The sequence below is a fragment of the Acyrthosiphon pisum genome, chromosome A2, assembly GCF_005508785.2.
Source record: "Acyrthosiphon pisum isolate AL4f chromosome A2, pea_aphid_22Mar2018_4r6ur, whole genome shotgun sequence".
Taxonomy (NCBI): Eukaryota; Metazoa; Arthropoda; class Insecta; order Hemiptera; family Aphididae; genus Acyrthosiphon; species Acyrthosiphon pisum.
Genome location: NC_042495.1, coordinates 80,506,234 through 80,578,322, shown reverse-complemented (window position 1 = coordinate 80,578,322; position 72,089 = coordinate 80,506,234). Strand labels below are relative to the sequence as shown.

Sequence of the window (72,089 nt, the reverse complement as noted above, 5' to 3'; positions counted from 1 at the left end):
ATTGGTATAACGAATTGTATTATTAGTTAATGCCGGAAAATATTTCTACGCATTTGTACTAATACCAGAGCATATTTTAAGTAATTTTCACTGGGTAGCACGTCAGTAAAATTGTCTACCAGAGAAGCATAGAAGGGAAAAAACTCTTCTACCTCAATAATTTTAATATAGTTTATTAACTGAACTCTACTGAGAAAATATATATATCTACAATCTACAAGTTTTATATAGTTTTATTTACTGAACTCTACTGAGACATATATCTACATAACCGATTTTTCAATAATAAAAAGGGTACCTACGTGGCAGAATAAACGATATACCTATACGACTATTCGAGTGATGAGTACACGAGTACACGACCGCGAAGGTCTATGAGCGTTCAATGTTTTGTTATAGATATAATCGATAAAATATAAATACCTACTTTATCTATTATATAAATAATGTTACTGTACGTCTGTACACGTATGGTCGTATATGTAGGCAATCATCTACTAATAATATAGTGATGTATTAACGAATTTAGGAGGGCTGGAGCATACCATGTCTTAAGTACTTTGTGTAGGCATTTAATATTGCATGTACATTTTGGCTGTGTCAATGTGTGAGAAGTAAACAATGAACATTAGTGTGTGTAAGAAAATACTTTTGCTCTGGCAGTAAACAGTACCTACCAAAAGAGGAATAAAAATTCACCTTGTTTCGATCAACTTATATTAGTTTTGAAAAGATGAGCGTATTTATAAAGTATACTGTCACTATGTAATTTTGCCCGAGGTAGTATAAGTTTTATTTAAGTTTCTTAATACAAAATGACTAATACTAGGCTTATTTATAACAGTACTATAATAGTACCTACAGCTTACTTTCTTTTATGCAACTTAAGACATGTAATTGAAGACACTATTTGGATCTTAAATAGCAGTATTTCTTAACGAAACATCAAAGTGTCATATTGCCCTAGCATATAATATTTAACCAGTCTCCCCTATATTGTCATAACTTTGTAGTTATAAAATAAAATAAAGTTCGATAAATGTAAAAAACCGTGTGCATTTATTATAAGAAAAAAAACAGTTTATTTGTTCAGGAGGTACATGGACATGTTTAAACTGTGTAAGAAGTGACTTGGATATAAAAAAAGGTTGAGGACCGCTGTTGTAGGCCGTTTAGCAGATTATTTTTTTAGTTAATCCAGCTAAATTCTAAATCAAAATTCGAATGAGTATGATGTACTAAATAATGGTATGACATAAAACATAAGAATATATGAAATATTTAGTCTTGTAGCCTGAACGGAAAATAGTATATTGGTATATTATCTGGTTATGATTCTAGGATGGTTGAAAATTTATTGTTTTTCCATGTAATATTAATAGTAATGTTTTTGAATTATTTTGATCAATTTGTTTGAAAAGTATTCCAAGTATAGTATATGAATATTTTAATTTCAATGCATACAAATATAATATGATAGAAGTTAAAAATAGCTTACTACATCAGGATATTATGTTTATTTTAAATATTAAATGATAATTTTCCGGGTATAAAAAGTGTTGTAAAATGGTTGTACACTTGCATGTAATTTCCCTGAAAAAATGCAAACAATTGAAATTCTAGACGAGAAACTCTTTGAAATTTCACAATATTTTCCAGAAAACTGAGAAAACTAGCTACCTCACGAGTATAAAATGTTCCCAGGTTCGATTCCTATACCGTGTAAAAAACATTTTCCATTATTTTAGATTATTAATAATTACTTTAGATTTAGTTTATATTAAGTTTTAATACCCACTTAGTTTGTATAATAATAATATATTATTGTTTGTTTTAACAAAACATGCAAACTACATTCAATTATTCACCTTTATAATTAACACGTTTATTATTAGCGTATCGAATTTGAGTCAACCCATAATTTAACTACAAGTATTAATTATAAGACCTTCGCTTCTATCCATACGATTCAAAGATTCATTTTAGCATCGTCACATTTATGATGAGTACGGGTTCTTAGGAATAGTACTTTTAATCGATGATTTATTTTATTTCTACGCGAATAAGCAGTGATTTTTGTGTCTTTTTTGGTAGGTTTATGGTTATGTTTGTATTATTAATGGCATGATGACTATACTGATGGGCATTAAACAACAGTTACTCAACGTACGTTTTTGGAGTATTAAAAAAGTACGAAATAAAAACGAATATTATATTACTATACAGTATACATGGTTGTCATCATACATATTTTATAGTTTTATACTATTCCACTTTTATAGCATAAATATGTACATAAATAGGTTTAAACACAATACCTATTAATTAGTGTGGTAAATAATACGATTTAATATTAATATAATAATTATATTAGTATTTAAACAATTATTATTTTTATCCAAAGGCTACGTCAAACAAGATTCTAAAAATGGTCAGTCTTGAACGAAATCCTACGATGAAGCCGTTATTATTGAAAATTCACCCCTAGCAATCGTCTCAACTGCGATATCGCAATTTATTTCTAATTTAAATTCTTTAATTGGTCCACTAATTTTACTTTTGACCGAGGTTTTACATAAACGCTTATCTCAATACCTACCTAATATTTCTCTCATTAACCAATATTATTCATTATATTATTATATTTATATAATTTGTTAATGTGAAAACAATCTAAATCTTATTGATTTATACATGCTATCATGCAGGTTATTTATAAGTATTTTTTATTATTAACCACCTATATGTATATATTTTTTAAATTTTCGAGCTGCAATAGCTTAATACTGATAACTACATACATTTTTTTTTTAAAAAACCGATTTTAATATGTCTGCCTGAATTCAGCTTGATTTAACGGTGTTATCTAATTAATTTAATTTGAATATTTATTGTTATGAATCATTATTTTCATACTATCATGCTAATATATTACAAAAATATTGCATTTTTAATACCAACTTAACTCAACTTAATAATTTGTTATCAGCTGCAACTTTGAGTTTTGTAATAAACTGTTGTTATATATTGTATGTTAGTAAAATATCAATGTATATATAATATTATTTATATATATATATATTTGAATAATAATGTCAGACAAATGTTTGCAATAAAATTAAATGTTTAAAAGTTTGATAAAAATTAATTTCTCTTGGGTACTTCGATTATAAAAATAATAATTATTGATTACTTTTTATTTGGTTTATATTTTAAGTTATTATTAATATTTATTATTTAATAACAATTCCGTTTAAGTATTAGAAATTATTAGATAACTTTCGAAATAATTAAGAAACTGATATTTAAGAAATTAAAAATATACATGTAAATTCAAGTTGTGAGTAAATACAATGTATTAAAAAAAAATATGACGCATTTGTTGACGTAAAAATTAAAAATTCTATTATATTGACTAACGACCAAAGTGATTGGTTTTATAAATTAGAAATATAAGACAAACAATACACCTCTGTTTTAGACTCTATTATTAAATGTGTATTTATATTAGAAATACTGTTTCAAAATATTATACAATATCTAATTTTATATAGTTGATTCATTATTCATAAATTCACGAAAAAGTTAGAGTATAAACACAGAGTAGCTTAAAAATATCTATTATGTTTATGTTAATCTATTATTGGTCAATTTTATAGTGAATAATCGTGACCATAAGTCATTAAAAATGGCACAATATATTCAGGGTGAACGACAATAAAAGATGAGTGTTGGCCGATAGCAATATAACCTATAAGTTATTATTATAATATAATAATATTGTGAGATAAAGATGTTTTTTTCGCATTTGTATGCGTTTAATTTAATTATTATATCTTCGATTTATGTCGTATTATTTAAATATTTTAAATCATAAAAAAAGTTCAATATTCTACAGTAAAATATGAAAACAGAATAATAATATTTTAAAGATTAATATAAAGATATTGGAATATAATTATTTTTTTAGACAGTGAGATTAAATTCCTGAATTAATTGATAATTGAAAATATAAGTTATCACTTATGACTTATGTATTTTCTTTTCTTTTATTACTCAAGCAGTGTTTTACAATGTTTATGTTTTTATGATGCTAATATACATACTGAAATTAAAAATTATTACGTAATGTTAGATATTTCCAAAAAAAAATAATAGAAAAATATTAAAAAAACAACTAAAATCGTGAAATTTAATGTAAATAACCAATTTCGTCAAAATTCATACTTGAATAATATTCATTATTGTCTACAAAAAAATGGTGCATTTTTTTTGAGAGATTTTTAGGTTTCTATAAAAACTTAGGGAGGATATTGTATTTAATTTTTAAGCCTAATAAACTATTAAAATTGAAAATTTTGTAATTATTTATAATTATTATTATATTTTCATTACTTTTTGACGATGGTAAATTCAAACCCCAATAAAAAAATTTGTACCCATGTATTTTAGATATTTTTAAACAGTTAAATCAACTTTACTGTTTAAACATTCATTTACTGCTGTAAGGAAAAATTATTTGCGATTTTGTGTTAAATTGTCAAGCTTTTTGGCAGTGCATAAAAATATAACATTTGTAGAAAAAAACTAAACAAACAATTATAGTGAAGTTTCAAGTTTCAAGTTTGGCAATCAATAGTTTTTGAATTACATCAAAATATAAAAAATCGTTGGAGGATAAATGGTTATTTTATGCGCGGGTTTCCGATTTCGTCAAAAGCTTAACTTCAGACGACCTTAAAAGATTCACACCTCCCCCCACACACAGTATCAACTACATCCAATTTGCTACTATTGACTACCCTCGAAACTGAAAATCAAATTATTTGTACTTCTGCAAAATGTGATGACAGACATACACAAAAAAAACACACGTCGTCGTATAATAGGTACGTCAAAATATGTCAATATTGTAATTTGTAATATTATATTAATATGTCATTCATCGCTCCGCTCAGAGTTTAAAAAGATATAATAATATTAAAATACGGCCCATGGGGCATGGAGTATAAAAAGTCGAATATAATATAATATAACATTTGTATTCCTACAACAAAAAATACACTCATATTATACGATGAAATAATAAAAAAACGATTGATTGTAAATATAATATTTAGTTTATATAGTAAATAAAAAAAAAAAAAAAAACAGAAGACAATTCGTATTTACGGTGTTTCGACATGAAAAAAAGCATTTCATTACGAAACGATTGTGTGATGTTCTAACTATAATATTATGTGTTTTAAAACACGCGCCATTAAATCATAAAACGAAAGCCATATAATATGCAATTCTGCAGTTAAGGAGTGGGAGGAATTTGTCTATACCTATGAAGATTATAATAATATAATTAACGACGCGATTTCTATCCATAATTAAACTACTGTATGCTTGTCAATAGTTATACATAAATTGATAATGATAATGTACTTATACATCGCATTATTAAACCTCTTGCGAAGTACTTTGTGTAGGTGTTAAATTTAGGCACCAAACAATCATTAAGTTCACGATTAATTGTACAAGTTTGCTAACCATTTAAGTAACATTTATTCGTAATCATTACGTATTATGCGGAGTGGCGTAATTTTCTCCGACCAGAATGATTTTTTAATACATTTTTGTTGTTGTGATTTAAAAAAAAAAAACAATAAAAAAAGAACCCTCGAGAAGTCGCCCTGCTGTGTAGTAGGTGTTGAGGTGTACCTCGTCATTGAGTTGGTCACTGTAAAATACATTAAGGACATGTTTAAAACTCTCAAAGATGACTAATTGTATACGAAAAACGATTCGCCGAGCGGAGACAGCCTGTATCCTATATTTTGAAAGATATTAATTTATTTGATATTGATATTGGCACCTCTATTAGTAATTCATTTTTAAATTAGTCATACGGGAGGCTAAAATAATTTTTGTCAGCAAAAAAATTGCATATATTATAATATAATAGCTATGTATTGCTATAATAATAATACTAGCTGTTATTAACTTGTAAGGTAATAATGTTGGATTGTGTGAATAGGTTAGTTTTATAAATAGCTTAAACCTAATTTAAATATCTTGAAAATGTCGTTGTGTGTACATTTACTAATGTATGTAATACTGTAATGGCGATATTTTAAATTCCTTACTAATAATATTTTTAAAATTACAACAATATAGGTAACTGATATCATTGTCCTTTGTTTTTTTGTGTAAAAATTTGAATAATTAATGTTTTAAAAAGAAATTGTGCCAATTGACACAAAAATAAAACTTATGATATGAAGGACCATCTTGTTTTAATTGTTCAAACTGATAAAACAAATTTAATACTTATTTGTTATTTATATGTCGTGTTTTTCTATAGTGTTTCACACATAGAATCAACTTTATTTTAACTAAATTATTCAAATTTAGTAGATTAAAAGATACATTAAATAGGTGAATACGTGACATCGTCATGTGCATCTATAAAGTTAATACTGTATAAGTCTTTAAATGTTATTGTTTAAAAGTTGTAAGGCTACATGCCTACCATCATAAAGGTGTTAGGCTACATGCCTAAAGTGATTTGACTACATTTGTATACAATTTAATCAACGTATATAATCAGTATTAATTATTTACAATATTTATGAGTGTTTAAGCACTGTTTACAATGTTACAGTTTATTTTGTATAAGTCGTATTTAAACTATAAAGACGTGACATACGTATAACAATGATAAAAAAAAACATTATAACAATAGCAAACAATAAATAATATTTGATTACCTAATTTAAGAAAAACTTTGATAAGAATATTACGTATGGGATAATGTCATTGGATATATCGATGAAATCGCTTCCAAAAGCGATTTCAACTCATACGAGTAAAATAGTAAATACTATTGTTTCAGTTATTAGTAAAAAATTTAAAAAAAAAAAACGATTTCTTATAAGACATGCATTTGATACCAATAGTTTTTTTATTCATCTGCATTGTGCATAAACTTTATACATTAATAGTATATAAATAAATAATGTAATAATGAATACAAATATTAATTAAATAGGCTATAATATTTCTGAAAATTGTGTTTATTGTAAGTAGGTAAAGATACAATTTGTGATCAATTCGTGGCAGTCTATACATAATTTTTGTTTATTTAAATATTAATAAACTAATTACCTAACTTCCCTATTCGATGTAATTAAATACACTTGATAGATACTTTCTGACCAAAAACGACCACGAATAACATTGTTTAACTTTCGTAAATAGTTTGAAGCAATTAGCTGTTTCTTCTACCAATGTATCTGTGTATATGAGCTGAGAAATACATACTGACTACTAGAATACCAGCTACGTCCTACATTATATCACAGAGGAACGCAGTCCGTCTGTAATTTTTGATTGCCAATTATCATGGTTCACTGCCACAATAAGAAATTAATTGTATAAAAACTAATGAAAATCGCTTGTCATTCCGAAGGTATAGCACAAAATACATCTTTCGTAGGTACCTACTTAAGTTTCCAATTTTTATTTGTGGTATATTATATTAATTGAACATACATAATTTTGTGATATTTGAATGTTACTGATTAACTTTACTAAAATATAATTGGACGGAGTTCATGTAAAGGGGGGACATGTTAATTGTTAACAATTTTGGTTTATGTTATTCCAGAGTTTCTTACAAGAATGTTTATATTTATTTATTTTAATTTTAGAATTAATAAATTACGAAGTCTATGAACATTTTTGTAAAAAGTCATCCACGTTTTCTCATGATAATTGTATAATTGTTCGATGAGTACACGGTACACGACGATCGCGGTCTTAGAAAATGGATGAAATATTAAATATTTAAATCTGTATATCTATAATATTATACCTACTCATACCCATTACATGGTTGTGTGGTATACAAATATGGGGCTCTGCAGCTAATAATACGAATACATAACAATTCAAGTATTCCAAAGCAAAACCCTCAATTAAATTACCAATGCCAACTCCCCACCACAAATACATCTCAAACAATACTCTCCACACGAATACCTCCACATTCCCAAAATAACAGAAATAACAGTCAAAAATCTTTATTTCAACATTTAGAAGCCCTGGTTTCAAAACCACTGTAGTCTCCTCGTTTACACAACCTCTTAATAATCCGCACAAAGTGTAGTTTGAAAAAAATAAGTAAACTATACCTATTATATTATATCAACACCAATCTTAGAATTTCTTCAAACTCAGCCAACACTCCTACAATATTCTATATTATTACTTCTATACTATGATGATGTCAATGGTAAATATTAAAACTGACGTAGAAAATATTATCATATAAACTCTTGTCGTTGTAATGGTAGGATTCTAGTAATCGATCAAAATAGCTTTTGCTCATAATAAGATTTATAATATCATAATTAATAATATTTTTTTCGGTCATATTCGTTCTTAGTTTCAAAAATTCAAATGCATTGTCAGCTACATTACTGTAATATTTAATCACGTGTTCTAGGGTCTCGTGCACAGTGAGGGTAATAATTGGTAGGTCGGGATAGTTGAGGATAAAAAAACGATTTGTTCGCAATGCCAAATAGTAAAGAATTGCTCCACAGATTATGTCCAATATTACACAAAGGCATCCTACTATATAGACAATTTATTAAAAGAAAGAAAAAATAGCTTTCAACCATTATTGATTAAACTGATTAAAAGCCGTTTTATAGTATCGATAGATGTGTGCAGTCGTCAGTCAAAGAATTCAAAATTAAATTTAAATTCATTTAAAATGTATACTTCAGTTATTGGATATACGTTTGTAATATTTTTTAGTTTTTTTAGTTTTTATCTTCCTGTCTAATACGTCATGTGGCTTTTATAATATATTATAATAATTATTGCGTGGGTATTATCTATTATACATAATTTTTATAGTGCGTTGTTGGATACATTTTGTGTTCAAGTATTGTTTGCCAATTTTACACCAACATATATTATTATTGTCTGTGGTCTATCGAATATCAATGTACAATTGTGTTAAACGTCAGTTTTATATGATGTGACTAAAGTGTGACATGGATACATCACAGATTCATAGACATTTTCAATAATGATCATACCACTAACGTCTGCACCAAATCGTCAAAATGATTTTTGAATTAATATTCCTTGTTCCAAGTGAAAATATAGACAAAATTTGACCTACATAGTATTATTATTTTTGTGGTACCTATGTAATCGAAAAATCCAATATTTTAAAACTGATAAAATATTAAAATTGATTTTCTTAAATGGCATTGTAGAAGTCGACTAGGAATCTAAATAGGTACGTTTTTTTCAACATCAGTAGGTACCTAAATAAGTGAACATATCCGAAATGTCTAACTTATAGCCCTACACTGACTATATATTATAATATGATAACCAAAGGTTTTCAAAAACAAATGTTTTATTTAAAACGTTTATATAAAAAAAAAAACTTGCACAAATAAGAGCGATATTAAAATTTAGAACCACGCGTCATCGACCTCATATAATACGCACATATTACATATTATTATTATTGCTATTCTATCATAGCATATTATTATTATTACTATACCATCATAACATATTATTATTATTATTACTATGCCATAATATTATATTGATATGGTGTAACACAATGACTGCATGCAGTAATAAATGCCCGCGACAACGGCGCGCCGATGACGGTTTGGCCGGTGGAAAAAATTTGTCGCACAAAATAAAAAAACTGGTTTTTGCCGCACGATATCAATAATAATAATAATAATAATAATAATATCTTGCGTGCGTATGTGTGTCCAACTCGTTGAATTGCTTTTATCCGTAGGATTTTCCGGAATATTTTCTGGAGCTCTATGACCGCCAAACAAAGGCGGCGGCGATCAGCGAAATGCCTGCAAAGGTCTCGCGCATGACATTCACATATATATTTTTAGCAAAACATTTCGTCATATAACGACCGCCATTAGTCGCCAAATTTTTGTTGTTGTGGTGGCGTGCAAGCATGTGGCCTTTACGGCTTTTTGACATCCACCGAACGTGCGTATACATAGGGAATACATAATATTGTTATTATTATTGCATTTAGATTTATGTAACATATTATTTTCAACACTATAATCATTATTCAACGGAAAAATTGGAAATACCACCTCGTCGCACGAATGACTGAAAACCAGAGAAAAAACCGTTCAGTTTAAAAATTACCTTTCAGGCCACGACTATGGGCATAATATGTCTATTTGTGCATAATGGGTATGTTATTATTATTTAAGGCCGGAATAGTCTCACAGCAGCAACAGCGATGCAAAAAATAATATGGTATTCGAATAGTGACATATTGTAATGATCGTAACGTTCCGGTGAAAACATTAAGTAGGTATGACGTGTCGACACGATTAATTATTTAACAATAATTATTACAGCTAGTATAATAAAAATACAAATTGTATTCGAGCACCTCCAGGCTCGAGACGCACACAACAGTCTTATAAAATATATGAATTTTAATCCCCGTGCGGGTCAGACATTGCAAGCAACTACAGTGGTATGATATAATAAATCGTGTTTTTTACCCGACCATGGTGTCGTCCGAGACCAGTGATAAACGGTACAGCGGTACACTACAGGTATGTAATGAGAAACCTATACGGCTGTATGTACTACCAATTAACAGATACCTACATATAATAATATTATAATAATATAATAATATTATTTTTGCATTTAAATGTATGGGCTATATTCTTGACGCTATTATTATATTGAACGGAAAAAAATCAAATACATTTGTACATGTGCCATGGCTGAAAACCAGAGAAAAAAACCTTTCAGAGTTTAAAAATAATATTTCAGGCCGCGACTATGGGCATAAGAATAAATTAGATATTATTTAAGGCCAGAATAGTGTCACAGCAGTAGCAGCAGCAGCTTCGTAAAATATATGGTATTCGAATATTGTAATAATCGTAACTTTGCAGTAAAAACATTAAGTAGGTACCTTATAATGTGTCCGAGTTAATAATATAGGTCTAACCTACCTAATATATTAATATAATATTATGTCGACACGATCAATTAAACAATAATTATTAATTACCTATTACATGGAATAAACATTTTATTCGAGAACCACCGGCCTAAACTCGACGGTCTTGTAAAATATAATAATAATGTATTGTATAATCGCTGCGGCGGTCAAGCACCGCGACGGTCATACTGCGGTAATATTGTGTTTTTGACCCGGTCGTGGTGTTGTCCGAGTGATAAACGGTGTACGGCCTTACGCTACAGGTGTGATGAGAAACCAATCCCCGTACGTACATAACAGGTACCTACCCATGTGTCAAATGTCCACGCTGACTGGAGAATATATTACAATTTCCAATTGTGAAACTCATATCGAATAAAACAGCAATAATTTAATCATAACGCACGGAGATCTATTGAAGAGGTCACAACCCACGGTCCTTATAATATTGTACTTGAACGATTCTTTGTTTGCAGAAAAAAAATGTGTTTTAGAAATCAAAACGATATTGTCTAATAAAATATGTGATGGTAATATAATTGCAGCAGCGATAACGAAAATCTTTTTATTATTCGTTTGTCACAGATCTATTATGTCACCGTCACTGTAGTTCAATAGTTATAGTATATTTCATACATATTATGCAGCAAATTGAATTTGTTTCAATGCTAATAAAGATTTTAATTTTTTGTTTTATTATGGTCTATTCTTGAATTCCAACTATATTTTTTTAACACGACGGTAAACACTAAACGAACTGTATTGAATGTCTTCTACTATATCATTTAAAATATTTATAAATAAATACATACCTACTTAGATATAAGTAGAGTACATAATATTATACTTCACATCACCATATAATATATTATATAGATACATTTAATATTATTATTGGAATTTTTTTTAAAATTAATTTTAATTTTTAAATGAGTTAAAAACAAAATATTTTTAATTATATAACTGTAATAATACTAGTATGAATAGTTTATACATAATATCTTAAAGATCTCCATTTTCCATTCAATTGTGTATAAATAAATTATAGTATTATTATAGCTAACTAAATGTGTTTTCGTGGCATTAAAAAATGTGTCATTGTTATTCTTGTAATACATACAGCTAATATTTCATTTATATGTATTGTGTATATTGTACCTATATTATTATATAACATAATATATTAATACTTATTTACATAAATAATAATATGTGTACTAATAAATTTAAATCTGACAAATGATTTGTTAGGTCATAATTCTGAGTTCTGAATTATTAACTATGATTAATATATTAAAATTCTATGCCAGCATCCTTCCAAATAGAAATTATATCGTCTCGATTTACGATTGTAAGATAGTAATATTGATAATATAGTTATTTGGCTATAGCTTGTACCAAACCGATAAATTATAACAATGAGCTGCTAATCTGCTACCAATTATTAACATTATTATTGAATTACTAATTAGCCATTAGGTAATTGTATTTAATATCTGTTGTGGTATGAATACATAATATTATGATATATAAGTATATTATACATCTAAGACCTAGGTAGAAGATGTACACGCAAACGTACTAAATTCACACAGTTTATATTTTCAATATAATAATATTAATAATTCAAGTATTATTCTTTATTTATTTTCACACGTACAATTCGTAGGTACGTTATATAATAGCAGGCATATGTACGAAATTACATATTATTTTTGTTAACTATATGATGATGATGATAATCTTATTAATTTTTGACTTTGGAGTAAATTTAATAAAATATTTATTTCATCAGTTGTAATTAGTACTTCAATAATAATATAATACTCATATGTTTGTAGTTTCTAACCGTTTACTAAGGAATGAAACTTGAAAGTAATTATTGCCATTTGAATGACAATTCAAAATAAAAATGTCCTGTAATATTGTAAATGTTAAGCAATATTAATTTTAATCAAAATTTGAATTTTTGAATCTGTTTGAAGATTCTGTTCTTAAATATTTAAAGAGAAAATATATTATTTGACTTAATCATGTCTTATGAATACCCACGAAACATATATCAACGTTTTTAATTTTAAAACTTGGAACGAATGCATTTCAAGAATAATAATAAAAAAAAAAATAATTACTAAAATGCTACTAAATAAAATTAGTTATGTTAAATTTAAATATTTAACTTCTATAAAAAGTATTCTCCAGAATATATCTGTCGCTTTACATAATATTATGCAAGATGTGAATATGTTACGTGTAAATGTGTAATACGTATATACCATATTGAAACTATATGGTATATGCATAAAAATTAACTATCGATCATATATTTTTTTTTAAATAGCTTAGCATTTTGTTTTTTGTTTTGACATTGTTGGTGTACTTTTTACTTTGTATAAGATTTTCTTATATTCAATTTTAAAACAATAATAAATCATTGAATTCGGAAAAACGATTCTGAGTAGAGCTTGGTAAAAACTTGGTTGACATTTTTTCAATGATTATTTTATTAATTTTTGCGTTTCAAGAAACAATTGTAAAAATTGAAAAAGAATTTTAAAAACTACCATTTGATACGACATTCAATTTATATAAAGACACTTTAGAAATACATGATAAATTCGTATTTATAACTAAATTGAAAAACATTTTTCGATTATAAAGTTTTAAATTTGGAGAATCAAAATATTATGTATAGGTACAAAATAATATATTGATTTATAATTAATTACCAATAACTATTATTAGCAGGTAATTAATTTTTACTTATAATATGATAATTAATAATTAGTAATCTAGTAGGTATACACAATCGTACACAGATAACAATGATATATTGTAGGCAACATTAAGGTTATTGACTATTTTTAATAACATATGTTGTGTCCTATACTTTATATTAAATTTATATTATTTGTCTTGTTTTTTACACCACGTAGATGGAATACGTTATAAGCTATAATATATATATGTACTATCTATCTTGTAGTTGTGTCCATCTGCAGACGTCGCGCGTCGTTCGTGTCCGTCACGACTTCCATTGCTATAATATGCTTACCAATATATAATTAATACCGTCGTTGATTTTAAATGTATAATAACAGTTATTGTTAAAATAACATACACTCTTTGGTCGATACTCTCTCGCGGAGACGTCCCGCCATCATTGTCCAAAAAATATGCTTTTATTGATATTAAATTAGCTTAAAATTCTATTAATATTTCACACGTCTACCGTCGTTTATATTACGTGGTATAAACACACTCATTTACCGTTATGATAGCAACGTCGACGACTTAAAAAAAACTAATAGGTATAATATTATTTTATTAGGTAATAACTAATATTACACATATTTAGTTATGTTTCATTTTAAATTCATGAATTCAGTTTATACCCACGCAACTGATATATTGTACGTTCGTATAGATTGTGCATCTCTTCATCTTGTACTATCATCATAGGTAGGTACTAGGTATAATATGCAATACTGTACATTTCGTTTATGTCGAGTCATAAATCGATAATGAAGTAAAAATAAAAAACACGTTTTTATTTCTAGTGGAAAATATTATGTTTAAAATTGTAATACGTATAATATGTATTTTTACAAGTTAAGTAACTGCGGATAGCTTGAAGGCTTGATTGGGGAAGACATATTATTTTATTAACACCACAGCGTTCACGTAGCTATAATCAAGCGATATAGATCATCATATTACAGATTCCATTTGTCGTAACTCGTAATAATATGCCTATATACCAACGAAAAATATAATAATTGGTTTTTTATTATTTTAATAGAAATACTTGAAAAAATGTAAAAAATGTCTTGACCTTCGATGGACAACTATAAATAGACACAGTGACACTGAATAACAACGTCAAGAAATACCATTTTTGAGTGTATATAGGTACGTAATACAATTATTATTCTTTCCTATCAAAAATAGGAATCTGCAGATGTGTGGGTATAAACTATTATTATTTTTTTAACTCGTGAAGTATATCACAAATCACCAACGCTTTGTTCGATTGTTTGTATTTTTAGATGTATTTTAAAAGTAACGTAAAATGATCTCAAGTTAGAAAAATGCTCGTTTCAAACCTTATAACACCATATATGTAAGGTTGTTGTATTATGGGCTCATTGCTGATTCATACATTTCTTTGAATAACTCTCTTTTAATTTTACAATATTACACATGTACACAGATGTACATAAATGTATAAAAATACCAAGTGACTAGTAATAGGGTATTTGAACATTTTGTTTTTGGTGACAAGGATAAATCCACTTTTTGAATTAACACGTCATGTGCGGTTTCTACATAGGTACATTTTGTACGGAGTAAATACAAGGAATCAAAATGTATTTTTAATTTACTGTGGAGTTAAACATCAAGGAACAAAATTTAGCTCGATAACCATCTTGGCGTAAATATTAATTAATGTTATTTCAAATGATGATAGTGTATAAAAGTTTATTCTATCATATTGAATTCATAAATCTCGATTGAAATCTAAAATCCAACGGTGGTTTCAATTTCGTCCGCCCTTGAATAAATACTCAACATAAAATGATTATAGATGAGGCCGTCATTAATTAAAGTTTTGTTCACACAGGCGGTGAATATTTTTAATATCAATGTTACCTTTGAAAATAAATGTATAAATAAAGAAAAGTCTTTGTTTCCGCCTAAAATATAATATATTTTGAAAACAACTAAAATATTATTTTCCTCGTTTTTCATTATCTAATTATTTCAGCGTGACCACACGCAAAACAATTATTTAACCGGTGAAACTATTTAACACTATAGTATTCATAATATTTAAACAACGAACGCGTCATAACAATAGTATCAAATACAAATATAAGTATAAATTATTAACAATGACTTATTATTGGAGAAGTGGACGCAATCACTTTTATGGTGACTAACAAATAAATTTAGGAAAAAAATTAACATTTAACGATATGAAAGAATTTCGTAACAACGAAACGGTGAATGTAATGCCATATCACACTACTAAAGATTATCAGATTATCTGAATATTATATGGACCATAATATGTCAATATATTAAAATATGCCCCGTGTAATAACTAGTAATAAATCACTCATAAATAGTTGGTTCCAAAGCGGCGTTAGTTCAAGACCACTTGTAATCTAGATTCAAATAAACTAATAAATTATTGAAAGATATATAATGGGTATTATCGTCTCAAATGATTTTCAATATTATAATTTAACAAATTATAAAATTCTGTCGAGAAGTTCCATCACTGGATGGATTCTTATTTCAACCCTTCAACCAATAAACTCCCATAGCACTTGTACTTATTGTAACAAAAATTAATTTACTGATTGTATGAATAAATTAATAATGTATCAAAAAAAAAAAAACATATTATAATATTGTAATGTGATTTTTTTATTTTTTTTTATCACGAGCGGACCGATTTACTGGTTTGACAATGATTATTTTCGTCGTTTTGTGTAGAAACTTTTTCAAAAAGTTCAATAATAGTTGCATGTAGGTAGGTAACTACTCCAAAATCGATCTTTGACGGTAGTATTTTAATCAAATTATATAGTGGTTATGCTCACAACAAGCAAAAACTACAAAACTGTAAATAAAAATAGAGGACGTAGGTACAGCTGAAAATGTGTTCACAATCGTTTTATGAATTGAAAAAATATATGTTCTTATTGAATTTTAAATCCTGAATCTGTATTCACCACTACCTATACCCTGGCGCCACGATGAGAAAAAAACAAGACGAATGTTCTGGTGCTCAACACCTCTAACCCGTCTGGATTTTATTTTTTTCTGTATTCTATAGAATGTGTGTATTATAAAATATGATGAATTAATATTTTAGTAGGTAGCTTAAGCCACTAAAATAAATTATATAATAGCAAAGATGACTCGTTTAATATGTTGTTTAAATATAAAAAATAATCACAGCTTTTAATATAATATTATGATTTATGGCTTTGATTTCCGCTAGTGTTCATCTAATGATTAATACATCTCAGTAAACATTAAATCACACATTTGGTATTTAACAGGTTATTCCTTTCAAATTTTAGAATATTGCATAAAAAAATATATTTATATAATATATAAATAAACAAACGCGAAAATGCAAATTTTTTACCAGCAAGACTTAATAATATTATTTGGGTATATTAAATATTTTATTTTGACACCGCATTGTTTATAATATTATATTCAATAATACAATATTCTGTAGAGACGTTACGTCGGTAAACTATAATGTTTTACTGTATAATACGCCTGCAACACCCCAGGTATCTAAATAAAAATAAAATTTGCTTTAAAAATATATTGATATGACTTTCTCAGTTATGAATTATATTATATCTTGTTTAAAATTTAAAAAAAAAATCAAAAATCTGCTGTAAGATAGTACTCTTTATACATATGCATATAATATATATTATATACACAGAGATATTCACATTCCCTTTTATAACATACCAATATAGTGATTTTACGTGTTCTACATTTTGGCGTTAAATCCACCGTAATGGAAAACGGAGTCAGTAGTTTCTTTTATTAATTTTTTACTGTAAGCCAGTCTGTGGAAGGACGGAGATAGAAGCAGTAAATGTCAGTGTAGCGTGATTCAAGTGACAAAATATGTGAAATGCCTTGTGCGCGTTATACCTACCACCTATTCCATTGAAGTATAATATTATATTATAGTATTCCAACGACATTTCACTCCGATGAATTTGTGAGTTTAATTTCTGGCAATTATAAATTATAATATATAATACAATATCAGTTAATGTTTGTAATTGTGTAATTATAATATGTGCACAAAAGTTGTGTGCACATATTGTTGTATTTTATTTTTATTATTTTTTTTTTATTGTAATAATATATTCTATATGCATTCTATTCCGACAAGTTATTAAAATACAATGCACGACACAATTCAGTTAACATACTGTGTGTGTATGTTTTATAAGTTACGAACATATTATAGTAATATTATATTTGATGTAGTTATTTTTCACGTGTTCTAAACGCACAGGTATTTTCTCATGCTAAGTTAATTAACATGATGTTATACTAATACTACATGGGTCTACAATGTAATATTATATTTTGTAGATTCATAAACATAATATTAATAAACTCGCGTTTTATAAATGATTACATATTAATTATAGTCGTTCCTCTTCTATTTATTAATTATTTGTATTATTTTGTCGAAGCAGTATCATTTTAAAAGCAACATCATTTTACTCATTTTATAAAATAATAGTAATTATTTTAATTCCTTATAGTGCAATTCCTGAATATAAAATGATTTTAATATAACATAATATATAGGACAACATTTTGCGTACTTAAGAATAAAGTCACGGATTGTATTTGACATGAATAATGTACATTTTTTGGTTGAAAATCAGCATGCAAAGAGTTTTGCTATATTTACGGTTAGGTACATTTCATTATTTTTTTTCATAAAGTACTAAGAATCTTAATAATCATTTAAAAGAAATTGAAATATGTCTACGCTGGATCAACGCGCGTTTTACTTCTATTTGGTATACTAAAATTTGAAGCTACACAACGATGTCTTATACTTCATTTAATACGAAGGTTCATAACACCTTAACACATAATCCAATGCTTCATATTATATATGAATAGGTAATTAGAAACGCACAAGATTTTATAAATTAATAATTCAAGAATAAATTAAGCTTAACTATTTAATTAACTGTTTATTATATTATTAGTAATTGATAATACAATTGTAAAATTTGTATCCCGTAATAGTCAAGATGAATTACTACAATTTTAAAAATTAAATAAATAAAAAAAATAAATAGTGATAATTTGTATAATTATTATATTTGTAGTGCTTATTAATTTATTATACATAACTGGTTTTAATAAAATATGAAAATGGTTATAACTGTAGTCATCCGTAATAAGTTTATTAAAGTGAATAAAAAAAACTTTTAATAAAAAACTAAGCTATACAGATATTTTTTTTATTTGTTTTTTGTATATGCACATTTTTTCACAAAATGTGTTTAAAATAGTCCTATTGCACTGGACTATTTCAGTAGGTTCAAGAAAATAACCTAAATACAGCGGAAACTCGTTAAATTACGTAAAAACCATCAAAGGTTTTTTTTTCGAAAATTGAGAAATATTAAACTTGATATGTATTATCACAAATTATATGAATAAGGTGATTCATCAAGCACGCTCAACCTCTTGATTCTTCAATAATGCAATTCTTAAAAATATGATTTTTGGAATTTTATTATACTGGATGATTCACCAAACATGATGCCCCTTTTTTCTTCAATAATTCAGTTATTCAAAATCTTATTTTTTGAATTTTTGGATTTACTTTAAGACCATAATTTAAAATTCTTGAAATTTTTTATTACTACTTATGGAATGTACTGTGGAGATACAAACTTCTGTTTTTCAAATGAAAACACCCCTTTTAAACTGTTAATTATACAGTGAATCATTTTTTTGAAATTTTTCACGTATCAGAATCAAAATTCGTACAGTTAGTTTTAATTTATTTAACTTTGTGTTCAAAGGATAAAAAGTCCACGGTAATGGGTTTATAAGATATGGGAGGGGGGTATGGTGATTTAAATATTTTAATCATTAATATTAATCTATCAATATAAATAATTTGTTAAAAAAGCCCAAGCATAATAAATACTAAATTTAATTTTACTTCTATTTTATATTTTTGTAACATTATATTATCTTTATTACAAACTTTTTAATAGCTAAGGCTATTCAAATGTTTAATTAGGTACATTAGAATTTTCAAAAACATGTTCCACTTAATAATTTACAGTGAAAAGGGGTGTTCTCATTTGAAAAACAGAAGTTTTTATAAGACACTCCTTAAGTAGTACAAAAAAATTCAAGAATTTGAAAATATGTTCTTTATGAGTATAGGTATTAAAAATTTCCGAAAATTAAATTGTGAATAACTACGTATTATTGAGGGAAAAAATGGGGGTGACCATGCTTGGTGAATCACCTTGTATACTTAAAGACCATATTTTTTGTTAAATTATTTAGTGGATTATTTTTCTGAACATTATGACGTATCAGAATCCAAAATTCGAACGTATAGTTTGCAGTATTTTTTTAGTTATTTGACTTTGATTATTAAGGAATGAGGATAAAGGGTTTCGAATATATGGGGGGCTCTGGTGATTTGAAATTAGTATTGATTATATTAATTCATCAACAATAATAATTTCTAAAAATTGTCTAAGTATAATAAAATATACTAGATCCAATATTATATCTTCTTTATATTTTTGTAAAACCTATATTTAAAAATTCCAAAAATCAGATTTTAAATAACTATTATTAAATAAAAAGGCGGTGAGCATGCTTGATGAATAACTCTGTATATAGTAAAATATATTTTCTTATACTCTTTAGTATTTTCTTAACATTTCTTTAGTTAAAATGTTCAGGTTGTGATTTAATTTTTAAACATATTTGGATGGGTAGTATTTAAACAATATTCTATTGATATATTTGAAAATATATTCGCTATCTGTGGAAGTAAACTTAAAATGTTGATATAAGGTTAAGTCGTACGGTAATAATATTTTTAAATATTTTATTATTAAAAAAATCTTGAAAATCGTGCTTTAAATTGTTTTGAGAGTATTGAATATTTAAATTTTAGTTAAATCAATTAGTTAATTATATGCTATATTATAGGTACCTACTATTATAATGTTTTTTATTTTTACATATTTTAATATTACGTGATATAACTCGTGTTTTGTGTTAAAATATTTAAAATGCAATTTCTTTGTTTCATTATAGTAATTACTAAATACGACGTATTCGTATAATAAAATATTATTATTTATAGCTTTTTACGAATCCTTACAATTTTATGAATAAATAATTCAACCACAAATGTGTGCTCAAAAACATTATTCGAACAAGACGATTAATAACGATAGTTAGTCCCATAGTCTGGCCCATAATATACCCCTTATATAGTTAGATATAGAAGTACAATTTAATACTTATTTCGCATAGACGAGCAACTACCTAAAAATGCCTATAGAAATACAACATTTTATTATTCTGCCCACGCATTTATACCACCGCAACACAATATAATATTGTAGTAATCATTTTTATCGGAGAAAACAATATTGAAAGATGTTTTTTGGCACACATAAACGCATAGTCTAGCGGTGAGTTCAATAAATTGTTACAGACGATTTATGTAATTGCATATAATATTATGTATATAAGTAATAAGTATATAGGTATATAAACAAAGAACTATAATAATTTATAACGATTGCATTTTGCACTACAACTGGTAACAGAATGTGACTGTGTGAGTGCAGACACAGTATAATCAGTGAAAGACGTAAGCGCTAAAACGAGATAAGAAAAAAAAATAACTTATCAAACACAAGTACCAAAATCCCTGGTACCTGTGTGCTTCATCCCAGATATAAAATTTAGAACTATAGACTCGTAAAAAAACGCCGAACGTATATAACGTAATCTGAATCGACAATTAATATATATTATGATGATTACGATAAGCCGTCAGAGTTTTCGTGTCATAACATTATCGCGTAATCTTTACCGTAGGTATCTAGTGAAAATTAATTTTACAAATTAATAGAAGTGTTTTAAGCATTTATTATTTAATGAACAAAACTATAGATTTTTGTAGCAAATTATATGTATTTTTATATCTTTGGCGTTATTATGTCATATAATATGGCCAATGTAATGTAGGTCCAACTATATTGGTATATTATATAATATTATGCATAAAATGTGTTGCATTTTTACACGCGCCGCGTATAAAATATAATATTATAATAATCGCATTTGACTGCATATGGGATTTCCAGTTTCCACCGATCGTGAAGAAAAAATAATCCGTGTCCGGGGTCAAACGCGGCATCCGCGGGACCTTGACCGCTGGACCCCGGGCTCATACGTAATACGGTTTTTATCGTATGATTTTTTTTTCGTTTCGCTCGTACCTACCACCGCCGCCGCCGCCGCCGCCGCCGTCGTCATCTTCGTTTTGGCCGCGGCGGCGGCGTTAAAGTCTCCCGGTGCAGACCGGTCCGGCTTTCGCTATATATAAGACCGAAACACCAACGGTTCGTACTCTTTACGCCGGAACAAACCAGTCCGCAAACAACGCACCCGCGATTGTTATCGCACATACCCACACACACACTGAGGTACACGTTCACTCTCGTCTGCCGCGACGTCTCGCACATAACATTTACAATAAAAATATACACATTCACGCACGCGAACGCAACATAGCTCCGGTCGTTCGGGTTCCAGCAGGATAACCCATACGAGTATCCGGACGCGATGCGCCTGCAACGGAACGGCAAGATGATTCCGAGACCGCGTACAAACGTGAGTACCTATGTAATATACTATTATTGTCGAGTAATAAATGTTATATCGTGTACCTGATTGGAAGATTTATCGTTCACAAATTTTGAAAAAATCACATAGGGCATCCAGAAAAGAGGGGTTTTTTTTTAACGGATCACAGCTATATTGTTAGAACAATAAATAGATTTCTTTTTCGTTTTAAATGGTCGATGAGATTTTGACGTTACAAACCGATTCATTGTTAGAAACGAATTCATATTTTTCATAATTTAACGATTTATAGTTTGTTATGGTATTTTTTACCTTTATTGGTTTTCGTCGTTATATACTCGATTTTACTAATAAATATATAAGTTATTAAAATATGAGATTATAAAATATATCAACTAGGTACCTATGGTACCTAGGTGGTATACTTAATAATATTATTATGTACCTAGTTATTTAGCTGTCTTAATTTTACAAATAATTATAATCAGTTTTAAACTTGTTGTTAAATAAAATTATATATATACTATAAGTTTTTAAGTTCACTTGAATATTATATTTTATAATTTAGGTACATTCATATATCAGGTACCTATCAATATAATATATTATATTATTTAACTAAAAAATTATTTTTTTTTAAATTACCTATATAAAATACCAAAACCTTATTAATTAATATTTTACAATCGTTAAATTAAAAACCATTAATCTTAATTTATTTAGGAGTATCTGTTTATAACAGATCTAAAAGTGCCTACCTAAAATATTGATTTAATTAGGTATATATAATAGTATAAAATAAAAAAGATAATCTTCGATATAACTATTAAATTATATTTGTAAAATTAAAATCCATATTATATTTAACATAATACGGCAGTTTTATACAGTTTTAATTTTATGAAGATTATCATCTATTGATATCTGTATATCAACCTGTTAAAATGTTTGAACCAACTTCTATTTTAAAACGTTATAAAGTTTAAAGCTTACACATAGAATAATATTCTATAATAAAAAAGACCTTGTTTAATAATTTACTTAACTATAGTTGAATATTCGTGGAAGGTTTTAATTCGATTTTCGACTCCACTTCACCAAACTTAAAGTAATAAATATAAACTTATAAATTATAGCTAATCAAATTATTTCGTTGGCATATTGCTCACTAAATTTCAAACATTAAAAAAAAAAAATCACAACATTGGTAACGTATTTTTAAACATCAATGTTTGGTTATTTTGTATACTGTCAGTTAATATAGATCAGCGCAAGTGTACAATTATAATTGTTAAAAAATGGAACAAAACAAAATAGTAGATAATTTACATGTATTATCTTATAAATATTTTTGATTGATGTGTGACTAATGCCAGCGGTTTATAAAACATATATGGTTACATAATTTAGGTATTTTAGAACTTACACAAATAGACTATAGACAATAGCTTAGATAAAGTTGTTGTTCAGTTTAGTCATGTAATTTAAGATAGGTATTTCTGACATATGTAAATTGATAACTATAATATTATTATGGTCAAATAAACCCGTGGCCAGTGCAAATAACAAAATAGTACTACGACCGCGTTTAACCATTTTCTTTCGTAAAAATATGCCGATAATTCGACATTTTTATATAATATTTTATACAGTGAGTAAAACCTAAAAGAAAGACGTGAAATTGTTTGAAAATAAAATGAATAAAGTTTCGTTGGTTTTAAACGTATTGTTTCGCACATAAGAAAATTTAGTTACACCAAGAAATAATGAAGGTATACATTTAATAATATTAAATTTGCATTTTTTTAATATTAATTTGAATAATGTTTTTTAAACATACCTTGTATCTTAAATTGTATTACCTATTCATGGTTTATTTGTTCGATTCATTTTTATTAAGCAATTAGTATAATATATTGTATTTTAATTGATTATACATTTAAACATGTATACGTTATTACACAATTGCGTAATTATTTTATTAATTTTTTATTATTTGTACTTACGTTATAATATAAACTATTCTTAAAATGTACAACACTTACATTAAATCTATGTATTAAAAAAAAAATTATGTACTTATTCGAGCACGAATTATTATTTACCTACCATCGGATATTGTCTGAAATCGTGTATAATCATCTTGCAGGTTCTATTAATCTTATATTATGCATTATGATTTTTCTTTTAAATGTTTAATTTATTAAAACATGGATTTAATTAAATGGAATAAAATTTTAAATATAGGTACTAAATGATTATTATAATTTATGTTAGTATAATATAGTAGGTACTAGTGTAGGGATTATAAATTATTAAGAATGAATATATTTTAATTTATGATATACCTATATATTATTACAGGTTTTAACATCCTAATCTATCGTTTATCTAAGTAAAAATTCTTCAATAGATAATGATGTAACAGGTAGTAACTATATTTATTAAAGAATATGTTTAAATTATACGCTAATGTATTCATATTACTTTTCACACAAAACCAAAGATTAATTTTTTTGTTTAAAAACTCGTTTATAAATGAACACGGGTACCTATCGGCTTATAAAGAATAATATTGTTTATTATCGACGTTTATAATGTATTCAGTAATGACATGATAGTAATAAATTATTGAGTCGTAATTGAAGATGCAAACGAATGTAACATTGATCTAGGTCGTAATCAAGGTGTGACATCTAGGTAACCTTCTTAAACTATCTTTCCTTATAATTTTGATAATGATATACATACATTGCACAATAGGTGTTTTTATTGTTTTAATATCCACTTCTCTAAATATGCCTTACAGTTACTCAAATGTGGTATTTATACGTTTTCGATGTTTTTATTGAACAAATGTCAAAATCATATAGGTAAATAATTGTTTCCAGGCTTCACCATACATCGTTAAACTAAGAATTCTTATTTTGCTGGTTACCTAATTTATAATTTCGTCTATTGTCATACACAATGCATATAATTTATTACATGAAATTGGCATACATTCAATCTATTAGTTAATAACAAGTATTAAAATTTAATTCATATAAACGACTGTATTAATATTCATTAAATTCATATGAAAATAAAAAATAATTTTTCTCAAACAGATTTTAAAACTTTTCATTTCTAACTCTATCTATAAAACGACTTACTCTATAAATTATTTAAAAACTGCAAACAAATTCCTAGTTTTTAAAACTACGGGTTATAATAATTTAAAACTACGAAATCATAATGGCATTTTTTCTTAACTGGTTTGGTCACTATTTTCTTAATCATTAAATCATATATTATAATATAATGTTAAATAATAATGGATTGTATCAAAAACTTCGGAAATATAAACATTATTTATGCATCTGAAATTGTTTGTATTCCGATAAATTGAAAATTCCATTACATAATATTACTATGTCCTTAAAAAATTATAAGATCAAAATACTTTAACTGATTATAAAAAGTCAATATTTTGTTGAATAAAATATTCAGGAATTTATTTTTAAAAGTTTTAAATATGAAATTCATATACCTACTATGTCTAATAAAAATTAAATCAATTAGTTTTAAACATAATGTATTATCTTATTTATGTAATATACTGTAAAATAATGTTACCGTTAAAAAATGTACGAAGTTAATTTTAATTAAAAATGAATTACATACATTAATAAAATAAATCATAAATCAAAATATATAGTATAATATTATTGTTTGGTGTTCAGTATTTATATATTATTACCATTTTATTTATTCAATTTGAACTCACCTCTTGTTTTGTACTAAATACAATTTTTTTTCGAAATTCGTTTTTGTTAATTTTCACTGAAGCATAATTAATAAGCATTCATTAAACTGATTGACTGTATTGAAACCTGATTACAATTATTCAATATCTATAATAATTTCCATCTATATAAAACCATTTTTTTCCTTTCAAAGTTAAATTTTGTGACCAGTTTTTAAGTTATGTTTATTCAGTATGATAAGGACTTTGTAGAGTAGGTATATCAATACGATTAATTGTCACGTAGATACCTTACAGCTAAATGTTGCTTAACACCGTTATTTTTAGACTACATACAGAGTAACCTCGGGTCACGGGTTATTCGTGTATAACATATTTTTTATAATGATAATTTGTTGAATTGTTCGTTCGTGTATTATATTGGATTTGGATATACCTATACAGTATACAACCGACATGCTAATAATGACAAAGTTTATTAATCGTGAATCAGATAAATCTTGCACAGTAGATTAATATGTCTACCATTCGTACGTGTAGGTTAGGTATAAATGTATAATAATAATATTTGACATTGTAGCATAACACACATTCAAGATTAATACATTAAGCTACGACAACGTAATTTATTTTTATATGATATATGTATGGCTAGAATCAATACCTATATGGCGTGCAGTGTTCTCTCCAAGTGCAAAACTAATACGTTTCAATAAATATTTTTGAGTATTCTACTATTCTCCATTATAGAGTTTAAATCCGAAACATTACGATCGCGTTGTGACGTTTTGGTTTACGTCTTGATGTCTTTAGTTTAATCAATTTTTACCGAACAAAATATAAAATATAATATGTCAATACGCTTTTAACACGTTTCGTTCTAATAATAATTTACGTAAAAGCGCGTTCTGTAATATTTTGAGCGTAGCGTCTCTCCGGGATCGGAAATAAATAAATTACAACGGTCAAAACCAATTTATTGAAAACGTCGTTATTCATCTCCCCGTAGGATGCATAGTAAACAAATCTGTTTATTATTTACTGATTATTTTAAAGACCGTTGCTGGGCTGAATAGTTGCATTACGTTAGTATATATAGACACTAGACGCGGTGCGTAGGCCAGTCGTGTTTATAAACGTATACCGCATAAAATGCCAATCGATAACGCACTGTTGGGCCTTCGGCGGCTCTTTAGTCTTTATAATATAGCCCCGACATTGTTAGTGGTTACAAACAGTTTACCTACACCATCAAATATTGATTCAGCCCGATAATGATATGTTTGTGCGAACAACGTTTTATTATATTATAATATGTGTGAACAGTGCAAAAACGGAAACTCAATATATAATGAGTAATAATCACCGTCGTGCATCTGCAGGCGTTTGCTTAAAGCACGCGGACCTTCCGTCCGTGCGCTCATTAAATTAAAAACGCTATACCTACCTATCTGAAATATAGAATGGTTGACTAATGAGACTCGTAACGTCGCTCGTGGGAAGTCCGACAAGCGTATAAGGGATGAGAGGCGTATAGATAGATGTTTTGAAAATCGTAATTTTTAACGCAAGCCTGCCATTTTATGGAATTAACGTGCTATTGATTATCGTGTGTAGGAGGTTGCAAATATTCCAGTCTTCCCGTCCTTCGCGCGAGCGATTTTCAATATTTTCGATTAGCGGGACGACGTTGATTTTCATGACGTGTTGGACGTTGGTTATTCATTTTACAAGGAAATTATTATTTAATTGTGTATGCTTTATAAATTATATGAGTTATAAACCTCTCACAAATAATAGTCCTGCAAGTTACCACAAAGATCGTGTTTAAATTTTACCAAAAGTTAAAAATCACTCTTCATAGTGTTGTAGATGTTCCGTGAGGATTATAGACTTATTTTTTTTCGATTTCTAAACCAAAACGCGGTATAGTTTATTTGAATTTCGTATGAATATTTTAAAAATTGATTGTTACGAATATTAAATAAAACAAAATATCCATACAACATTATATATTTTATGTAGGTATACTATAGGTACCTATATATTATATTATATTATATTATAATACGTACTGACGACAAAATGTGTGACGTTGGATTTTTCATCGGGGATACTTAAAAATGAATAAATACACATTTGTACAAACACAAGGTCAGGTTTGAAAGAAATAAAGTTTAATAAAGCTTCTCTTCCATTGATAAAGGTCGTAATAGTAAACTGTTAAAAAAATTAAAATCTAAGCCATAAAAAATACAACTTTTGCGAATTAACAAAAACTATGGGGATTTGTATCATCATTCATAATTCATGATGTATAATATGAATTATTATAAAATTATATTATTGTATAATTATAGAATGATAAAATATTTATTGAGTTTTTAAAAATGAAAAATTTGCCTCATATGTAGGTATCTACCTACGTTTTTAATTAAAAGTTATTTTGTAATTTAAACTTTGTGTTACCTATGCACGGTACGGTCGATTTATTACACTGAATTCTTTCTAATAATTTTAATTTTGATTCTTTTATAGAATGTATTGACATATTTTAAAGTTAATATATTTTATTGGTATTGAACTTGAAAATAGGGTAAATATAGTGATGCATTATAGTATGTGTTTCGCATTTAACCTAAATGAAAAGAGAAAATCATTAGCTCATTAGCTCTCCTATAATTGATGCGAAATGTTTTAACTTAAACATTAAAACGTTTATTAGAATGATGATGCTATAATATGATTATATTGTACATCAGCTATCATTAACATCATCTCCGCGCGTGTACGTTATTTAAACCAAGTTGTTATTATATAAAAATTACTATTAATATTTGTCGTGACCAAATTGGTATGTACCTAGTTTAAATCGAGTAGGGTAAATTATTATAATATATAATTTTAGCGTATAATAGATTGGTATTAAGTTTTAATTTAAACCCTATCGAACCTTTCGGTCAAGGGTATATAAGGAGAAACGGGATACACTATCTCTGGCCTAAAAAAGTATGCGTGTTTTATTTGCCATTCAAACACAAGTAACAAATAAGTATTTCACATTTACGGGGCAACTCGCTGACACACCCCGACTGGTTGGGATGAATCATTTTTAAAAATTTTTTTACCGATACGTTCACCAGTATCCGGTATGGCTATATTATGTAACATTAATTTATCAACCAGCTGAAAAAATGTGCCAGACGGATGACAGCTTTAATAAGAATCCGACTTTTGTTAAAATTACGATTCGGCCGTCTGGAAACACAAATTACAGATTGCATAATGGAATAACTTAAAATCATTTGTTGGTGAAAATAACACGCTTTATATTCCTAGTTATACCGTATTAATCGATTGAAGAAGTTGCACTGATTGTATATCTATACAGATTTCCAAAAAAATAAATGTTCAAAACTGATGAGATTTCATTGCCATTCCGGCTTTCGGGAAACGTTTGTTATGAAATCGGATAGATTTAATGTTGATAAATTGATGTTCCGTTCCGTTCTTTAAAAAAAAATGTATATATAATATATATATATATATATTATACGAAGCTGGTTTAGACGCGAGCGGTCATTTCCTGATAGAAGTGTACGATTTATAACAATATATAATGGTTTCCAAGTTTTGTCAAAGTATTTTTAAGAAAATCAATATCGTAGACGACGACGACGACGACGACGAAACTAATGGCTTCTCCAATATCCACTTTAATCTAATGTATATAATACCATACCTACCTGGAAATCTGCTCCTAAGTATCGTTATTTTTTTTTTCCATGCTGGTTAAACGTGATTCTCAAAACGACCTATCATCGTGTCACACGTGTCGCGTGATTTTGACCGTATAATATGTGTGCACTTTGAAAAATACCAGTCTTATAATAATTTATAATACTTGGCAACCGTTCAAGAGAGATGCGTGGGATAGGGTGTACACGTCTGCTGTCCGGGTGATTTTTATGTGTGTGTTTCCTTCGACGTCGGACAATCGTTAAGAACGTCTGTTATTTTGCTTATACGCGTCTCGGCGGGCTTTAGCCTGGAAACAATGCGTTTTCGATTTTATTTCCCTTCGGCACGGAGCGGATTGCAACACATTCCACATGGCTGTGCGTCAATATGGAAAGTATAAGTAGCCAATGTGACGCATAAACCTCACAGATACGGCGGGTGGTCTTTCTATTGTTTTTTTCGGTCACTGTGTCGTTTCATAACACCGTACGAGTGTATTATAATATTATTATTAGCAATGCTAATGTTATAATATGTTTAAGTGCCTTGGGTTTGTTTCTAAACAAATCATTAGGTACACGCCTATACTGCAGTGGGCGAAACGTAAACTGCAAGGAGTAGATAATATGCATTTATTTCGCGAAATAGATTTTTTTTTTTTTTATTACATATTATTATCTATTACTTCGGGGTGGTCGTTTAAATTTTTATACTTACTATAAAACCACTGGTTTTTCTGAATCAGATTTTTAGCTATGACTGACGAATGTTTGACAACAATAGACGGGAGCCTGCTGCTGTGACTCTTTCAGTCTTCCAAAGCTGATTTTTATAGTTTGCTCGGTTTCGTATCGATTTTGTAGCTGATAAAAAAAAGAACAATACACAAGTAGCGAAGTAAAATGTATAAGCTATAAAACATCTGCTATTTATTAAATTAAATCTTTTGTATCTATATACATGCAAAATATAATAAGGTTTTTAAAGTTTTTAAAAAAGCTGGAAAAAGTAAACTTTCTTCTCTATGACGTCTACACTGCTTATGGAAAATAGTGTTTTATTAAATTTCTCGAATTATAAAATGAATAATCTCATTGATGTTTTTTTCCGAATTAAAACTTAACTGTTTATAGTGTTTTCCTTATTTTATAGTTTGTGATTAATCAATTCTTTAGACGACTATATTACATTTTAGATTCTGAGCGGATCGATAAATGTATCGTCCTCTAAATTATTTTTGTTTTTTTTATATCCAGGCATTTTTTTATTAGAAAAAAATTTTCAAATCATCAACTTCTAGAAGAAATGTCTCAGTACTTTTTTAAAAAATAATCTAAAAAAAAAAAATCAAAATTTAATTTAACGATTTATCAAGTTCCCGTTTACTGAATGTACTCAAATATAAAGGATAGGTACTTTCCTAATTCCTATATCATTCCAATAAATATATTATAATAATACGTATTTGAAAGTAAAAAACAATAATTTAAGCAGTAGATAATACACGCTTTTATTTGTACTTGGTAAATAGTAATGTATTATAGTTTCTATTGGTTTAGTATATTTTTTTCAAGTCGTTCTCATATTATGATTGATGACCGATAATATTTCAAACCGTTACAACAATATGCTCGTTATGAGCGGCAGTACGAACGTTACTCGAACCATGTTTCTCGGTAGCGCACGCGGGGCCGTATAAACACGTCTCTCGGGTTGTCACAGCGCTATTATAATATATTAATATGCGACAACTACAATAATTATCATTAATTCCGATGTCTCCAAAGCCGGTCGAAGCGCCTCCATGGCGAATTCAATTCGTCAGAAATATTCCGCAGCACCCACTCGTCGCAGGCACACACACACACACACACACGGACTTATGCCATATTATGCACTACACGAAAACAGCTCCTACTCCATCGTCGACCGGCCGACAAGGTTAGGACGTATATTGCCGTGTGGATGCTGCCATCGTCGTCGTCGTATAATAATAATAATATACGAGTGTGAGTTGTATACAACACGATCTATAAGTGGCCTATGTTTACGGACGTACAACATGTAATATTTCCATTTGCGTACTCATAATGATGATGAATAGTCAATGCGAGATGATATTATTGTTATATATGAGCGTGACGGACGATACAGTTTTGGTCGTAGGTACATTGAACGAACGGAGACGGTCCTCCCTTATGATTGGGATTTACCATTATTTTCCATACAACAGCTATACGCTAACCCCCCACGCAGGATATTACAACGACAATCGTGACTTGTGTTGCACAACACCATGGCATTTGTTGTTTGTTTCTTTATTTAACATTTTCGTTTTTCCCATTTAGATCATTGTCACTGCGGATGTGTGGGAATTGTTAGCAGGCGATTTTAATTTCACGGTCGGACATCGTTTCGTGTCGATATATATGATGTTATATAGTAACCATATATGCACGTATATATTAATGGGAAAAAAATGCACTATGGTAGTAGGTATGGTTAAATAACGAAAACGTAATTTGAAACACTTCAATTTCATAATAATATTATCAAAACGATAACAACTCAAGTGTGTAAAATCGATCTACGCATCTTTGTTACCAGATTTTTTTTATCTGTAGCACTTCCTACATTTACATTTTTTTAGTAATCTATAAAGTGTAATAAAGTAACTTTTAACTGCAGTTTGGCTGACTTATCTGTATCAATATTATTGTCTTTAGAAAATAGACACAGGTGACATGTGATACAGGTAACAGGTCAAACTTATCGGTTATACAATATTCGCAACTCGTAATTAACAGCCATTTACTATTGTTGTTATGATTATGACAGTCCGTGAGAGTGCGAATTCATGATACGGATATTTAAGCTTCACCTCTTCCCAAAAAATGACGTAATTTGAGTTTTGATGGATTTGCGATACCTTGAATTCTTAATTTATGTATCAAATGTACTGAAAACGTATACAAACCTTAAATTCAAGTTATAGTTTAATACATTTTACAATTTATTCATATCGGTTTATATATAAATAAAACTATAATATTAAAAAAAAAAAATACTTCTTTTTCCAACTATTATTTTTCATAGAATTAATTCATTATTTTAAATTTTATTGGTAAGTATATTAATTTAATTTGATTTAATTATTTTCCTTAATTGTCATATATTTTTTTTAAAACGAAATCATTAGAATAGTAGATAGTATGTATATATATATAAAAAAATGGTTGATCTGAGAATGAAATATTTTACACTGATGGTTTTACACTGATGTGTGTTTTTCATTTTATTTTATTTTTTGTCACTTCAACTTTAAAGTTCAAGGGTAGTAAGAATGTTTGAATTTTTAACTTTGAGTGTAGTTTCTGGTAGAAAATTTGATCTAGTTAGTTTTATGGGAGGAGGGAGTCAAAAGTAAAAATCCACGTACTTATCTTTACAAAATATCCTTAGAATATTATAGTGGAAGCCTGTCAGACACAGGCTCTACTCAGAATCGTTTTTCATATGCACAAAAACTTATCAATTTTGTCATTATAATATATATTCAAATTTAATACATTCATTATAGTGACCTACTTAATGATGATCTACATTCAGAATCTTATATTTATACAGCAGAGTGGCTTCACGATTTTTTTTAAAGTACCTAGTTACATTTTTAAATCAGAAATCAACTACTATTAAGCATAACTTTTTAAATATTAATTTTTGCACGTAGTTTATACCTAGTTTTATTTGAGAATGATTTTCCGTCATATATTTTAATTTAAAGGAACATCCCAAGATACTATATTTATAAGTTGTAACAGATGGTACTACAAAAAAAATTGGAAGCTTATATTTATATTTTTTACATTTACATTGTCTTGGTAAGAACATTTTATAAATTTACGTGCTTAGTTAGTAAACGCTGACAAATTAAAAAAACAACAAAAATACATTATGTACACGCGTGATGTGCTCAAATCGATTGCAGTATTGAAACAGTTTATAATATCATGGTAATAATCCGTTTAAATAAATAAATAGTTAAAAGATTATGTGCAATTAAGCAATATTAACTTTCCAAATAGTCTTGATCGTGTCCATCCAGCGTGATGAACTCTCAATTTATCATTTAAATCGATACTAAGAATGTCGGAATCATCCTCTTGACGATTTCGTAAATTGTATTTAAAATAAAATGGCAAATCATTGTCAAAACATTCATATACTTTCAGAAATCAAATATCGAATAATAATATTATAAATTAAAATGAATAATTTTTATATATAATACTATCAGGTATATCTAACTGTTTCATAATGATAACGTTAAGAGAAGCTATAATATTTTGTAACGTATACCCAAATACCCAATACTGTTTGTCTAATTTATCTTATACGTCATGGTATTATGTATACGAGGAAACGAAAAACGTATTAAAATATTATTGCAAAGTATTGTAATACGTTTTAATAAAAAAATTGCGATCCTTAAATTTTTGCTTTTAAACTTTTTAAGCCTACTATTTATATATTTTTTAGAGGACTATTTAGCAGTTGAAAAGTGTAGGTACGTGTATTTGAAACAAATAATGTGTTCAAAAGTTTTGTGAACGGATCGGTGAAAAAAATTGTTTATAAAATATTATGTATATTAAACATTAATGTTTGCACATATAAGCTTTAAAGTGTCACGAAGGTATAGTTTGAGAAAAAATTCGAGGATCACAGGCTACATTGCAGCCTATTGTACCTAGTACCTACTTTTACTACGTGTAATGTGTATACTGTATATATATTATTATAATACCTAATAACATATTATATTTTAAATAATTCGCATTCGTTTCCGGAGTATATGCGAAATGACATTAAAAATGTGTCAAACTGCATATAGGTACCTAACCTATACGTATAGTGTGTGCTTACATTTCACGTGGACCACGACAGCGATTAATTATTATCATTGAGATGGAACGAAAACAAAAACGAAAAAGTAAAATAAAAAAATACTGGATGCTGCTCGTGTGTATAGTTGTGTCGTATTATATCTCCAGCACGTCTGCAGTTCTATTGTCGGAGTTCGCGCCTTCGTCCATTGTTGTATGTATTATTTCACATGTGTGGGCAAATATTATGTAATCCGTATGGGTACGCACTACACATTCACACACACAAATATATATATATATGCATTATAATATGTATACGGTACTGCGACGATGTTCCGGGGAATGGCGTCTTTTCGGTATAGGTATCGCCGGGAAGCAATGCGAACGTAAATACCGTAGGCCGAACTTGACATAAAGCTTCAAACCTACCCCGGGGCCGGTGAAAGTAATTTATTGATGTTTGCTATTTTCGTAGACATCAATCATTTTACTTCGATATTTAACAATATTTGTCTCATTAAAACGAACGGCGCGTATATTGTATGGGTACCTAGACTGCAGTAGGTATTATTATTATGATTGTGTTCGGAATCATTTCGACCGCAAAGACCTGAAAGCGATATATTATTATAATAGTCACCGCACCCACACTTTCTGTTTGGGTAGGTACGCGTTTTACACCTACGGAACGCCGAAATACATAATTTTATTATATATTACGGTTAACAACTGTTCAGCGACAACAATAATAATTCGAAACGATAACCATATATACCTACTATGGATTTTACATAATATTATGTATAATAAAAATGTACATTAAAATATATTATATTGTATGGTTAAAATGTGTACGGCGCACGCGGTGTTTGCAGAGACGTATTCCGCAGCAGCTATTATACCGCCATTGTGTGAGTTATATGTTTCAACAAACGCGTGTCGTGGCCTTATGCGAATGTCATTTGACTCGTATTCCGTGATGTGGCGTGTCTGTTCGAATACGCGAGGATCGAAGATGCTTTTTTATTCGCCGGAATGAAAAAACACCGAAGCACAATATGAGCGTAAAAACACTCTGAGAACGTTGTTGAAACACGCGTCTTGCGAAAACGTTTATTTACTTACAAAAACTCGATATGATATTTCCATAATATATTACCGACCGAGCGGGCACATCAATGCGTTTCCAATACTTATATAAATAATTCGACGTACCTATATGATAATATTATGAAGTTTGTTGTTTACGCGCAGATCACGAGGCACTTATAATCCTCGTTGAATGTTCTGCGGTATTTTGTCGGTTTATGGACCGCTTTCCACGCGTGGGCATTTTCCTGCACGCTATATAGGTAGGTACCAAGCTCGCCCGGGATTCGATTGTTATTCCGTTTATTATTATTATTATAACATTTTTTTTTATCCGTTCGACATGTATGCGCGCGCAAGAGGAATGTCGAATAACGAAACTTTCACTCATACACATAATAATTTTATCAGACAATAAGATGCACACACGGACGTGTGCGCTCATCGCCGCGGCGGCCGCCGACCTTCGAGCGCGTGTGTGTACGAATATTATTATTATTTACATCGGTCTTGAGGGCGCAGATACTCCCAGAAATAAAACGCAGGCTCCGGGCCGAGTAGACCTAGAAAAAAAAATATAAATATGATAATAATAATATAATATATTATAATATGAGCGAACGCGAACGTTATTATTATTATTATTATTATTATTATTATTATTATTTAACATCGTCGCCGCCGCCGCGTCGTCGGTGTCGTCGTCGAAAGTGTTTACCCACGCGCGGTCACCCGGACCCGTATACCGGTCTTCGTAGGTATAATATTATTATATTATAAATTGCATTAAAGGTACGCGAGAAGGTTTTGGGCGGTCGCGTTGAACTTTCAACCGTTTAGGTCATACACATGTGCGCAAAAGTGAATGCGTGGAATTCCGACGGCACACACACACACACACACACACACACAAACGTGTGGCATATTATTATGATTTATAATAATATTACTTATATCACTTATTGGAATCGCGTGGCCCGGAGACGGTAAATCACCGTCGGCAATTTGTTACCGCGTAACGCGATACAAACACAACACTGTAATCGCAGTAATATTAATAATATTATAATATGGTCAGACCCGTCTCCGACGCAAGGCGGTATATATTATACTAACAATAATAGTAATAATAATAATATAATATGTAAAGGACTGATGGATAAGGACGTTCACGTAACCAGGTATACACAGACACACGGTAGATGATGCGAAGACGACGACGGCGACGGCGGCGGCGGCGATGATGATGATACCGGACGGCCTTCACCTTAAAAGCGACGGCGCCTGTGTACCATTTATACACGCCGCCGCAGTTAAAACGCGTATAATTTTAAATGATAATAATAATGATATAATGCGATCGTGTCGATTGTAATAATAATAAATAATAATAATAATAAACGGAGGCAATCCAATCGAAGGACTGCGCGGCTGCAGTGCGCGGTTAGTTTTCTTCATTTTGCGTTTCGTATATTACGCAGACGTTACAACGCCGCGCCGTTTATTATAATATAAGTACTATATATTTAACACGAATACCTGTAGCGTACTTGAACATGCATATTTTTATTATTATGTTGAATACTGAGAGTAGTAGGTAGTAGGTACCTAATTGTATCGGTCGGGCTGGCTGGCTTGTCCGTCAGTCACGCGTCAGGCTAGGTATAGTACTTGGCAGCTGTTATACCGCGGTATAGGAACTCGATTGATACTATCGTAATCACGCGAAGACTTCAGCTGCTAATACACAAATTTTTGTGATTATAGTTAATATTATTTGACATAATATCATGTAGCAGTGCCTGCGTATCACTATATTTTAGCGTATGGTAGGCACTAGGCAGGCAATACTTCGAGATAAATAAGCATATAATAGATACAATGGATTGTTGCTAAACAATGGTCGCTTTTGGTCAAACACATGGTTCTGTAGAGAATGCTTGTACGTATCATCCTCTGGCATGCGTCCGATGCGAGTACAATAATATCACATAAATCCGTATTGTACCTGTTCTGCTGCTATAGTATCGGGGACCTTTGGGCGAGTTCATTAAAATCCTATTTAATCATAGTTCATAATTCAACAAATCGTACGTAGTCTTAACTCCAAAGCTTATTTACCTATCGTGCTATAATAATATAAGCGTGGCAATAATATAATAATATTACGCAAATTTATATTCGTCAATAACATAATATTATTATGCTATAACACTTATAATATTTCAATGGCATTAAAAAAAAAAAATTATCTCATACTGAACGTCGCGATGAATAATCTATTTTATTCAAGAGTTTACAGCGTGTGGTATAAGTTGTATAATACATATTTTGCATCAAAAATCGGAAATCCGGACATACTGAATATGCATTTCATTAAAACAATAACGGTACGCTTATCGTTTGGCATGTAAAATTGTTTCGAAATTGTTGATTCGAGTTAGGTTCTGAGTTTACGAAATTATACAAACGTATAGCCCCATAATGTTGCAGCAGAGTCCAATCTTTTTTGTTTATTTGTATTTAGTAGACTGAACACATTAGCACACAATATTTGAGTCAAAGTGTTTTCATGAATAGGAACTATATTTACTTTACTTGAATGATATGCGGCAATGCACAGTTTTTTTTTAGCCTTCGCACGTAAATAAAAAGCTCAACAAATCCGATATTTTTCCTAGAATCCGTAACGTTAAAAAAAATGCATCTACAATATCAACCGACAATAACCTCATAATATTATAATATTACGCTATAATTATTGTTTTATCATAGGTACGCACATATTTTGTAATTTATTCGGACATTAAATTCTACGCATTCGTACAAGTTTTAGTATAGGTGCTATATATGTACGTTTCCCGTTACTTATCTGCAGTCTGTGGACAATAGTCACGTGCGCGTTTGACACGTAGGTACGTCGGATTCAAACAAGTTCCGACATCTGACCGGACCCAACAAACTTACAAACTTATAATAGGTACGAATGCAATCTGGCCGATTTGGATTTTCAGCCCTGGAAAAATGTGTGTCTTGGACGTCACGCGTTAGAGGATTCGAGGATATACGACTATACGTAACTACTAGCTGGGCGACTGGCAAGGGTACACACCCCGAATCCCACCACAGCCACCGCAACCCTTGCCCAAGTGTTTTAGAATTTGGTGATTCCCACGGGTCCGGTATTATTATTACATAATATAATACATGGCGGTCGATTTATTTTGCGGAGCGGGTAGACAGTGACTGATATTCCAAGACCTCTATACCGTTTTGCTTAGACTGTGCATCCTATCCCATATACTTCATGGCATTTTGTTCGTATACCGGAGTACCTTGATATTAATATTATAATATTATTATAGTAGGTACCTACTTATTGTGCTGTTGTGCTGGCTGGCTCATCTTAACGATTAAACAACGATTCGTGTTCCCCGTACCACGAGGATAAAGTTTTAATGATGATTTTTTTCTCACTACCGTTTACCATGTATTACACATACTCGTATAATAGCGTATGACATTCAACATGTGAAAAATGATATCATCTCGTGATCATAATATTATCTTAAATGTATATAATACTGTGCTTTTTCTAATATTAATTATCAAAGGCAATCAGGTTTTTATTGACATTGAAATATAACTATTGTAAGTGTGTTAGTGTTTCCAAGGATTCGTTCAATACGGCACTTGTACCTAAATCATTCGATTGACACAGTAAATGTCAATAATGGTTTTCCGGGCCGAAGGATCCGACCTAACCGCAGTGCGTACACTTTTAAACCAAAAAATGGTCTAGGAAAATATTTGTAAAGTTCATTGTGCATGTGTTCATGTGAATAATCGTCTAGATACGTCCACGATTAGAAATATTAACTCGCTTTGGGCTACGAAACGTCAGAACTAATTAAACATGTAAAACAAATAGAATCGTTTTGCTTTCAAACTATACATTAGGTACCTACTATCTACTCGTCGATTGATACGGATATACATTCAATATCTATCACATAATACGTATTTATATATATATTTTTAATGTTACAACACATAATAATTATTAAATATTCTTATAAACGTATGAGGAACTTATGTAAATTGTGGGTATCGGCAATGAATTCACTCATGTTGTTATAAAGTTTAAACATAATATTATGGTTATTATTATTATTTTATCAATCACATACAAGAAGTGTTGTTGTTTACCTAATTACTTTTATCAACTATAATTACCTACGTCTAACATTAAAAACGACGATATTGATTAATTAATTTTGTTTATAAGAGCTAATGGCGCAAATTATATTTCGTATATTTTTAATTATATATTTTCAATGTTATGTAAATAAACCTTAGTTATTATCATGATACCCTATTTAATAATGACTGGTCAAAATAAAAAATTAAATTAAGCAAAAAAATAATTAATTTTGGCCAAACAATATGCTCGAATTATTTAAAAAAATATTGTATAAATCACTAAAACATTGCGTTATTAAGGTTTTGTATTTTCTGTTTTTTATTTGTTTTGAATCGTTTGAAAATGTAATAAATAAATTAAGTAATAAGTTTTACTTAAATGATAATATACAGTATTTTTTATACGAAGTTAAGTTTTAATTCACAAAGTATTAACGATTTAAGCCGCGTTTGACAATATTTATTACAAAATTAATCATACATATTTTAACATACTATCTATCATATAATCTCTATATAACATAGTTTATATACTGCTAAGCTATTATAGTAGCTGCTTATTATTGATGGAAAATGCATGTAAGTTTCACTTACGTTCATCCAGCATGGGCCTCTAACATGATATGCGATAAACAAACTCGGTTGGAGTCGTTGTACTACAGAATAAATACGAAACTTGTCGACCTCAGTGTTACATTAAAATAAAAATGAGATTAGAAAAAGTAAATTTCTCCAAAATTGGTCTTGAGGCCCACCAAAAAAATACAAGCCTAATACGTTGAATGTTATTAATATAGTATAATAATATTGGCAGTTCAAGGATATCAGGTATATTATATGTATTAAGTGGATTGTTTCTACCTTTGAAGATCTTTATAGTATTTTTTTGTTTTCTTAATTGTTACATATAATTTATATATTGAGTTGTTGGCATAAAATCTTGAGGCCAATATATGTCATATAAGGTGTAAGTATATAGTCTTTTTTATACAATAATATAAGTATAATAAATAGTCCGATTATTGTTCATAATTATTGTATTATATTTTCCAATGAAAATTGTACATTTAAAACGGTTTTATGCAACTCAGGCATAACAACTTAAGTAAATCTATATTTGTAAACAAAGTTACTTAAGTAATTTAAGGGGAAATAAAAATAAATTCTCTAAGTACGATTGCATTCTGTATGTTGATTATTTGGAAAGTCAGGAGAAGTGACGAATATTAAATACCATTTTGTTTTTGATCTCCAGTGAAAAAAATTCTGATGTTATTGAAAAACCATTAGTATCATATTAATTTAAAATTATTATAGAATACATTTTTTCTGTCGTTAGAACACTTCAAGGTACCAATATTAATTTAATGATGATAATGTAAAACAATTCAATTTTACCATTTAACAAAATATGTTATTGGTAATATGAAATAGTGTATTAATAGGAATGAATTAAATTAAGTCCTGATGTTTGCCGTTTTAACATATGTATATTTTTATTTAAATCATAAGAATACAGATCAGTCTTATAATAAAAAATAAAAATGAAGAAAAATAGAAATATACATAGGTATATATATAAATATAAAAATATTTATAAGGTAAATATTATCCCATATTGAATGGAAACAAGTATTCCATATTATCATCATCTTGATTATCATAATTTTGATTGATTTATAAAGTATTACGTGTAAAGAGGACATGCAGTGAGTATTGTTTCCGTTTTGCTTGGTAACGCATAAATCCATTTTATTTAGTTATTTTTTTTATTGGAGTGAACTGAGCTGTTATTAAATTTAAAGGTCAAAATATTATCCAGTGTCCCACTTAGGTTATTTTTGATATTTTAATTTCGAAATATGTTAGGACCATTTAAAAATTATATTTATTTTTTTTGTAAATAATGTCAAGCGTAAATCTATACATTTTAAAGTAATTTTTAATTTAAATTATTAAACCAATATTGAATATATATTATATTACAACGTACTTCATGCGTACATATAGGTACGATAAAAATTCTATGTGTTATAATACATTTTATAATATTTATGAGAACAACATAATATAATGAAAAAACTTTTTTATTAAGTTCATAGTTATTCAACTACATACCCATATTGCTCTATTATTATGTTTTGGAAAAATATGCAAATCCTGACGTTATCCGAACAATATTATAATATTTTAATACGCATATTCCTACAATAAGTAACAGAACGCTGAGCGCACCTACATGACGTTTCAATATAATATAGGTAGGTAATTCACCATGCGAATGCGCTAGTCTGAGTTGAATTTCTAAGTGGTGATTACGAGTGCTCTAGCTCGTGTGATGAATTCGACCAGTAGGTTCTCACAGTGAACAAATGTAGGACAAAAATGCCAACACGATTATAATTTTTAGAATTCCGTTTTGTGCCGGAGAACAACTACGGTTACACGTCTTAGTTGGAATCGCGACAAAAATAACAGTTTAACGTTCATTGGCAAAATTGCAAGGAATAACTATATATTTTTTTGGTATATGCGCCGTGTTAAAATCAAAATATTATACATCCTTGTTGGTACACGTAGCTGCATACTTCGGAGAATATATATATACATATATTATTATCATATTACAATAAATGCCTTAAGATTTTAATAATTTATTCAAGTTTTAGATTTAAATGTTTTAGTTAATAAAAAAATCTGAATATAAATGTATAAATGTGTGTAAAAATATATTAAATTAAAAGCATATTATCTAGGTAGTGTCTTTGTAGAAAATAAAATAAGTTACCGGTATCGGAAGTCTTACCTGAATATACATCCAAACTTCAAAACATCTTGATCTGTATTGATATAATTTTACTCTTGAACTTTAATATGGCAATACATTTTTATTTTAAATAACAAGGTATTACTATAATTTGTATTAATTTTCTGAAACTATAATTTTTTTTGTATGTAATTTTATTTATTTATTTGCACCTTACAATTTAATTTATAAAATGGTTTATTTTTCTAGTTGAGTAACACGATGAATGACTCAAATTTAACTTGTAATTTATTTTATGGTAGTGATATTGTAAAATATATGAAGATATAATCCTTACCTTGATATAGAAATAAGTAGATAACTAATTTAGAACGAACCTACGGTCGAAAACACTATGCGTGTGGTATTCAAAAATGGTTAAATAGGTATATAATTGCTTAGAACTAAGTATGCCCTACTCAACACATTATGTCATACAATATATAGAATTTTCATTTATTTAAAACTTTTGGCAATAATTTGTTTTTTTTTTTCGATACCGAGTACACTCGCTGTGAATTAATCTATATGACTATATCACTTATTAAATCTCAGATATTGTATACAACCATACATTATTATAGTGACCAGGCATACGTCGAGTAACAGAAATACCTAACAAATGCAAAATGAAAAATTAATACTAACTTATTTAAAGTATCGAAATAAAAAATAAAAAAATATGTTATACGGTACTTGAAGCACTTGATGTCTATATATAGAATATAAAAGCTATTTAATTTGTCATGTTATTTTGTTACACCATATTTATTACGAATATATATGGCCTACGGGTGACGTGGTCTATAGGTAGCTACATACATATAATAACGATACAATTATCAAAAACTATATGATAAATTATATTTCTGTAAAGCTTAAACATATTTGAGTTAGACATTTAAATTTTAAACCATCATATAAACAAATTCTCCAAAACAAATTTTTCCATTTAAGATTTTTCGATAATATTTCTATTTTAAATTCCACAAAGTATGCGTATGTATATTAAAGTTTGATATAATTAGAATAGAATTTAGTCAACTTAAGTACAATATTTAATAAATTAATGCAAACTTTTAAGAACTCTCGTGTATCATTTTAACATTGGCATTGTTATTTTATACATTATTGTTACACAATAAACCTAGATTGTGAAATTGAACTTAACATTGAATCAAATAGTAAATAGATACATTTATATTGTTACTAATTTGGTAATTTGATAGTAAATTCTAATCAGATACAATATTATGGCAAGTCTTAGTCTAACTTTTAAGATCTCTTTAAACTTATCTATAATAAAACATTTATTTTTATTTTAGATGTATTTAATACTGTTCTCAATTTTGGGGGTTCAGTTTGCCTTATCTCAGCAAACTAACCCAAATGATTTGGAAGTGGTGCTTAACATCGAAGACAGCAATAAAACTCAATACCATGAACAAAATTTCGATACCAGTATGTACTTTTTAGCTATAATATATTACTATAATATATTTTACATCAACTTTTTTTCATTTGATAGTGGCCTATATATTCGGCTACGAAGTAGGTCCAAATGGTCAATTCCATCACGAAAATAAAGGTCCAGATGGCTTCACATATGGTTGCTACGGATATGTAGACCCAGAAGGAAAATTACAAGCGACTCATTATATATCTGATGGCTGGGGATACAGAGTTGTCACACCAGGTGAATCTGTAGAAATATTCCATCATAAACATGACCCCGCAGATGAAAATCAAGCTAATGAAAGTTCTGATGGTGGTTCTGAACATGAACATCATGGACACCATGGAGTGGTAACAGCATGGGGTGATCTTTATTTCCCAAAGGGATGTGGAGGAGGACGTCCAATTCAAGGTACTGGTCAATTAGGTGGATCAGGCTCATCTGGATACCCAAGCTTTATTGGAGTTGGTCAACCAGGACCAGCAGGCGCACCTGGTATAAAATTATATCTATAACAATTTATACATTTTAATAAATACTTTATTATAACATTTAAACTAATGATTTGTAAATATGTAATATTTCAATATTAAGAATATACATAGTGGATTTTTTTAAAGTATTATTTATGTGAGTTTAATTATAATGTATTCAATTCAACCAGGTACTCCAGGATTACCGGGAAGTCCATCTTCAGTTTATCCAAGTTATCCAGGTACCCCAGGCTCTCCAGGCTCCCCAGGTTCACCCGGAACTCCAGGCTTACCAGGTTAATATTTTACAGTTTATTTATAAAATTAGTTTCGTAATTTAGAGAAATTACTTCTGGCTCAAAAAACACTAACTCTAAATAAATTAATTTTTACTTCTATTTTATAGGTAAACCAGGATCTCCAGGCTTTCCATCATATCAACAACCATCATCTTATCCAAGTGCACCAGGTACCCCAGGCTCTCCAGGCTCCCCAGGTTCACCCGGAACTCCAGGCTTACCAGGTTAATATTGTACAGATTATTTATACAATTAGTTTCGTAATTTAAAGAAATTACTTCTAGATCAATAAACGCTAACTTTAAATAAATACATTTTTACTTCTATTTAATAGGTAAACCAGGATCTCCAGGCTTTCCATCATATCAACAACCATCACCTTATCCAAGTGCACCAGGTACCCCAGGCTCTCCAGGCTCCCCAGGTTCACCCGGAACTCCAGGCTTACCAGGTTAATATTGTACAGTTTATTTATAAAATTAGATTCGTAATTTAGAAAAATTACTTCTGGATCAATAAACGCTAATGCTAAATTAATTAATTTTTACTTCTATTTTATAGGTAAACCAGGATCTCTAGGCTATCCATCATATCAACAACCGTCACCTTATCCAAGTGCACCAGGTAAATATATAAAAAAAATCATTTATCTAAAATAAATAATTTTAACTTTGTCTGAATTTTGAATTTTTTGAATAATTACAATATGTTCTATGTGTTGTATATTATTATTATTAAATATTTTAAATATTTCAAGATAGCCAATCGTATTAAATTATTAAATGTTTGTATTTTTAATTTTACTTAGGCTCGTCTGGGTTACCGGGAACTCCAGGAACTCCAGGTTGGTATTTTATGACATACTAATTTAACTCATATTATATTAATTTTACTATCTATCTGTCGTAATTAAAAAGAAAAATTTAGTCAATAAGCTTACAATATTATTTGATAGTTTATCAGTTTTTAAAAATATTGAATTATTATAATTGTTAAATAATTTAAATAGTTTAATATCATTTTACATTTTTATATTATGATTAAAGTATTATTTACGGAAGTTTAATAAAATTATAATGTATTTATTTAAGGTCAACCAGGTACTCCAGGATTACCGGGAAGTCCATCTTCAGTTTATCCAAGTTATCCAGGTACAAATATATTTTGTTAAATTATTGTGGGGGAGGGGTATCAGTTTGCTGAATCTGAGATAAGTGGCAGTGCTGCTGTAAATCGATATTTGATAAAATATCGGTCACAGTTAGTTCTTTCTCTCTAAGCAAATATTTTTTCTTAGAAAAATAATCCCCATCGCCCCTTATGGTTGTAGGCAAAGGGAAAAAAACACATGCATATTATTATGTTCGCAAACTTGTATATTCCAATAACTTTTTAATTTTTACAATAATTAGTAAATACTTTAGTACATATTGGGTATGGTAATAAACAATAATAGTATTAACTGACTTCAAATTGTCTGTATCATTAAAATATATTTATGATTTTGTTACTTAGGATCACAAGGATCTCCAGGTTCTCCCGGTGCTCCGGGTAGCCCAGGACTACCCAGTTTACCATCTTATCAAAAACCAACAGTTTATCCAACATCCACTTATCCTGGGAGCTCAGGTTATTATAATATATATAAACTTTGATTTAAAAACCATGCAAAATGTCCAATTCATAAAACTTACAAAATTTGAAATCAATATTATGAACTGGATAATTTTAGATTCTGATTGGAACTATGAATGTATTGATTTTACAATGATGTGTGTTTTTTTTCATTTTGCATATGTGTACACGATAAGTAATGGAAATAATGCTTCGATTTTCAACTTCAGTATCTTGTTCGATAGGAAAGTGGTTGGGGAAATTGGTGCTTTGAGGAGGTCAAAATTTAAAATACTAAACTATTTTTCAAAAGTGCCGAGAAAAACAAAAAAAAAAAATAAGGAAAAACGAGAATTTTTAAGCAAAATCTACTTAAGTTTTTGGTGTAACTTAAAAACAAAAGACCGTTGATACATGACATTTTAACTGGTTGTTTATATTTGCATTTTCTATACACGATAACGTTTTCAAAATATTTTGATTTGTTTTGAACTGTTTAAGGACATTTTCAGTTTCCAATTTTACTAGTTTTTTCTCTATGAATATCAATAAAATTTTAATTGTGAAGTAAAAATACTCGAAAATTTTATAAAAGGCTCTTACTATATTGTTACAATGACATTTGAAAAATATTAAAATTCCTTAGCCACAATTTTTTTTTATAAGTATTTAAAGTTCAAAAATTTACAAAATGTGGAAAAATTACGAAAATTAACAAATTATTTTGAGTAAAGAACTCATACAAATTTTACTATTTAAATCTAATATTTTAAAGTGTAATACAAGATTCCTTATATGATTATCTACCTTTATAAAAAAAAAAATTTCTATCAGAAAGTTGAATTAAATTTTTATGAGCGTTTGAAATTCACATTTTTACAACATTGAATATTCACTCGATTTCTCATGTAGCAATTTTCTTATTTTGTTGTAATTCAAAATCGAATAACTGTAATAAACGAAGAATTTATTGAATGTTTATTTTATCAATTCATATACTTAAAAAAATTTTCAAAATAGTTTTACTCTTTTGAGCTGTTTACGGACATTTTCATATTACAATTTTTTTATTTTATTTTTTATGATTATCAATAAAGTTTTATTTGTTTGGCCAAAAAGTGTAAAAATACAATGTTTAATACAAAGCATAGCTATATTGTAACAGTAGCAGTCAAAAAATATTAAAAATACATAGGCACAATTTTTTTAAAAAGCATTTAAAGGTGGAATTTTGACAAAATTTATCAAAATTAATTGAAAAAATATTTTGTAATGAAAAATGCATTGAATGTTCAACTTTTATATTTAAAGATTAAAAACTTAAAATAAGATTCCACGTTAATAGTTAATTCTGCTACCAAAAAATCTAAATAATACATAAACATAGTTTATTTTTATAGTAATTTTAAGTTTAAATTTTGACGAAATTACATATTATTAAAAACCTAGAGTAACTATTTTAGTTATTTTGTTGTGATTGTATAATATTATTCGTGGGTTTTTGAAACTTCTAAAGTATATTATTATATATCTATGATAGTATCACGGTTTGTTGATGATGTATAACGCATTATAAGTACCTATGGATATTGTCTCAATTTGGAATTCATTATAGATACCTATTATAGGTCAATTTTTTTTTTACCATAGATATAAGTATATAATATGTCTTATACCTAGACTGACATACCGTCTCCGCTAAGAATCGTTTTTCTTATACAATGATATTATATCATTGAATTAAAATGTAATACCATCCGTTATACAGTGATCCACAGTATGTTGTAACCTACTGTACAGCAGAGTGACATCCACTTACCCATATTTTTAAATATAATTCTGACAATTCAAACTTTTTATATACTGCCAACAATTTAAACTAATCCTATTAAATTTTAATATCTGTGTATGATTAGTAAACTACATAAAATTCAATATTCAAAGTAATTAAGAAGTGATAATGTTTTATTATTGATTCAAAAACGATATTCTTAAGATGAACATGTTATTGTTCTTAAATGTTTTAGGTTCCCCAGGCTCTCCAGGCTCCCCAGGTTCACCCGGAACTCCAGGCTTACCAGGTTAATATTGTACAGTTTATTTATAAAATTAGTTTCATAATTTAGAGAAATTACTTCTTGATCAATAAACGCTAATGCTAAATTAATTAATTTTTACTTCTATTTTATAGGTAAACCAGGATCTCTAGGCTATCCATCATATCAACAACCGTCACCTTATCCAAGTGCACCAGGTAAATATATAAAAAAATCATTTATCTAAAATAAATAATTTAAAATGTGTTTAAATTTTGAATTTTTTGAATAATTACAATATGTTCTATGTGTTGTATATTGTTATTATTAAATATTTTAAATATTTTAAGACAGCCAATCGTATTAAATTATTAAATGTTTGTATTTTTAATTTTACTTAGGCTCGTCTGGTTTACCGGGAACTCCAGGAACTCCAGGAACTCCAGGTTAGTATTAATTTTACTACATATCTGTTATAAATGAAAAGAATAATTCAGTCAATAAGCTTACAATATTACTTGATAGTTTATCAGTTCTTAAAAATATTAAATTGTTATAATTGTTGAATAATTTAAATAATTTAAATAATTTAATATCATTTTACATTTTTATATTATGATTAAAGTATTATTTACGGGAGCTTAATAAAATTATAATGTATTTATTTAAGGTCAACCAGGTACTCCAGGATTACCGGGAAGTCCATCTTCAGCTTATCCAAGTTATCCAGGTACAAATATATTATGTTAAATTATTTTTGGGGAAGGGGTATCAGTTTGCTGAATCTGAGATATGTGGCAGTGCTACTGTAAATCGACATTTGATCAGATATCGGTCACAGTTAGTTCTTTCTCTCTGAGCTGATATTTTTTCTTAGAAAATGAATCGCCGTTGTCCCTTATGGTTGTAGGCAAAGGGAAATAACCACATGCATATTATGTTCACAAACTTGAATATTCTAATAACCTTTTAATTTTTACATATTGGGTATGGTAATAAACAATAATAGTATTAACTGACTTCAAATTGTCTGTATCATTAAAATATATTTATGATTTTGTTACTTAGGATCACAAGGATCTCCAGGTTCTCCCGGTGCTCCGGGTAGCCCAGGACTACCCAGTTTACCATCTTATCAAAAACCAACAGTTTATCCAACATCCACTTATCCTGGGAGCTCAGGTTATTAAAATTTATATAATCTTTGATTTAAAAACTATGCAAAATATCTAATACATAAAACCTACAAAATTTGGAATCAATATTATGAACTACCTACATATTTTTTTAAATATAATTGTTTATATTTGTTTTTAAAATGTTTTTGTATTTAAATGTATTAGGTTCCCCAGGCTCTCCAGGCTCTCCAGGTTCACCCGGAACTCCAGGCTTACCAGGTTAATATTGTACAGTTTATTTATACAATTAGTTTCGTAATTTAAAGAAATTACTTCTAGATCAATAAACGCTAACTCTAAATAAATTAATTTTTACTTATATTTAATAGGTAAACCAGGATCTCTAGGCTATCCATCTTATCAACAACCATCACCTTATCCAAGTGCACCAGGTAAATATATAAGAAAATCGTTCATCAAAAATAAATAATTTTAACTTTTTCTGAATTTTGAATTTTTTGAATAAATACATTATTTTCTATGTGTTTTATATTATTATTATTATTTAATATTTAAAATATTTTAAGACAGAAAATCGTATTAAATTATTAAATGTATGCATTTTTAATTTTATTTAGGCTCGTCCGGTTTACCAGGAACTCCAGGAACTCCAGGTTGATATTTTATGACATACTAATTTAACTACTATTATATTAATTTTACTATCTATCTGTTGTAATTAAAAAGAAAAATTTAGTTAATAATCTTACAATATTATTTGATAGTTTATCAGTTTTTAAAAATATTAAATTGTTGTTTTTATACACAATGTATTATTTAGAAAGTTACATTAAATCATGGTAAATATAACCTATGGTTTATTTTTATATAGGAGCTCCAGGAATTCCAGGTGCACCAGGATCACCTTCATATAACATACCATCTTCATACCCAAGTGGTCCAGGTAATTTAATGGATACCCTTATAATTAGTTTAATATGAATAAATATTTAATTAAAAACAACTATTTTTAAATTTAAATTTAGGAACACCAGGGTTACCAGGTTCACCAGGATCACCAGGTATAAATAACTTATTTTCATTAGTTATTTCTATTAAGTGTTATAATATAATATACCAAAATATAAATGTTAATTTATAATTAAAAAATGTATTTGTTTATAATAACACATATACGTGATTTAATTCAGAGTTCGAAAATGTTTTTTTATGTTTTTTATGTTTTTAATTTACTAATTTACTAATTGTGTAGGCCAACCAGGAGCCCCAGGATTACCAGGTTCTTCACCATATCCAAAACCTTCATACCCTGTAGCTCCAGGTACACCAGTGTCTCCGGGATCTCCAGGTTCCCCTGGTCTTCCAGGTAAATAAAACACATTTTTTGTGAATAATATACAACCTATGTAGTGTAATGTGGTCGAAGTTACAAAGTTTTACATTATGACGAAGTAGTTCCTACCAGAAACATAATTTATGAGCTGTCCATTAAGTGTTAACGATGTTCGAGTGTGTTGGAAATTTTTGAAATTGTATCGGAGTTGAATTTTAATTTTGGGGTTTTTTAGTTTGTTTTTTTTTTTTTTAATTTTGAGTAGGTATGTTTTCCGAGATGAGTCCTCTTCAAAATCTATACGAGGGTTTAAATGATTCAAAATTGAAAAAAAAAGTTTTTTCATCACAATAGAAAACAGATATAGGCTCTTTTCGCTCATAAAATATCGGTCAATATGTGTAAATGACAAAAATGCGGAAAAATCTATTTTGATCAAAACTCAAGATGGGCCTTTTTCGAAATTCCCAATTCAAATAAATTTATTTGTCTATAATTACGCATACGTGATTTAATAAAGACTTCGAAAATGTTTTATGTGTTTTTAATATACTAGCTTAATAATTTTGTAGGCCAACCAGGAGCCCCAGGATTACCAGGTTCTTCACCATACCCAAAACCTTCATACCCTGCAGCTCCAGGTACACCAGGGTCTCCAGGATCTCCAGGTTCCCCTGGTCTTCCAGGTAAATAAAACACATTCTTTCTAATTAATATACAACTTATGTAGTGTGATGTGGTCGAAGTGACAACGTTTTACGTTATGACGAAGTAGTTCCTAATCCTACCAGAAACATAATTTATGAGCTGCCCATTAAGTGTTAACGATGTTCAAGTGTGTTGGAGATTTTTGAATTGTACCGGAGTTGAATTTTAATTTTGGGGTTTTTAGAGTTTGTTTTTTTTTTAATTTGGAGTAGGTATGTTGTATTAGTACATTCTACAATTTATACATATATGTATCTTATCTTATATATATAAAAATCTCGTGTCACGTGTTTGTCCGGGATAAATTCCAAAACTACTAGACCGATCTTGATGACATTTTTACAATATGTGTAATTTTGTCTAATTTAAAATATAGGCTTATTTAAAAACCAACCCGTGATATGGACGAAAGATAATAATACAAATCAACAAACATGCCCGATCAGCCAATAGCTTCCAATATATTATACACAAGTGGATTTTCCTAAAACTTTCTTTCATATAAACCTTCTCCGTGAAATACTCTTTCGTTAAAAATAATTCAAGAACATCTGATAAGTGTTCCAGAGTTTAGCCTGTACAGAGATTTTCATTTCACATTTTTATAGTTAGGTATTATATTAGAATTTATATTTAAAAAGTAAGGCAAATAGTTTCTTTTTTCATTATTATTATTATAATAGCTTAAAACCCCATGGCAATCATTTATAATCAAAAATTTCCATCCTTAATCTTAATATTCCCATTTTAACACCTCTCGGGATTGGTCCTCTCCCTTTTTAAATTAGCCTAGCTTTGAATTTCGGCCAAATTACACACATTGTAAAAATTTCATCAAGATCGGTCCAGTAGTTTCGGAGTTTATCCCGGACAATGACGTAACACGATATTTTTATATATAAGATAAATTAATGTATGTGGGTAGATTATACCTCTGGGAAGAAAATATGTCAATTTACAAAGAGTTAAATTTGTTTTTTTTATTCATCGGATTTTAGTACGGTTAGGTTAGGATAGGATTTTGTATAAATTGATTATATTAATCCACTATAAGTGCGGAATTAAGTAAAAATGACAAACTCGGTATAACTTTAGAGTTAAATCATACACTTACGTACAAACAGCGCCGGGTCCGCGATATACCACAGATAGATTGCCTACCTGATAATGTACTGCTGCGAACCAGAATTTTTATTCCGGGCAACGGAAAAGCTAAGATAAGTTTTGAACATCATACACCGAATATTAAATAACAAATTGAACACAGTTTGAGTCATATAGAGTTGATACATTTAACGAGAAACAAAGTACACGGGATCAGTCAGTAATATTGTATGTACAATGAATGTTATACTAATTACCATATTGGTAAATAATACTTAATGTATTCATAAATACCTTTCTTTAGCAAAATGCAAGTTTTAACTGATTGTTTGGGTTAAATTATTTATTTTGTAATTATATGATATATAAATATTAATAAATACATAATAACATAATATGCTATCTACACGTTTTTAGTTAATAACCAAGTTAGTTTTAAAATTAATTACAAATGTCTAATTTTCAATTATTTGATTAAAGGAAAACCAGGATCTTACGTTCCCCAATCTTCATACCCAGAATCTGCTTATCCAGGTACCCCAGGTATAGAAAAAATGTATTTAATTTTCTGAGAAATGTCAATATTACTTTCATAGAAAATATAATATCTATAGACTATAAATATTTTATTTTGTACATACGAATACCTATAAAATAATATATTAACTGAATTAATATAATCTGGTTTTATTTTCTTACTAGGTCAACCAGGTCAACCAGGAACTCCAGGATTACCAGGTACCTATATATTTATATGAAAAAAGTTAAATGTATTAGTTACATAACATATTTACTATGAATAAAATGTTTATAGATTATTGATATTGACATTTTTAATATAAACTATGTAGGTAAACCAGGAGCATCAGTTATACCTAGTATACCGTCATATGAAAAACCACAACCAACTTACCAAAAACCAAATGTAGGATACCCCGGAAGTCCAGGTAAATTAATATTTAATATGAATATTGTATTACATTAAGTATTGTATTAGAAATTAGAATAACATTTTTATTTTTTTATAAAAATATCATAATATTTTATTCATAAAATATAAATTCTAATAAGAAATAATATATTTTCAGGCCAACCAGGTACTCCAGGTTTACCAGGATCACCAGGATTACCAGGCACAATTTCATACCCAAAACCCACACCAACATCCGCATATCCCGTAGGACCAGGTAATGCAATAATAAATACTAATACAAATTATAATTAAAAATGGGTCCCTTAAATAAAGATTAATTTATCTAATAAAAATTGTAATATCTATACAAAACCTATATGACTCGTTATAATTATATCTTATAAATAATTAAATATAACATGCAATTTAAATATAACAAAGGAATGTTTAAAATAAAAATATTATACCTAAGCTTAAAATAATAGAAATATTTGAATATTTGAAGCATATTATTACAAAATAATAAATATGACTACAACTAAGTACAACGGTTTTACACTTAATCAGCATATTATACAAATACCACACATTTATGATTTATGCAGTTTATTTATTCATTTATTTTAGATTTATTCATCTTGTATTAAGACTTGGAACAAAAAATATTAAATTAAATCAACATGATATATAATAAAATATATTTGAAATAAATAGAACATGTTTATGTGATCATAAACACAATATACTAGTATTATGATTTATTTATTTTCTTAATTAAAAATATTTTTTTAGGTCAATCAGGATACCCTGGCTCTCCCGGACTTCCAGGTAATTTTATCAAAAATATATTATATAGGAAAAAATAACATCTTATCATCATTCATAAAATTAGTAAAAAAATGAACGAAGATATATTTTATAAATCCCTTCAATCACAATATTGAAAGCTATAAAAGAAAAAATCCATTAAATCTATATATATATATACATAAATGTAATGCATAGGTAGGTTAAATAAGTTACTCGCTATCTAAAATAATGATGTATTCAATCACATAATTGTATTTATAAAAATAAGAAGTTCACTACATTATATGCTTATGAATATAGTTTAATTACAGTTATCAATTACCTACAGAAAAAATAAAATGTTTTGAGAAATATTTAATGAAGAATATTATAATAGTATAAAATAAGTACATATTAATGTGGAAAATAATTGTATCAACTTAACATTGCTCAATTCTCATTATTTTCTAATGATTAACTACGTTGGTGAAAAAGTAAAAATTACAATTCAACATTAACACTAAATAATATTCCTATCAGTAATTCAGTATTCTGTTCAAACTTTTTTTTATATAAATATTATTCTTATTTTTAAAGGTCAACCAGGAACACCAGGTCTACCTGGGTCTGTATACCAACCTTCATATCAAAAACCATCTTCTGTTAATCAATATGGAAATCCATCTCTATATCCAGTATCTTCTTATCCTGGAAGTCAAGGTAAACAATATAAATTAATATAAATAAAATAATTTTTAAAAAAAATACGTAAAATATAAGATTTTTCTTTGTTTTATTCAAAGATAATAACATATAATAAAACTCTTTTAGGATTACCCGGAACACCAGGAACACCAGGTACTTATTATTAATTGAAAGTATAACAAAATGTACAAAATGCATTAATTAACGTTTTAAACAAATAACTTTACTAAAATCTATAGTTTAAATATTAATTATTAAAGCAACAATTTAAAATTGTTTAATTAAGGTCAACCCGGTACACCTGGATCACCAGGCTCAGCTTATCCAGGTTCTACATTGAATCAAACGCCTAATTATCAATCTGTTAAACCAAGTTCTTCATATCCAGGAAGTCCAGGTAAAAATATTCACATTTGATTAGTTATAATATTATAATCAACTAAAAATAAATGGAAATAATTAAATTAGAATAATTATAATATATATTTCCCATTATTTTATATTTTAGGTCAACCAGGCACTCCAGGATTACCAGGTAAATAACATTGTCATATACAGCTTAAAATTAAAAAAAATAAACTTTAGTATAATGAATTCAATTTAAAAACAAAAAGTTTCTAACTTAAAAATGTACTTTCTGGCAGTATATTCTATAATAACGTAACCGTAACAGTAAGTAAGTTAAATGTGACAATTCGTCGAAACATACAATACAAAAAAATCCACAATTCATAAAAAATACTTATTTTTGGTTTATTTTGAAATTTCCTGTTTGTTTTACTCATTCAAGTAATAATAATATCCTTTATATTTCAATTGACATAGGTTAGGTTAGGTTAGGTTAGGACAGAACTGCTGTTTTGTACCTATATCACTATATTATAATTATAGTAAGATAAATTATAGATAAACACATAAGTATTTTTTTTTTTAAATAAGTACCTAGCTTGAATTTTATAATTCTGAAAACAACTTGCTATACAGTATACTATAATAATTTAAAATGTATACTTGACGAGTATCGGCGACGGCACTAACAGATGTCATAATTTATTATACATTTATAATTTAAGTACATACGTATATTATCATATACATAAAAGTTTTAAATTATTTCTTAACAAGAAAAGACTTAACGATTATCTCCTCAAATTATTTTTTGTATAATAATTTGTGAAACATAATTATAGGTCAACCAGGAACTCCAGGTATACCAAGCCAGCCTTCTTATCAAAAACCAAATCCACCAACATATCCTTCTCAACCATCTTATTCCGGTTATCCCGGAAGCTCAGGTATATATAATAAAAAAAAAAACATTCTGTACCTATTATAATTCTAAATAAGTACATATTTAAAACTAAAATTTCTCCATAATGTTGAAACAATTTCAAACATTCAAATTTTAAACGATGTATTTGTTCATAACTGTGATTTATACCTCAGGTCAACCAGGAAAACCAGGTACTCCTGGTACTCCAGGTACACCAGGACTTCCCGCGGGACCGACCTACCAAAAACCTACACCTCCTGCTGGATATCCAGGATCTCCTGGTACACCAGGTACATTTAAACTTACATTTTTATCTAAACGATTTAAATATAGTATAATTATACTATATATTTATTGATTTAACCAATTCATTTATAATATATTATCAAATATTATATAGAAACTCTTTAACTTGTTTTTAATTTTAGTTTTTCTGAATTAAATACAATATTATACTAACTTGTTGTTAATAATTTAGGTCAACCAGGAACCCCTGGCCTCCCAGGTATTCCAGCTCAATCATTTGGTCAATATCCTCAACCTTCAGTTGACTATGGAAAACCTAATCTATCAGGATATCCCGGTTCTACAGGTAAAATTTATTATAAAAAAGATTTTTTTAGGAGGGTTTTGGTTATTAAGATTCCCAATAAAAACACATTTTAGAGATTTTTATAATTCTTATATAAGATATATAAATTAGTTAAGAGTTTTTAGTTTGAATTTACAAGCTAATGGTAACGTAAAAATGTTCTTTGCAATATAAAGAATCAAAAACTGTACAACGGTTGAAAAATATGTAATTAAAATATTTGATCATTGATAAGTTTTTATTTAGCCTTAGTAATATACTATTCGTAATTTATTTTCTTGTGTAACATAGTTTTGATTTTGTTTAAGGTCAACCAGGCCTTCCCGGTCAACCAGGCACTCCAGGAACCCCAGGAACTCCAGGTTCTTATCCCACTTCACCAAAACCCAGCCCATACCCCATAAATCCAGGCAGTGGAAGTGTATCAGGTGAATATTTAAATAACTAAATATTTTTATATTTTAGGTCAACCTCCAGGATTACCAGATAAAACACATTGCAATATGCGGCTTAATATTAAAGAAAACAACTTTATTCTAATGATTTAAATTTAAAAACAAAATTGTTTCATCAACCATTGATCTGTTTTTTTAAGGTCTGATGCTGTTAGATACCTAATGAACCTTGTCATACAATTTTTAAATTTTAAGAACTCAATAAATTTCAAAATCCAAGCAGTTAGGCGAATTAACTTCTTCCATTCTGAATGCGCATCTAACAATACATTTCTACGTTGTACTATAACCAGACTCAATTGCATAGTTCTAAGCTCTGGTAGTGCTTCTTCTGGTATCTTTTCAAAATTAGCTTTCTTGCTCTAAGAATCTGTATCGCTTGATAGCCAATGTGGGCCAAACCACCAACCATTTGCTTCTTGCAACACTTGCGCTGTTACTCCTCTGGAAAGGACGTTGGCTGGATTTTCATTTGTTGGTACATGATTCCACTGTTTGGCTGTTGTTATTTCTAGTCTTTGACTAACACCGTTAGCTAAAAATAACTTTAATCGTGATGAATGACTGTTAAGCCACCCTAAGACTATCATTGAATTTATCCACAAATGAATAGTTTCACAATGTATGCTCCAAGAGTCTGCTACCCTTGATGCTAGCTGAGCTAAGAGTAGTGCTCCACTTAGCTCTAGTCTTGGAATAGTTGTTGTTTTGAGTTGTTTTGAGCTACTATAGTTTTTGAACAAAGCAACCACGAATGCCTTGATGATCTGAACTCCGTAAGTATATGCACTGTATAGCTCCGAAAGCTTGAATTTATGCGTCAAAAAATCCATGCACTACAAATTGGACACCAGGCTGGAACTTGCACTTGCGATGAATACAAAGTTCCTAGTAACTCCAATTCATAGTAGTACTTTCTCAATTTTTCTTGGATATCTGCCTATAGTGGTGCATACCAATCAACTTTTTGCTGCCAGAGATGTTGAAGAAAAAACTTGCCTTTGATGAGCACTGGATTCAAGAATCCTAATAGATCGAACACCCTATTTAGTTCTGAGAGAAACATTCTCATAGTCAGTGTAACTCTATCTAAAGAAATCGAAATATTAAACTTGAACTGTTCAAGTGCTGGTTGCCAGCATAGTCCTAATGATTTATCCTAGATTTAAAGTGAAATAAGGATTTTTTTGGTTCTCACTTATGTTGGCAATGATCAAATGCAAATTCGAACACCACCTTCTAAGTGGTAGTTTCACAGATTCCAAAATGCCGGGTATCTGCCTTTGTAATTGCATACATTCTTCTACCGTATCACAAACTGTCATTAGATCATCCATGTAGAAGTCTCTGTTTATTACTTCTGCCACATTTGGATTCTCCATTTCTACTTCTTCAGCTAGCGTAACTAAATATTACGTTGCTATAAAGGATGCTGGTGTTGTACCATATGTAATTATCCTCAGATTGTATGTTCGGAGCACTTCACTTGGATTTGCACGCCAAAGTATCCTTTGTAAGTGACAATCTTCTGGCGTTACCTTTATCTGCGGAAACATTTTCTCGATATCGGCCGTGATTACATACTGATGTTTCCGAAATCTAACTAGAATTGAAAAAATATCTTCTTGGACTGTTGGCCCACGCATGAGTACATATTTAATGCCAATCCAGATCCACTCGTTACTGTTCATCTCATTGGAATCTAAATCTTAAGATTAAAAACATTGCTAAACTGTCTCCTAAGTTTTGAATCTCTGGCTTGGTTGGTAACCGCAGAACAAAGCGACCATCTTCACTTCGCCTAACTGACTTCTGGATATTGTTCCTCATCTGCAAGTACTACCTTCTAACACTTTCCATAGTTTCTCCAAAGGAATTAATGCCTAGAAGACAAGTAACTTCGAACCCACCTGTCACAATCCAGCCAAGATTCGTGTCTTCAAAACTGAGGTTTCCTATTCCTAAAGACACGCACTCTGCCCCAGTAACTCATAAAATATGCGATGCACCTGTGTGTTGCGAGAATAACAATCAATACTGTACTGAGGAAAAATAACTCAATACCTATAGACTAAACACATATAACATGACACGGCAATCGTTGTGTATAAAACCAACATATATAATTCACAATTTCAACAATAATAATTTGTAATTACCTATGATAAAATGTGCGTGTTTGTAAGTATGTGTGTGTGTCAGCCTGCGAAGCGCGCAAATACGGATTACCTTTAATTTGAGATGACGCGAGTATCGGCGGCGGCACTAACAGATGTCATAATTTATTATACATTTATAATTTAAGTACATACGTATATTATCATATTTTAAAAAATATTTAAATTAATTCTTAACAAGAAAAGATTTAACAATTATCTTCTCAATATATTTGTTATATAATAATATGTGAAATATAATTATAGGTCAACCAGGAACCTCAGGTATACAAAGTCAGCCATCTTATCAAAAACCAAATCCACCAACATACCCAGTTAAGCCCACATATCCTTCTCAACCATCTTATTCCGGTTATCCCGGAAGCTCAGGTAAATATAATTTTAAAAAAAACATTCTGTACCTATTATAATTCTAAATAAGTACATATTTAAAACTAAAATTTCTTCATAACGTTGGAGCAATTTCAAACATACAAATTTTAAAAGATGTATTTGTTCATAACTGTGATTTATACCTCAGGTCAACCAGGAAAACCAGGTACTCCTGGTACTCCAGGTACACCAGGTACACCAGGACTTCCCGCGGGACCGTCCTACCAAAAACCTACACCTCCTGCTGGATATCCAGGATCGCCTGGTACACCAGGTACATTTAAACTAACATTTTTATCTACACGGTTTAAATATAGTATAATTACCTATACATATATTTATTGATTTAATCTACTCATCTATAATATATCAAATATTATATAGAAACTCACTACTTTTAACTTGTTTTTAATTTCAGTTTTTCTGAATTAAATACAATATTATACTAACTTGTTGTTAATAATTTAGGTCAACCAGGAACCCCTGGCCTCCCAGGTATTCCAGCTCAATCTTTTGGTCAATATCCTCAACCTTCAGTTGACTATGGAAAACCTAATCTATCAGGATATCCCGGTTCTACAGGTAAAATTTATTATAAAAAAGATTTTTTTAGGAGGGTTTTGGTTATTAAGATTCCCAATAAAAACACATTTTATAGATTTTTATAATTCTTATATAAGATATATAAATTAGTTAAGAGTTTTTAGTTTGAATTTACAAGCTAGTGGTAACGTAAAAATGTGCTTTGCAATATAAAGAATCAAAAACTGTACAATGGTTGAAAAATATGTAATTAAAATATTTGATCATTGATAAGTTTTTGTTTAGTTTTAGTAATGTAATATTCGTAATTTATTTTCTTGTGTAACATAAATTTACTTTTGTTTAAGGTCAACCAGGCCTTCCCGGTCAACCAGGCACTCCAGGAACCCCAGGAACTCCAGGTTCTTATCCCACTTCACCAAAACCCAGCCCATACCCCATAAATCCAGGCAGTGGAAGTGTATCAGGTGAATATTTAAATAACTAAATATTTTTATATTTTAGGACAACCTCCAGGATTACCAGATAAAACACATTGCAATATGCGGCTTAAAATTAAAGAAAACAACTTTATTCTAATGATTTAAATTTAAAAACAAAATTGTTTTTAACTTAAAAATGTACTTTCTGGCCACATATTCTAGAATAACGTAATTGTAACAGTAAGTTAGTTAAAAGTGACTATTCATCAAAAAATACAACAAAAAAAATCCACAATTCATAAATAATACTTATTTTTGGTTTATTTTGAAATACCCTGTTTGCTTTACTCATTCAACTGATAATAATATCTTTAATATTCCATTTGGCATAGGTATAGGCACATAGCCACGGTGATATTATAAATATTTTGACATAACTGCTGTTTTTTACCTACATCACTATACAACAACTTGTTATATTTAGTATACTGTAATAATTTAAAATGTATACTTGTATATGAAAATACTACCTACTTATGTAATCTGTACAATGTACATGAAAATTGCTAAATTATATCATTTTTGATGTCATAATTTATCATACATTTATAATTTAAGTACATACGTATATAATCATATTCTTAAGAGTTTTAAATTATTTCTTAACAAGAAAAGACTTAACGATTATCTCTTCAATATATTTGTTGTATAATAATTTGTGAAATATAATTATAGGTCAACCAGGAACTCTAGGTATACCAAGCCAGCCTTCTTATCAAAAACCAAATTCACCAACATATCCTTCTCAACCATCTTATTCCGGTTATCCCGGAAGCTCAGGTATATATAATTTAAAAAAAATCATTCTGTACCTATTATAATTCTAAATAAGTACATATTTAAAACTAAAATTTCTTCATAACGTTGGAGCAATTTCAAACATATAAATTTTAAACGATGTATTTGTTCATAACTGTGATTTATACCTCAGGTCAACCAGGGAAACCAGGTACTCCTGGTACTCCAGGTACACCAGGACTTCCCGCGGGACCGTCCTACCAAAAACCTACACCTCCTGCTGGATATCCAGGATCTCCTGGTACACCAGGTACATTTAAACTTACATTTTTATCTACACGGTTTAAATATAGTATAATTACCTAAACATATATTTATTGATTTAATCTACTCGTCTATAATATATCAAATATTATATAGAAACTCACTACTTCTAACTTGTTTTTAATTTTAGTATTTCTGAATTAAATAAAATATTATACTAACTTGTTGTTAATAATTTAGGTCAACCAGGAACCCCTGGCCTCCCAGGTATTCCAGCTCAATCATTTGGTCAATATCCTCAACCTTCAGTTGACTATGGAAAACCTAATCTATCAGGATATCCCGGTTCTACAGGTAAAATTTATTATATAAAGATTTTTTTAGGGGGGGTTTGGTTATTAAGATTCCCAATAAAAACACATTTTATAGATTTTTATAATTCTTATATAAGATATATAAATTAGTTAAGAGTTTTTAGTTTGAATTTACAAGCTAGTGGTAACGTAAAAATGTGCTTTGCAATATAAAGTATCAAAAACTATACAATGGTTGAAAAATATGTAATTAAAATATTTGATCATTGATAAGTTTTTGTTTAGTTTTAGTAATGTAATATTCGTAATTTATTTTCTTGTGTAACTTAGTTTTACTTTTGTTTAAGGTCAACCAGGCCTTCCCGGTCAACCAGGCACTCCAGGAACCCCAGGAACTCCAGGTTCTTATCCCACTTCACCAAAACCCAGCCCATCTCCCATTAATCCAGGCAGTGGAAGTATATCAGGTGAATATTTAAATAACTAAATGTTTTTTTGAATTTATAATGAATCAAAATTTTTTTTAAGGTTTACCATCCAATGGTTATCCATCATCAATTGGTCAAACCCAAACAGGTTATCCAAACAAACCTATTCCTCAACCATCATACCCGGGTCAGAGTTATGTTTATCCTACCAGCTATCCTCAAAGACCAAATGTTCCTGACTATGGAGCACAGCAACCAAATGAATATCCTGGGTATTTAAGTTCAGGTTACCCAGTACCCCCTCCACCTAACGCACCACTTCCTAATTACCCACCACCTAGTTCACCATCTGGTTACTCTGGGTATTTCGAATTGTACCCGGGTCAAAATCAAATATACCCCGGTCAACCAGATTTTAATGCATACCCAGCTGGTGATCAATATCCTTTCAACGGAAACGCTTATGGTAATCCTAAACAACAATTTACTTCCCCAGCAACAGAAAACAAAGGTAAAACACCTCAAATAACTACTCCTGTTGCTACCCCAACATATGGTTATAAGAGTGAGTCTAGTCAAACTTCTGTGGAGTACCCAGAAAAACCTAGTTTGATAGATATACGCATTAATGTGCCAAATGTACCTGAATCTAACGATGGCCAAAAAGCCGTAATTTTAGGTAAAAATGAATTAATAGGAACATCGTCAGGATCATCTGGATATTCCAGTTCACTTACTCCGCAATACGTAAGCAGTCCTACAAAGGCACCCAAATTACCATATCAATTTGGTCAAGAATCAAATCAGGTAGTCTTATCATCAAGCAAACCAGAAACCAGCACTCCATTTTATAGTGTATCCACCAAAACAGCATCGACACCTGAAAATACAAATTTAGTGCAATCAACTAGTACCATATCCTACGAAGATCAATTTAGTACTCTTTCACCGGATTCTTCGACGCCTGTCAATATAATTCCTTATCCACTACCAATTGTGCCAAACCCAGGATCTTGTCCATGTTATTTTGTTCCACCAACAAGTAACAATTCTACCAATCAAATACAACAACAACAAACAACAGTTGACTTAAATAATCTCCCGGAGGGTGCTGTTATTGGATTCGTGCCGGTAGTATTTTATCCATCATGTGGAGCAGGAAGCGCAGTATCAAAAGAAGTGCTATCATCTAAGTTAAATCCCGTTTTCCCTTCGGCTTATCAAGTACCATATAAATGTTCATATTGTGAACAAAGTGAATCACAAACCGCGAATATCAGAAGCAGTTTCAATCAAGTAATAAAACAAAGTCAATTAAATCCATCTGTTGTAATTAAAAGTCCAAGTAGGAAGAATTACCCAAATGCCCCAATTTATGACCAACCAGAATTTGGAAGAAAGATAAAAGTTGTAAGAAGGAAAACTATAGATTAGTAATATTGAAAATAATCAATACACATTTCAAGACTAAAAAAATACAAATTACAAAACAAATAAATCGGCAACAGGATAAATATTATAACATTTCAATATTTTTTTATATTTGGACATACGGCTATACGATTACATCCATATTGTACTAAAAACAATTTACAATAATTATGTCATATTATAAAATTTAATGCCACAAAAGCTCAGGTAATTTTATTTTTAGTTTAAGTTTATTTTATTGATTGTAATCCAAATTATAAGGATATTTTTTTATTTAAATTGTTTTTTTTTTTTTTAATAAACATTTAATAAGATCAATATGTACAATATATTGTAATTAAATATTCGAAACTGAAAGTAATTGTGTGAATGTATAATTTATTTTATTTCACAGCAATTTTAATTGTACCATTTTGATTTAATGAAAATGTTGTATTACGTTTATTAATTTATACTATCTGTTAATTATAACCCGTCCAGAAGTTACCAAACATTTACTGTCAATTTATAGATACTTTCGTAAGCCTAAATAAATCTATTGTTACGATAAAACTGTATATATTTATAAGATGGTAACTCCTGGATAGACGTTGATTGACAATTTTGATTTTCTCTTAATGAATATTTGTTTCTATGTGCCGTACCTAATTAATGTCAATTAAAAATAAATAAAATATAAATAATTTGAATTGTAAAATTGTGTGTACACTTTATTAAATATAAAATATTCCATTAAAAAAAGGCATTTCAATAAGAAAAAATATATCGAAGCAATGTAGTATTATTAATCTATATTAACTAAAAATAAAATATTATATTGAAAATGATAAATTAAGGTATAAAAATAGCCTAATTTTATATTTTTACTATGTACATAAAATTATTATTTAATTTTATGCATTAATAATTATTATTGCAAGTGATCCAAATTAAAATTTTAAATTTAGATATGCATAATATGTTTCCAATAGCGTTTTTTTAAATGTTTTATTTAAAAAAGCAACATTAATTTATATATATTCCATTTCATGGAATACATGGCATATTTGTTATGACTTATGAGTTATCAATATATTTTTGGATAGACTAATTAGGAACATTTTTCAATTTTAATGGATTTCGCACAAATTGACACACACTCAAATATCACTCTTCAACAAATTGGTCCCTATATATGTTTAGTTAGTATGAATTCAATGGGTGAAACACATTCTACACAATATTCCTATACGTTCTTAGTTCTAGTGAAGTGATGTTGAGGTCTTGGAAAATATTGTCATAATTAGTATTACACAAATATACATTCTATAGTAGTAGGTAGCCATTATAGTAGGTATATAGAATGGTTTAAATATACAGGTTATTGCATATCTACTCGGATTGTTATCATAAGAAACAAAATAGCTGCGTAAAGGGATATCACAAATATCAATTTTTCTTATCATCAAAAATACGCCGAAAAAAGCTAACAAATTCAAAATCCCGCGCTTATATACAATATACTTAATTATTATTGGCTCCTTTTACGTTGCCATTTTTGTTTTTATCATAAAATATTTGATTGAGAAGGGGTATTTATGCAATAACCTTGTATATTTCAACCATGGTTTATAGTTAATATTATTCACAGTTGAATTATTATTTTACACATTATGATAATTTCAATTGACAAAGGTTTTGATGGATATTATTATAATATATTATTGAGAATTATGTGGCTGCAGCAGCTAATGATCTGTGAATACGTTGAGTATAATACCACGATAATTAAAATTAGAAAAAAAAAAAAACATTACATAATCTATAAGAGCGATGTTTGTTATAGAGAATAAAATGTTTAAAATCCATATACCTATTATGCCGTGTATATATAGGTACCAAAGGAGAAGGGATTAACTATTGACTAAAGGATAATGTAAAATGTGTTTAACTATATTAGGTTATTTGATAAAATATTAGGTACTTATGCATTGTAATTTGAATAAAATTAGTAGAGACGGCTTAGAAATTGTAACAGTTATTGCTATAAATGCCGTGGAACGAGCAAACGGTAATGTGAACTGTAAACTGTTCTGCTTTATCTCTAAACTTAGTGGTGGTTTAGTTGGTATATGGATTAATGTAAAATGTACCCTTACTGTGATATTATTATTTGTCCTTGAAATTAAAAGCTTCTGGATATTTGAGATGTCGGAAACATTCGTTTGTATGTGTAATAACTAATAATGTTATTTATTTATATTTTATAATAATTTAATAAGTCGTAACAATGGTGATTACCTTGAATTTAATAACAGTGAATTGTTGATAAAATATTATATTAAAGTATTTGTCACGTTCAAAAACAAAATTAAATATTAAATTATGACAACAAAACAAATAGCTTATTTCATTCATATAATGGTATAAATATTTTGGACGTAAATATCACTATAATTATATAGATATTTGAAAAATAAGACAAAAGTTTCAATATTGTTTTCAGACATATTCATAATTTTGACCACTTCCCCCTCCCCTTCCCATTATTATACATGTACATTTTCTACTAGGAAAATTAATTTTATATAATATTCTGTAGGTATGATAATAATTAAATAGGAAAGACAAATTAACCTAAAATATATTTTATTTTAATGTATCTACGTTCAATTTTACTAGGGTATAATACTATTTAAGTGGTTTTTCAAATTGAACATCGAAATCCTTTCATATTCTCCCGAAAAGGTATTAATTATCTGTCACTGGAAAATACGCATTATATTAGATAAATAAAAAATTGCACATGCAGTTAAACTTCCATATTACAGTCTCGTGGGCAAAAAAAAATATTCGTATTATAATATAGAGATATTCGTTGAATAGAATTAAATAGGTACATTTGGTTCTAATTTGCAGGTTTAGTTCTCAAAAATATTTTTTATATGGAAGTTCGTTATATTATGGAAGTTTCATATATGATAAATGTCGTATACCATAGCCACGCCGTATGTCATGCAACTGATATTTTAACCGAGAAAGCAATTTAGTAATTTTTTGAAATAATTTTATATCTATTTAAAATTGTAATCTTTTGGGTAGGTCGTAGGTATGATAATACAACATATTATGGGTTGAAACTTGAATTCCAATAAAATGTTTATATGGTAGTATAGTATACTATACTATAGTATAGTATAGTATAGTATAGAACATAGGTAGGTACAACTAATTATAATACGTATTATAATTTGCTGCATGGTCTATTATAGCTATTCAATTTTAATATTTGATAACAGTAGACCTTTTTATAATGGAATCTCTAGGGACCAACTGATTTTTTCTTAATATAAGAGTATACGTTGTAGGGAGACAGCCGATATAAGGTATATAGGAACTTATGTTAATTTCTGTTTTAAGGATATTTTTGTATTATATGAGGTCCGTTATAAGGAGGTCTTACTGTATATTACAGGTTATAAATAACGCTTTGATTATATTTGAATGTCGATAAACATATAGTATCCTATAGTAATCACTGTTTTTAAAAAGGACATTCGTCTCATATCAATCACAATGTATAAGCGGCAAATAAACTAAAATTAATTAAACAAACAAATAACCTTATTTTAAACAATTGACTAATTGAAGCATTGATTGATTGATCAATCGAGGGGTCCGGACGTCGATTAAAATGCGAATGACCGGATCCTATGACCTCAGATGACGAGAGTGGTACTAAACTGTATAGAATTGATGCCTTTAGCTATTGTATAATATAATATGTCTAAGTTTAAGAAAAATCATAATTTACGATAATATTGATTTTGTGATTACAAAACAAATGTTAACAGTTTTGGTCAAATAGCTTCTTGTAATGACACTCAACGTAAAATATTTAAATGGTAAATGATTTAATTCATATTTCATGGTAACAGTTTTGTGAAATATAATTATTATTAGTGAAATATGCTTTCATGAAGGATTCGTTAGTAGTAATAGTTATCGGTATTCACTTACAATAATCGAATATATCACTTACAAAAATACGAAATCTCTCAAGTAGTGTCAACACATATAATAACAATAATACATTTGTGAAAACAAATTACTTGTCAAGGTTATAATGTGAAACCAACTTTATTATAATAATATTAAGTTTTACTTTTTCCAATGAAAAATATTGTGCGCAGTACCTACCTACATAAATATTGAAAATTAAAGTTATTCATGACTCAGATACCTACATAAATCGTAATTTGTATAATATTTTAATGATATTTATATTTTGTACATAATTATGTCAGATTAATATTTTAAAATAATATTTTTCTTAATTAAGTTTTTATCAATTTTTGTTCGACAATTAATATAATAATATTCGGGCGATTGTAAATTTTGATAATAAGTACATGATTGCGCATACGGCACGATTGGGAACGTACTTTGTCTGGACAAATATAAACTCGATTACCATTTTTTGTTGTAAACTTGGGCCTGCAATTAGAGGGTAACGAAAATGTCAATATTGTAAACTCGGCCCAGTAATATCAAGTAATTACAACGTCGATTGTAATCTCCGCTTCACAAATATACATTATTCAACTCATCTGATTATTATATTTCGTCATCAATAAATGATAAAAAGTAATACAAACAGAAATGTAAATTCCTGACCAAGCCATTGAAATATCAAAACTCAAAAACTAGTAACGATATAATTATTAGACGTAACGCCGCTTCGAAAATATAAAATTACATACAAAGTAGGCACCTGCATCTTAATATTATTAAAATTAATCTGATAAAAAACAGTGGATATGTGGATAATGAGAATTGCTTCTTATACTAAATGATTCTCTCAATAATAAAAATAGTTTAACTATTAAAAAAAAAACGGCTTCTAGTTTATTTTTGCCTATAGATGAATTACCGAGCACATCCTGGCAAATTTTGAAAACATGTAAATTATGCTCGATATCAGCACGTGCAATAATAAAAATTGTAATTTTTAAGTGATTATAGGTGATCAGTCAATAATAATAAATAATAATATTATATAAATTTAAAATAACATACAGCGTATTATAGTAGGTACCTACTATACTATTATACTAGATTATAATATTAGTATTTTTATATATTCTGAAAGGTTACTGTGGGAGGGGAGGGTCCAGAACCCACCTCCCTTGAATTTTTTTAAAATAAGAAAAATGTAAGCTGTCATTACTGTTTATTGTATTCAGATAAATTTTATATTTTTGTTAGACCAGTTATAATGAGAACAAAGAGTTTTTATATTTTGAACGTAAATATTACAACTTATATTATAATAGTATAATAATACACAAAATGGTAATATTAATAGAAAGGCTATTTTAATATATATTTTTTACATTTCTAAAATAATACGCTTTTGTCCAAACACCAAGTCGTCAACAGGAATTGATTACTTTTTTATTTTATTATTTTATTTTAAATGCGGTAATTTTTTAGTTTATTTTAATTTGTATTATTTTACATTTCGTTTATATTTTACACTCACCTATTGATTTTTATAGATCATTTTAAGCGGGATTTACAAGTTTAAAATGTTTTGTATGAATAAATTATTGAAACTAAAACTATATATTTAAAAAGTATATCATAAGAATAGTTTTTTCTGTGATTTTAAAATTAAATTTTATATTTAGCAAACAGTTGTTGAAACTTTTAATATAAACTTCTCTTTAATTTGCAAGTTACTAAACTTTAATAATATACTTACTGTATTCATTTAACAAGATGAATTACATCGTGTATAAATGTTATACATCAAATGAGAACATTTAAATGTATATAATTTTGTATTTTAATTATAATACTAATTTTAATTAAAGTATTAATATTTTTTTATACCTACTTATATTATTGATGTTTAAATTGAATATTGAATCAAAGTTACAATCTTATCGTAAAAGATTATAACTATCTTAATTATTTGACATTCTACAACAATACAAATATTTTTAAAATACCTAATTGAATCATTTAATCATGACTTTCATAACAATTAATGTATTAAGAAATACTCAATGATGATTTTCTTTACGTAACAAATAAAAATAAAAATGTATTGATTTGTTGGAAAATACATGTTTTAAATATGGACCTTTTATTAATACCTAATATGTATTTTGTAATGTTATGGAGTCAGCTTCAGTTATCAGATACCATTAGAGATTATGAAAACTTGAATGACAATCTAGAATTTAAATAATGGGTGCATGGATATTTAAATCTTTACTGCACACACAGAACATAAGCAGACAAAACACTAGATAATACAAAATGTACAATCTAACATTATTCTATTACCACTAACTGTGTAACATTAATTAGAATCACTCCACATGTGATTTACTTAAAGACCAAATATACAATTATTATGTGTGGTCGTAATGAAATGTTAACATTTATAATGATAATATCTTTTAGAAAACATCACAATGTTTTTGCTTATTTGAAAGGTCTGAATATTAATCTAAGTTTCCACACAATTGGACATTCACACTTTTAATTAATCTTCTATTCAAATAAGTAAAAAACTATATTTTTTAAAGAACATGTTTTAATTTTAACATAAATAATAATTATTATACTTATATTGTAATGAATCTTTTTAATCTAGAAAAAATAAATAAATCATAATATAGTAATACATAATTAATTATTGTACATTAATTATAAGATTGTAGAAATTAACTTTAAATATATTATTTGCATGGACAACACTTATTAATTTAATTTTGGATTATGAGTGACGTGATGAATGCAATTTTGATTTAACAAAATCAATTGGTGAAGTCTATTTTAGAATTTGGGTCTGTGGCTTGGACTCCGTCTCGGTCTGGTCTAATCGATAAGCTTGAGGAACTACAAAGCCGTCTCGAAAAACATTGCTAACCGCATTGGTCTAGTATTGTTAGCTAAACTCGTCGGAAGTATTCTGATGCAATGTATACAATAGTTAATAAACCCTACGGTGGAATGTGCAGTGTTTTTATCACAAATTGATTATAAAGTATACCGGCTTCTATTTCTAGGAATAAATCTAATTTCATTGTCCGCTTAATTCTATGAACTATTTAAATAAAAGCCATATATGAGTCGTGTAACGCATATTACAGGCTTTAGTCAATTTTGATTTTAGTTTTGATCCAATTACCAATATTAAATGGCAGGTATTTAATTAATAATAATATTGTACCTACTATTGAATTTTTGTACCTTTTAATCATCTACGAAACTTACTGTAGGTATGGCTTTACCCCTCGCAGGTGTTAATTATTAATAAATTATAAATTATAATAAAATAGAAATATCAAATACTGCGTATTTGTGCTCAGTTTTTACTTACGTATTGTATACAGCGTATCATACGCTATGTTTCGTATTTTAGTATTTACAGATTATCTAAAGACGATTAAATTTCAAGTACTTATTCAAAAAAAAAAAAAAAATGTACTTA

General features: G+C 28.5%; 1 protein-coding gene across 18 annotated transcripts; it reads left to right on the top strand.

Moving 5' to 3' along the window:
- Positions 1–22,233: 22,233 nt before the first annotated feature.
- Positions 22,234–65,297, top strand: LOC100168379 (collagen alpha-1(III) chain). 18 transcript variants are annotated; one of them, XM_008185191.3, is made up of 44 exons: positions 22,234–22,513; positions 44,288–44,423; positions 44,491–44,913; positions 45,083–45,187; positions 45,298–45,414; positions 45,525–45,641; positions 45,752–45,814; positions 45,999–46,034; positions 46,282–46,341; positions 46,706–46,819; positions 48,832–48,885; positions 48,996–49,058; positions 49,242–49,286; positions 49,511–49,570; positions 49,909–50,022; positions 50,184–50,237; positions 50,348–50,410; positions 50,597–50,632; positions 50,851–50,922; positions 51,005–51,040; positions 51,232–51,345; positions 51,885–51,998; positions 53,605–53,667; positions 53,827–53,862; positions 53,976–54,071; positions 54,213–54,311; positions 54,830–54,865; positions 55,424–55,546; positions 55,658–55,684; positions 55,818–55,928; positions 56,040–56,066; positions 56,722–56,826; positions 56,978–57,094; positions 57,283–57,396; positions 57,705–57,824; positions 60,275–60,397; positions 60,549–60,674; positions 60,869–60,982; positions 61,291–61,410; positions 62,101–62,205; positions 62,357–62,473; positions 62,668–62,781; positions 63,089–63,208; positions 63,270–65,297. In XM_008185191.3, the coding sequence occupies exons 1-44, from the start codon at positions 22,466–22,468 to the stop codon at positions 64,601–64,603; spliced, it is 5,391 nt and encodes a 1,796-aa protein (XP_008183413.1). In that variant the 5' UTR covers positions 22,234–22,465; the 3' UTR covers positions 64,604–65,297. The 18 variants fall into 18 exon arrangements, with proteins under 18 accessions (XP_008183413.1, XP_016660104.1, XP_016660108.1 ...); XM_016804615.2 differs by having other exon boundaries at positions 44,491–44,914; positions 45,075–45,187; XM_016804619.2 differs by lacking the exon at positions 45,752–45,814 and having other exon boundaries at positions 44,491–44,914; positions 45,075–45,187; positions 45,525–45,587.
- Positions 65,298–72,089: the final 6,792 nt, after the last annotated feature.

Bases quoted from the DNA above. Each gene is read 5' to 3' on its own strand.
- LOC100168379 (XM_016804615.2), top strand. From the start codon at position 22,466: ATGCGCCTGCAACGGAACGGCAAGATGATTCCGAGACCGCGTACAAAC. The intron at 45,188-45,297 runs GTTAATATTTTA...TCTATTTTATAG, and splicing joins CGGAACTCCAGGCTTACCAG to GTAAACCAGGATCTCCAGGC. The intron at 56,067-56,721 runs GTAAATAACATT...ACATAATTATAG, and splicing joins AGGCACTCCAGGATTACCAG to GTCAACCAGGAACTCCAGGT.